The following is a 72089-nucleotide window of genomic DNA, read 5'->3' as shown; positions in this document are numbered from 1 at the left end:
GGTTTTCTGTTCTAGATTTGAATTCATAAAAGCTTTGTATTCCAGTTTTAACATTGAACACATAGCAGGATTGGTCAGGTAAATCTCTGATTTGCTTAAGGAATTTTCCATTGGAATATACATGTGTTGTGGCTTCTTTAAAGGCATGTAGTTTTCTAGGATGATCAAGAAAGTAGATATTGATCCTAAGTGACCAGGGTTACAATAAAGATAGTTGGATATTGAGAGTCAGAGGAATAGACTCTTGTCAAAGAACTTCTCTAACCAGCCAATATGTAAAAGAACCAGAGGAAAAATTATTTCACCTTTTCTGTTTTTGGATTCATGGCATTCCTTCTTTCTATTGGACTTGCAAAAGAGGTTGGAAGAAGGAAATTTTTCTCCCCTCTCCTACCAGTAAGAGTCTGGGTGAGTGTAGTATAGACATATACTTGACTAGATGGACTTGAAACCATACCTAATTCTTAGATACCTTTTTTGCCTGTCTGTTTCTTTCCCTGAGCACAGGACAACAACTAGCAGTTCTAAGAAATGGTCATTTCTAACTTGGATTTAGGTATCAGTAAATCAGAGGGAGGAAATTTTCCTCAATAAGATGCATCTTGGAGAAGATGACTAATAGTAACATCAACTGTAGAAAACAACCAAGTCATATTCTGGCTAGTGGGAAAACTTGTATTTTATGAGTTTCTCAGTGTCCAAGGTAAATATAGATTGTTTAGAAGTCTTAATTTTTTTTTCTTTTTTAAATAAAGCTTTTTATTTTCAAAACATATGCACAGATAATTTTTCAACATTGATCTTTGCATAGCCTTTTGTTTCAGATTCCCCCCCCCTCCCAATCCCTCCCCTAGATGGTAAGCAATCCAATATATGTGATACATGTTAAAATATATGTTAAATCCAATATGTATAAACATATATATATATATATATATATATATATATACAATTCTCTCTTTGAACAAGAAAAATCAGATCAAAAAGGAAAGAAAATGAGTAGGAAAACAAAATATAAGCAAACAACAACAAAGAGTGAGAATGTTATGGCTGTGATCCACGTTCAGTTCCCATAGTAATGAATTTATTAATTCAATATTTCTTTTTACTTTCAATTTTATTAATCTCTCCTTTTATTTTTAGAATTTCAAGTTTTGTATTTGATTGGGGGTTTTAAATTTGTTCTTTTTCTAGCTTTTTTAGTTGTAAACTCAATTTGTTGATCTTCTCTTTCTCTACTTTATTTAAGATCTATCATACCTAACTTTTTTAGTATTCTATTTACCTCTTTAACTTCTTTCTTATTTATTTTGTGATTTGATTTATCTAGTTCTGAGAGAGCAAGGTTGAGAACTCTCACTATTATGGTATTGCTGTCTATTTCTTCTTGCAGCTCTCTTAACTTCTCCTTTACAAATTTCCATGCACCACTTGGTGTACAGATGTTTATTATTGATATTGCTTTGGTATCTATGGTACCTATTAGCAAGATATAGTTTCCTTCCTTATCTCTTTTAATTAAATCATTTTTTTTGCTTTTGCTTGATCTGAGATCAGAATGGCAACACACACACCCCTTTTTTACTTCACCTGAAGGATAATAGATTCTGCTCCAGCCTTTTGCCTTTACTCTGTATGTATCACTCTGCTTTAAATGTGTTTCTTAAAAACAACATATTGTAGGATTCTGGCTTTTAATCCAGTCTGCTATCTGTCTCTGCTTCATGGGAGAGTTCACCCCATTTACGTTTGCAGTTAAAACTTCTAATTCTTTATTTCCTGCCATTTTATTAACCCCAAATTATACTTTTCTCTTTCTTTTTCCCCTTTCCCTCCTCCCCAGTATTTTACTTATGAGCATCACTTGCCTCAAACATCCCTCTCCCTTTCTTATACCTTCCCTCTACTTCTCCAATTCCTGTTTTCCCTTCTATTTAGCCTACTCCTTCCCTTTTCCCTTTTCCCCTCCCACTTTTCTATAAGATGAGAGATTTTTCTCAGTGAAACCAAATATGTCTAATATTTTCTCTTTGAGTCAAATCTGATAAAAGTAAGATTCATATAATGTTCATCTCCCTTCCTTCTTTCCCTCAATTATAATAGGTTTTTTTTTTTTTTTGTTTTGTTTTTCTTTGGTTTTTTTTGTTGTTGTTGTTTTTTTGCCTCTTTGTGAGATGTAATTTCCCTCATTTTACCTCTACTTTCCCCTTTTTCTGGTACAATCCCCTTTCCACCTCTAATTTCTTTTTTATATTGTAACAGTAAAATCAAGTAATATATGCACTCTCTATGTATACCCATAACAGAAATACAATTCTCAAGAGTTCTTTTCTTTTTACCTTTTTATGCTTCTCTTGAGTTCTATATTTAGAATTCATTTTTTTCTTGTTTAGCTTTGGTCTTTTCATCAGAAACAATGGAATTCACCTATTTCATTGAATGCCCATCTTCTTCTCTGAAAGAAAATGCTCAGTTTAGCAGAGTTATTTATTCTTGGCTGTATTCCAAGTTCCTTTGCCTTTCAAAATATAAGATTTCAGGCCCTTCAATCTTTTAAGGTGGTAGATGCTAAGTCCTGGGTAAACATAATTGTGGCTCCTTGGTATGTTTTTTTTTTTTTTTGGGGGGGGGTTTGTTTGGTTTTTTTTGTTTGTTTGTTTTTTTTTCCTGGGGCTTATAATATCTTTTCCTTGATGTGATAGTTCTGAAATTTAGCCACAATATTCCTTGGGGTTTTAATTTTGGAGTCTCTTTCAGGAGGTGATTGGTGAATTCTTTCAATAGCTATTTTACCTTCTGATTCTATATCAGTGTAGTATTCCTTTATGATTTCCTATAACACAATGTCTAGGTTCTATTTTTTTTGTCATGGCTTTCAGAAGTCCAGTAACCCTTATATTGTCTTTCCTAGATCTGTTTCTAGGTCAGCTGTTTTTCCTAGGAGATATATCATATTTTCTTCTATTTTTTTCTTTTTTTTTTTGTTTTGTTTGACTGATTCTTGAAGTCTTATTGAGCCATTCCCTTCCATTTGTTCATTTCTAATTTTTAGTATATTATTTTCTTCAATAATCTTTTTTTTAACATTATTGCATTTTATTCTATTTCACAAATTTTGTTTTTCAACAAATTGCTATCTTTTTCATATTTGTTTTATAAGGAGTTATATGCTTTTTTCACTTCATCAAATCTATTTTGTAGGCAGTTATATGCTTTTCCCATCCCTTCTTGCAAAAATCTCATTTGCTTTCCCCATTTTTCTTCTAACTCTCTTTTAAGATCCTTTATGAAATCTTCCAAGAAAGCCTTATGAAATAGGACCAACTCAGATCTCTCTTTGGGGCTTCATCTGGAGTTCAGTTGCCTTCAGGAATCTCAGGATTGGAGTGCTGTTCTCTCTCTCTCCATAAAAGCTGTCTATGGTGAGAGTTCTTTTTGAAGTTTTGCTCATGTTTTTAAGGTTTGAGGCCTGCTCTTAACTAAAAGGAGCAAGTGCTTTAGTTTGCCTTGGGGTAGTTCTGCTGATTAACTTCTGGTGCTGGGTAGTCCTGGCTAGATCCTGTGTTCTTCTGAGGCTCAGTGGTTTACAATTTGCCTTTTGCCTGGTCTATCTGTGCTGCAGTCTAGGCTCAGCAAACTGTCCCTCTCCCTGTTTGGAACAGACATGTTCTGAAATTCTTCCAAGGTATGTTCTTCTGTAAATGATTTGTACTCCAAATATTTGTAGGTTCTTTGACTCCAAAACCAGTATAGAGACTTAATCTATTGTTGGTTTTAGAGAAAAAGAGAAAATCATGTCTGCTTTACCCCATCTTTACTCTGCACCCTCACACACAAAATTTTCTATAGGGAGTATGATGAGTATAAATGGATTATTTGAAGTCCAGCACTCCATTTATCCAATATGAGCATGACTAAATTTTATCTTAGAAATTTCCTTGGATTTATGCTGTGGAAAAGACAGAGACATAGAGGGAAAAAAACTGACTTCTTTTTCTTAGAGCCCTTTTTCTTGGGTTCAAGGCTCAAATCCCTCAAAATTAAATCTAGATTGTAGAACCTAGCCTTATTTTGGAGTATCCCTGTGCCATGGAATACAAATAGATTATTACAATGGTAAGTTAACCTTTTATTATTTCAATAATAGTTATATTACTTGGATTCCTTAGTTTCCTGACATTAAAATATTAATAAATTATAATTAATGATGTTTAACATATGAGGAAAGTTGACTAAAGTTGTGTAATTTTATGAAACACACATTGATCATATTGAAATTTTTTATAAAATTTCCTCATAACTTTTTTAAGCCAGGAAAAGTTATTTCTAAATTAATGAAAGTTGTAGATAAATTGTATGATGTGAAGAAAAAAAAGTGAAATTCACCATACCACAGAAATACTTCTTCAATCCTCTCATGAAAGTATAAGAATTGAAAAGATGAAATACCATCTCTTCTGTCTACAGACTCATCCAGAATCAATCAAGGCATTTTCTCACTCCTCTTCCTATAATATCATACCATCTTTGATGTTTGTTCTCTCCTCCCTCATCGCCTTAGTTCTTCTATGGAAAGAAAAAAAAATTTCAAAACACTGTTTTCCTTCTCAGTAGTACAGAAAGTTCTGTCAAATGTTGTCATGTATTTGAGTTTTGCTTTTGTTTATAGACAGGGCACATAAATCTTTGACAATGAGAGAAAAAACATCTGAGGATTACTCTTCTAGGGGATTAGTACTTACCAGTAGAATTCACAAGACAGAATTTCCTGATAAGTTCTGACATATGTTATAATGAAAGAAAAAAATGTCATAGATCCTTTGATCTCTATGGAATGTCCAACACAGTTGGGGGGACTTATGATGTTTCTTAGATATGTTGTTGTTAGATGCAAGAGATTGTATGCTTTTTTCCTGGTTTTTAAAATGTTTTTCCATAGCATATAATATCCCATGAAAATTTTATACCAAAGACTGTTATATGAAAGAAAGATTTGTTTTGGTTAATTCAAGATGCCAAAAATACAATGTATGATTATTAAAGTAAGACAGATTATAATTCAATATTTTTTTAAAATTCAAATTAATTTTCGCTATATGTAAAATATAATGGGATACTTCTAAAAATCCCCATCACTACAAATCTTTAAAAGAAGGCTGCCTGAATATCTGACAGTGACATTACAGATAGTAACATTGTTTCAGAGTATTGATTAACTGCAACTTGAAAGACCTTCCCATTCTGCAATTCCATTACTCTGATTTTATAATCCCAGTTGGCTGATGAGGAAGATTCTGTTTCTTGTTGGGAAAGAGTCCCTCTAAAAAAGACCTTCATTACAATTAATTTTTGTCACTGTTACAATGCTCAACAAGAAGAATTTATATTTAGCAGTTTGGCCCTTGATTATCCAAGTTGAAAAACTAGGCTCATCAATTAAGTGTTTTTAAGTACTGTGCTAAGAATAAGTAAAGAGTATGTACTTAACAAAACAAATATATAAAATGAAACAATCCCTGCTTCTAGTAAGTTTATATATTATATCTATTATAATAACAATAACCATTTTTATGTAGTTTGACTAAAATTTATAATAAATATATGGAATCATGCAAATCTAGCCACAATTTCCAATCATAAATATTAGTAAATATTTTGTATTCAAATGTTTAACTAAATATAACCTACTGTAGTTTTAAAAGCTTGAATCAAAAGTTAAGATTTAGATTCTGACCCAGACTCTGCCATTAATAATATGTGTGACCTTTAGAAAAATTATTATTTCATCTCTCTAAAGCTTAGTTTTCTTACTCATGAAATAAAAAGAGCAGGCTAGGAGATAGCTAATGTTCCATTTACCATTAACATTTTATTTTATTCACATGGGTCATCTTTTTTGATTTCCTATAAATAATGGAAGGACCAAAGAAATAAGTATATGTTGAGTTTTTTAAGAGGCCCAAATTCACAGAATAAAGATATGGAACAACAACAAAAAAAAATAATAGTAAAATAAAATAAAAAAACACCACACACTAGAACCAGTAACTCCTAGCCCATGATCCTTTCCATCTCTCAAAAATCTTTATAAGAATATTTTGTGGTTTTATTGAGGGTACTCTTACAAAACTAGAAAAAAGAAAGACCTAGTAAGCAATAACAACTGCATTTCTAGAAAAAAGCGTGAGCATGTAATGTGAAACTGTCATTTTAAGGCCATTTTCCTAATAAACAGATAATAATGAAAAGGGCAATAATCAAGTTTGTATGAAGGAAAGGACATATTGGGTTGCCAATAGCTTTAAAATGCACCAAGACTTTTAAGAAATTGTATTTTTAATGACAAAGAATGTAAAATAAGTTATGCATAAACATTTTGGTACATAGCATGAGCAGAAAAAGAAATTTGCTTTTAACATAAATTGCTAAAATATATGCATGAAGAAATTGCTTTAATGTGGATTTTTTTGGCCAGTTTTTGAGAGAAAATAATTTATAAAGTTGAAGGGAAGACTAAGAACTTGTTGTTAACAAGATGGAGAGATGCATCATTTGCCTAATAATAATTTAATGTTATTAGAATTCAGAGAAATATCTTTTACTCATTAAAAACTAGAGAACTGTGCTCATAAAGAAATACTTTCAAGGACACCAATGAAATTAGAGAACCGTTAAAGTTTCAGAGCATTGCATAATGCATATCTAATTTGCATCATTTAATTTGCATATACATGTTTTATAACTAAAGAAGGTAAAAATAAGAAATGAGAAATTATGCAAACATTTAGAGTGATTACAGGTTTTTTTTTTTTCTACTGAGCAATTTTATTATTATTATTATAGCTTTTTATTGACAAAACATGTGCATGGGTAATTTTTCAGCATTGACCCTTGCAAAAACTTCTGTTCTAATTTCTCCCCTCCTTTCCTCCATCCCTCTCCTAGATGGCAGGCAATCCCACACATGCTAAACATGTTAAAGTATATGTTAAATACAATATATGTATACATATTTATGCAGTTAGCTTGTTGCACAAGAAAAATCGGATTTAGAAAGATGGTAAAAATAAACTGGGAAGAAAAACAAAAATGAAAAAGCAAACAACAGAAAGAGTGCAAATGCTATGTTGTGGTCCACACTCATTTCCCAATGTTCTTTTGCTGGGTGTAGCAGGTTCTGTTCATTACTGAGCAATTGGAATTTATTTGGATCCTCTCATTGTTGAAGATAGACACTTCCATCAGAATTGATCCTCATATAGTATTGTTGTTGAAGTGTATAATGATCTCCTGGCTCTGGTCATTTCACTTACCATCAGTTTATGTAAGTCTTTCCAGGCCTCTCTGTATTCATCCTGCTTGTCATTTCCTACAGAATAATATTCCATAACATTCATATACCACAATTTACTCAGCCATTCTTCAATTGATGGGCATCCATTCAATTTACAATTTCTAGCCACTACAGAAAGGGCTGCCACAAACATTCTTGCACATACAGGTCCCTTTCCCTTCTTTAAGATTTCTTTGGGATATAAGCCCAGTAGCAACACTTTTGGATCAAAGGGTTGCACAGTTTGATAACTTTTTGAGTATAGTTCCAAATTGCTCTCCAGAATGGTTGGATCCGTTCACAACTCCACCAATAATGCACCAGTGTCCCAGTTTTCCCACATCCCCTCCAACATTTGTCATTATCTTTTCCTACAGTTTTTAAAAGGACTACAGATTTGATGGTATAAAGTAAGGAAAGGGACTTTTTAAGATAAGAGGTGAATCACAAAAGTTGTCATTCACGCTACTAACAGATTCACAGAGGAAGATCAAGAGGCATCATTTAAAACATAGCAGGGAACTAGAAAGGCTGTTCATTTGGAACTGTGGCAATTAGAGACAACTAGCTGAGAGAAGTCTTCATCGGAGAGATTCTTGGTTGGTTGGGGAAAATAACATCATTGGCCATGAGCTCCAGTGACACTATCACACTTTAATGCCAATAGAAATTGGAGAACAAAAGAAAAGAATAGTTGCTCTTTACTGACATTTCTGTCTTAAGAAGGAAAAGCAGAAAGATTCTTTGCAACTGCTGCAATATCCTGATATGTTATTTCCTCTTTGAATTGATGCTGATGAGAACCTTAGTTCACTTAACTCAACCTCTCCTCCCCACCTTCTCCTCTATTATAAAATCATTTTCTTGACTGTTTTTTTGAAATAATAGTTTTTTTATTTTCAAAATATATGCAAAAATAGTTTTTAACATTCACCTTTGGAAAATCTTGTATTCCAATTTTTTCTCCCTCCCTTCAATGATAAGAAACTTTTTCTGCTGTCTGCTCATTTTCCTGGCCTGTTACCAGACTTTTAGCTCTTTGTTAAGAGAGGATTTTTCCTGGGTGGAGGGTGCATCCAAGGTTCAGAGGTTTTATCCAGCTGTTTTCAAAGATCCTTCCAGGGACTTGACCACAAGCACTCTTTTCTGCTTTGGAGCTGTTAAGAGTACCACCCCACTGTAATAAGATCTAGTGTGCTAAATCAATAGACTTGCTTTGCAGAGGTTCTGGTTAGGGTTGGGGCCCAAGGTGCACAGGAGCAGCCTGCATTGGTACTGTACAACAAACTCCCAACCCACTTCACAGACCCTTTCCACTGACCCTCCAAGCCCTCCCTAGTGTACTCTTTTAGAGAGGTCCAGAAGCCCCCGACATTACTGCTGATTCAGAGGTCGTACCTCCCAGAAGCTGGGGTCCAGCCTGAAATTCGGGTTGGGGATCTGCCCTGGTGCAGCCTGTGCTAGAACTACATGATAGGCTCCCACCCTGATTCCACCAACCTTTTCTGCTGATCTTCAAAGTACGTTTTGATCACTCTGAACTGAGAAGTCTGGAAGCTACCTACTGTTTGCTAATTCAGAGGTCTGGTTTGGGGCTGGATCTGAGTCCAGGGCAGGAGCCGGTCTGAGACTGAGGGTTAGGGCTGAGCAGCAATGGCCTTTTTCAGAACTGCATGCTATATTTCCACCCTGGTGACACAGACCTTTTCTGCTGAGTTTCTAAGTTGCCTTCAGCTGGAAAATGTTCTATTCTGTCTTTTGGGGTGTTCTGATGCTCTAAAATTTGTTTTGAGTCCTTATTTTAAGAAATTTGGAGAGGTTTGGGGATGAGGTTGGATGAGTTCCTGACTATGTTCTGCTATTTTGGCTATGCCTCCAGAAATATGTTTTGTTTTGTTTTGTTTTGTTTAATGAATACACATGTATAACCAGAAAAAAAAAGAAAAAAATTAAAAAGCTACATCATATTAAAAACTAAATAAATAAAACAAAACCAAAAAATACTGACATTAAAATCACAAGTTTAAAAGAGGGTAAAAAACCAACCTCTCTATACCATCTCATCCAAATTATAATCTTCTTTCTAAATCTATTTCACATCGTAGTGAAGTCTTATCCAACTATTCCAGTCTAAAGTGATCTCTTCTTTTGAATTGCTTTAAAAATCACTATCTTCATTTCACTACATACTTGATATAGCTCTATCACATTTCTTCTATTGTTGTCAAAATGTTATTTAAATGTTTTAATTATATATTTTATTAGAAACATTAAATATAAATATAAGCAATTAAATTAACTTAATGACCACATTTAAGTTAAACAATTTCAACACTTAAAATACCATGGCATTGTTTCCATTTGCACATAGCAACACATATTTTTGTCTACTCTCTGAGAACTAAAACTCTCTGACAACAGCAATGGAAATCTAACTATTCTCATTTATGAATAAGAAAATCAAAAACCCATAAAGTTAAGTGATTTACTTTACCTCCTGCCCCCTTAATAAAGCAGTAGTAGAATGCAAAATCAGATCCCCTTACTACTCAAAAAGTATTCCTCTCACCTTATCATGCACTCTCTTTTTGAGTTATCTTCCTAATTATATCATAAGTTCTTTGAAGTCTTTTTTCCTATTTTATGTAGGTGATTTACATCCCCCCAATGCCTTTTCAATCAGTTAGTAGCTACCATATCCGTAAGAGATTGTAGATAAATGAATAAGAAATTGTTTCTACACATAAATGCAAAACAGCTTGCCTTAGAAGGCTTGTGCACAGTTGAATGGAATAGCATCCATTTGAAAAGCTGTGCAACCTACCTGGTGCCCAGAGTTACAAGCAAAAAATTGCAGACTCCAGAGAAAGGTAACAAAATTATGACATTTCTAAATCTGACTTCTATTCTTTTTTGAATAATAACATTCTAGCACTAGCCAATAAGTATTATATATATATATATATATATATATATATATATATATATTTCATAGAGGGATTTAGTGCTAATAGGGTTTTACAGCAACAGATGCCATCTCAACTATATTAAGATATATATACATTTTTACTTCTGTATCTTTCCACTAGGTCAGCCTAGATCTTATCATCTTCAAATCCCATCTCCAGTCATGAGTATTTGATGATAATCTACCACTCATTAGTGGGTACCATCCTGTATTTTGAGAAGTCATCTAAGTATTAATGTTTCAGTAGGATCAGAAAGAGTGTACAATTCTAGTATGCATTACAGTGATATTTTCCTAAAGAAATATTAATCGTACCTAAATTTTGACAAGTTAATGTGCTTTCAATCTAATATGTGTCATCTGTGAGCTGCTTTTATAATCAAGACATTATGCTTTTTTTTTTTCAAGTTAGTGATTTTCAGTTAATGGTTGAACATTTTGGAAAAAGAATTTTACGGCCCATTCATCAGGTTCTGCTAAGCAATTCAGACTAAAACAGAGTCTTTTGACACAGTTAGTTATCTGTAGCAATAATGAACTTATCTCAAGAATGATCTAATCTTAACTCCAGAAAAATAGCTCTTTGATAGACTAAAGACTAGTATTCCTTAACCAATAGGTTAAATTTCCATATAAAGCTTTTACTTCATTATATTCAGTAATAAAAAAAGAAATGCAAAGCATGAACTCCAATATAGAGTCACCAAATGGATCAAAAGAAAAACAAAGTGTCTCTTCCAAGAACAGACAAATTAAATTCATTGACCATCAAAAAATCACAGGTATGAAAAGTCTTCTTCTGAAAATAAGTGGACCCAAAATGAAACTTTTTCTATATTCACATATATCAGTTGCTCAATTAATAAGTATTCATTATCACATACTATATCTGTTAGGCACCATGGATATAGATAACAATAAAACAGTACTTTACAGCCCAAGATAACATGCACACATGTGACATAAATGCATGTACATGTGCAGGTGTATTTGTGTACATATATACCCACACAAACACATACATGTAGACATATACTTAAAATGCACATAAACAGAAAGTCAACAAGCAATTAGGAAGCACTTACTTTAAGCCAGGCACTATTGAATAAAAGACAAAATGGAAATCATTCCTTAGAGTTTATCTGAGACAACACATGTATTGTGTAGTGTGTATCTATGTATATGTGCATGTATATAATACAGATGTGTACTGTGTATTTGTGAAACACATAAGTTGTATATATGCATGTGGGAATATATGTGAATATGTGTATGTTATTTGTGTATGTATATGTTTATGTGTAGAGGGCTGAAACTCTGAATCATACAAGAGAGCACTTAAGGCTACCTATTCGATACGAGACAATGGCTCTATTAGCATATATTTGGATGATGACTCTCCTCACCATTGGTGCTTGCTGAATGTTTGGTAGTAAGATAATCGTAGGCAAGGATTGGAAGGCAGAGGGAGAGAAGTGAGAGGCACTTGGTGGCAGGACAAGGAGGAGAGAGGCTGGAGACTCCAGACTCCAGAATCCAGGAGACATCTTTGGTAAGCCACGTGGCAACTTGACTGCCTCCTTCACTTCTCTCCCTAAATACCATGAATTTTGATTTATGCTGATACTGGCTGACCCTGAGGCCCCCCAGGGAGCTAGCCATACTTTACATTTGTAAACTAAAATGTAAAAAATACAAATATGCATATGCTATATCTGTTAATAACCACACACACACACATATACACACACATACATATATATATATATATATGTGCATGTGTGTATTTATGTAGAGAGAGAGAGAGAATCACTCAGTAAGCACTGAATAAGCATTTACTATATGCCAGGTACAGTTCTAGTAACTATAGGTACAAAAACAAAAATAAAAGACACATATTCTAGCAAAGTCAATATGTATGTATATATGCATGCATATATACACATATTTATACCTACATTGTATAATACATGATTGTATATACATACCAATATGCTATGACATCTATATACACCTAGGACTGTGTGTATATATATATATATATATATATATATATTCAGTCAACAAGCTTTTATTAAACTATGTGCCAAGTACTTATTGCTCAGCACTGAGAATACAAAGAATAGGAAAAATCATGTTCCCTGATCTCAAGGAACTCACATTCTAATGTAAAAGAACAATATGCAAATAACATGCAAGTGGGTTTGTTTTTACCTACAGCTTTTCTGAAGTTATTAATTGTTTCAGTTAGTATTTAACTGACTATTTTTCTCTAAGTAAATTATCATATCATTTGGAAAAAATTGTAGTTTTATTGCTTCAACTATACTTATTCCTTTTCTTTTTCTTGTCAGTTCTAGAGCTAGCATTTGTATTGCAATATTGTTTACTTTCTGAAACTTCTCAATTCTTATGTTTGTATATGTTTTCTACTCAGTTATGATCTTTTTGTTATGAATACTTGGAAGTCATCTATTTCAATAAAGGTCCATATTTTTTCTCTGTAGGATTCCTCAGTTTTGTTGTGCAGGTTTTAAGTATAGGTCCTTTGTCTTCTGAATTACCACATTGTAAACTAGAATGCCCAAGTTTTCCACTCCTTTATAATAGTAATCTGCTAAATTATATTTGATCTCATCTGTGATTCTGTGATATTTGGATTCTTTCTTCCTGGCTACTTATAATTTTCCTTGACCCAGAATCCCTATATTTTGACCAGAATGTTGGTGTTTTCATGTTGTCATGCAGTTCAACAAGTGATAGAATCTTAAATTTCTACTTTTCCCTAAGATTTTAAGATAACCAGGTAATTTTCTCTTATGATATCTTGAGATATGACATCTAGGATCTTTTATGTTTATAGTTTGAGGTAGTACTTTGATTCTTAAGTGATCTTTCCTCATTCTGTTTTCCAGGTTGTTTTTTCCCTATGCGATATTTCAAATTTTCTTCAATTTTTCACACTTTTGACTTTGCATTGTTTCTTGATGCTTCATGGAGTTATTAGGTTTTCAATTTTTTGCAAAAGCATTTTTCAGTAAATTTTATAACTCTTTTCCCAAGTTATTAATTCTTTTTATATCTTTCTTCCTTAGTTCTCATTTCTTTACTCATTTAGAATTTTTTTAAATTACTTTTACCTCAACTTTTGTAAGAATTTTTGTTGGACTGGTATCCAAGTTGCAATCTCTTCTCTGCTTATGGTTTGAGCTTCTCAGTGACTATAGTAGTTTTATTTTTTTAAATGACTAAGTTCATTTTGGTTGTTTGCTTGTTTGTTTGTGCTTCCAGTCTACTCCTTGACTTTGAACCTCATGTTAATGTTGGGCTTTGCACCTTTTCAGGGAAGGGAGAGTCAGAAGGATATCTAATCTGAGCTTCCTGCCCTAGTCCCCTGTGTCAGTTTTATTTGTCTGGCTTGACACTGAAAATGTTCTTCACCATGATGTATAAGCCTGACAGATTCTATCCTCAATGTCTGCAAACCAGTAGTCCGTTTTTCTAAATTGTCTTATACCTTACACTGGATAAATGACTCACTGTGTAAGGTGATTTTTTTTTTTTTTTTTTTTTTTTTTAGCTTTTATAATCAAAATTCAGTCTTAGTCATGTTCTAGACTGTTGCAAAAAAGGAATATTGGGCAAGAAAGGTCAATTGTTTTCTCCTATACTATGATTTTAATTCTACCTCTGTGCTCCATTATTTTCTACTCAATTGAAATTAAAATATAGAAAGATGCAAAATAAATAAGAATGAAATGTAGACCAAAGTCAGATTGTGTAGTGAAACAAGGTGTACATAAATCCATCACCTTGTTTCATATCTTGTTTCAAGTTCTGGCCCATAACATCTCCTTCTAAGATCAAATCAATCATACTGAACCATGCTAAATTAGATAATTATTGTCTCTATCAACTTTAATGGCTTAACAGTTTGTAAAGATTCCAACAGTATAGGACTCTCAATGTAGGGCTCATGCTTTTGTATTTTATTCTGGAATAAGTAGGCAGCAGTAGAGTAGAGGAATTATAAGAACATTATACATGTTTTAAGAGAATATTTTAGCAGCTATAATTGGGTCTTGGCCTTCAAGTTAGCACTATTGTTTTTTCTTCTTAAATCTTCCTCCCTAACTCCTGGGTTTCTGGATTTGAAAAATTTACCTCTCTCTTCATTCATTGGGTTTTCACTGACTTGCCCTGCCTATCTCCAGATGTCAATTGGGGGTTTATAAGAGGGAATTACCCATAGTCAGTTTCTAGTTGCAGTTTCTATGCTGTGACTTCTTGGCTATATGAGTTCCAAGGTAGATCCCTAAAGAATGATTTGGTATTGGACCAGTCCAGAACTTTGTCACATCATATATGGCAATTATCCTATCTTCCCTAATCACCATTTCCAAATGACTCCAGAAGCCAGAACCATACTTGGAGCATTTTTATTGACTAGATGTGAGGGAATACAGGGTGCCAGTAAGACTCAGAAAGACCTGTTCAAATCTTTTCTAAGATATATGTTATCTATGTGAGTCTGAATGAATCTTTTAGCCTCTGCTCCAGTCTCCTTATCTGCAGAATGAAGATACTAACAGCATTTACCTCATAGGTTTGTTGTGAAGATCACATGAAGTACATATGCAAAATCCTTAAAGCACTACCTGTTATCATATTACTATCATAAAGATCAAATAAAGTAATATACTTTACTTTGCAAATTACTTTGCAAACCTTAAAGTGCTATGTAAATGTTAGAACTTATTACATTGTTGGCAGGTAATAAATGATTTTTGGATAAAAAGGTGAATGAACCCCACTTAAATGCTCAGAACATTTTATTTACAAGTAGGATTTTTCCAGATCTGAAAGAGTTAAAAACTCGTTGGAAGCAACTCAGGCAATAAGAAGAATAGAACTCTGTGTGTCTTAGCAATCTTTCCAAAATAATGAGAACAGTAAATTTGCACAGCTGTTCCTTTTTTCTTTCCATGTAGCTCCAGTTTATTTTGAGTACTCAGGGAATCTCTGCAAACAGAAGATACAGGATTCCATAGAAATGATCCAGGTGGTCGGTTATTTAAGTGAAGTGAATAATAATTAGAAGTATGAGCATTAGCATCAAAGTGGGGAAGAAAGGTCAATCAAATTCAGTCACAATGCTTTTTATCAAAAGAATATTTCAAAACTAATTTAGAATTATAAAAAATAGCGAGAATTTTTTTTCTTCTTTCTTTACTTGCAATTCACTTTCCTGGTCTTGGTTGTACCCCAATCCAGCTTTTAATAGACATTGATGGTGGGTGCAGTACATCTTCAAATTCTATAAGAGTTGAAAGTATTTCAAAAAGCTCAGCCTTACAAGTCAAAATAAAAAAAATAAGATGTTTCATGCCATGGACATTTAGTGACATCTTCACCTTTGAAGGAATTGCTAGGACTATTGTTCCTTTGTCCTGTGCCTGCAGCTGTTAGTTGAATGTTTACTGAGTTGAGAAAATTCTGATGGTTAAAAGAGCTAGCTTTTGTCTGTCACAGCCTATTGAATTCACTTCCAGAGGACTCATATTTGTACATTTTGAGGCAAGGTGGAGTGTGCTTTCCTCTCACGGAACAGAAATAAGTAATGGATTCAGCAGGACAATACAGTGTTGCTGGAAATAAGGCTTATAATATTAAATTTTCCACCAAGATAAGAGGAAAAATGTGCCTTTTGTTCCAATACAAAGTGTCTTATCTTCTCCCATGGCAAGTATAGTTTGTCTTTTTCTAAAAGATAGAATCTGGACTTTTTTTAAGTTAAGACTATTTTCTTCTATTAAGATACCTTATCACTGATCTAAGACTGGCATACTTCAACATAAATCCTTATCGCCTTTTTACTATCAGTTGCCATACATTAAAAAGAAATGAGAAAATATGGCTATATTTCCAAATGATTCTCTTTGTATATAGATGTACATGATTTTTATGGTACTTTAAATCAGATGCATACTGATTAGTAATTGAAAAGGTGATGATGATACTTTATATATAAATGACATCAAAATCATTTAATTTCTTTTACTTTATTTTTCAGTAATACAAATTAAAGAAATAAAATTTTCATTGGGGACAACAACCTATCAGAATTCTTTTGTTTTCTTTTTTTCCTTTAAGGTTGTTCATATACCACTTCCTCTATGAAGTATACCTTGATTCTTTCTACCTGCTATAGAATTCATCATGCCTCAAATTTTCTTTAATCATTTTGTCTGTATACACACACAAAGATTAGATAGATAGATAGATAGATCAACAGACAGATAGATATAAATAGTTCTACTTTTGTCAAAATCTTGTTATTTGTACTTATTTGTACAGATGTAATATTTCCCAGGAGACTTTGGAGCTGTCATTTTTTTGGGGGGAGGAGGGGAATAGCCTGGCATCTAACACAATATATATTGCACATATTAGTCATTAATATTTGTGGAAAGGAATGGAATAGACTTCCATCTTAAGCTCACAATGAAGTCAAATGAGGATGGGGGGGGGGGAGGAAGATTCAAAACTGGTGAATTTTGGCTGACTGTGGATTTCATTCTTTGAAATACTATTTTATCAAGTTTTATAAAATTCAGAATTTTGCTTTATTTTAAACTGTGAATTGCAATATTTACCTAAAGTATATAGTATTTAAAATGTAATGCAAGGTATGACAAAGGTATAGGGGCAAATAAAAGTGAGGTTAAATATAATTAAATCAGCTTTATTCCTATTCTTTCATAGTCAGCTTGAATAAGTTATGTTCAACATCATTTATTTAGTGGAAGTTTAGTTATGTCCATAATCAAGAGATAATGAAGTTCTATTACTGTTTGCTGAGTAATGTTGCCTAGGCAACCACCTTGACTGAATATTAATTTTGGTCACTTGGGTATGCTTAAAATTGACCATTTCTCTCTTCCTAAAGAGATCTACTCTGTCATCTCAGTCACTCAGTTAATAAAGATGACTTTATTAGTCATTTCTCTTCCTAAGCTTCTTTTTTATTTGTTTTTCCCTTTCTAATCAGGAAAATTTCTCTCCCTCAGTTATATGAATTTCCTCTGCTTTGATCTCTGTTTCTTCCCCATAACATATGCACACATCTGTAGAGGCAGAGGTAGAAAATGTGATTGGGTATTTCCTGAAGGCAACAAAATTAGAGGAGAAAAATTAAAATGTGATCCTTCAGCAACAAGAAGGAACTATGGAAAATAATACCGATTGGCATTTAACTGAATTTATCTTATTTACTTTGTTATTTTCCCATCATGAATCACAAAGTTGGCTTAAGAACACATTTTGTGAGGCTTGCCTTAAACCTACTTTTGTCATAAGCAGCAAAAATTGTAAATCTGACAGGCACAACATGACACCTACCTCAGTGAGTACAAAGGAATGAATTCCCTCTTTAAGTTTCCAATTCTTACCTCACTACCATGATGGCAAAACTTCTTTTTATGCATTTCTTGACAAAAATATATTGCTTATGCCCTTTCAGTTATAAATCTGTGATCCCATGATCTTATGAGCTAGAGGGAAAGGATCATATAGATTATCTATTCCCATGCTTCATATTTCACATGAGAAATGAGACTTACAGGGTTTAAATAACTTGTTCAATATCATGAGACATAATGAATAGGTATAAGATTCAAAGCAAGATCTTCTGAATAAAAATTTAATGATTTGAAGGCATAATACACATCAAGTCAGATAAACAAAGAGAGGCTTGGATTTAATTTACCATATTCAGTGTGCCTAAAAGAGAGGAAGACCTGAATCCAAATTTTGTTTCAGATGCTAATTAGCTATGTGAGCCAGAGTGAATTATTTAAGTCCTCTTAATTTCAATTTTCTTATCAGCAAAATAGAAATAGCAATAGCATTTGTCTCATATAATTACTGGGATTTAAAATGAGATAATGTATATAAAATATTTGTTAACCTTAAAGTGTTATGCAAGTGTCAGCTACTATTATTCTGAATCTAAAGAAGAAAAGAGACTAAAAAAAATTTTATCTGTCCTATGGCAAAAATAATATGGAAATTTAGAAATGAAAACAATTATAAGACTGAATTTCAGTAAGATGACACTATGATAATGAATTTACTTCATAAATCTTTTTCCATGCTATACTGCATGCACAATGCTATTATTATTCAATTGTTTTCAACCACATATGACTCTGTGACCTCATTTGGCATTTTCTGGGCAAAGATATTGGAGTGATTTGCCATTTCCTTTTGCAGTTCATTTTATAGGTGAGGAAACTGAGGCAATCAGAGTGAAGCAACTTATGTAGGATTTCTGAGCCCAGATTTTAATTCAGGAAGCTTGAGTCTTCCTAACTCTGGGCCTGGCACTTTGTTAATGCCTATTTGGCACTTTATGTGTCACCTACCTGTTCCATATACACTATTATTTCTTGTATTTCTCAATGGAAAATCATGAAAAATATTCTGTGTTCTGTTCTAAAATAAATCATTCCCCAGATTCTTATGTATATAGTTTATAACATCACTTAAATTTGATAGTACATCATGCAAATTAGTATAGTTAAATTAATAAATCCTAAGATGTTCCATTTCTTCACTAGTGTCAGTAGTTTCCACAATGCTTCTTTAATTGATTTCCATTTATATCTTGCCTATCCCCCCAAATGCTTAACACTCAAAAAACTGCCTTAAGCAAAAAAGATGTAGTGTCTTCGGGTTGTCCTAGTTCTTTTTTTCCTCACTCTCTCATCTTATGCTATTTTTTTCTAAGACTTCAAGTCTTTAAAGGGGAGAGAAAGTCAGAGCCTTTCCCTTTGGTTTCTATAGTAACACAAACTAATTTCCGAGCAACTTCATGAGCTACGATCATGTTGAAAGCAAAGAGGACTCATGGGCCTTGAAAAATTCATAAAGTCCTGAACAAATAGGACTGCCATCTTCTGGTATTTGTCCTGAATGACAAATAATTTTATCATAATTCCACATCTGATCTGTGGGATTTTCTACCTCCATTGTTTCAGTCACTGTCATGCATCAGGACCATAAGGAACAGTCACTTCCACTACCTCCCCAGAAGTTATCATTTGACTTCATTAAGCCCCCCAAAAAACTCTTGTCCTTGAAAGGAACTATAGAGATAGTTGTGATTCATTATAAGAAAGCACTTTGGAAAATCTGAATCAAACCATCTCAGAATCTAGACCATAAGGCTCAGAGGGATGATCTTGCTGTGAGTTCTGGCCCAGAGCTTCTCTGCCTTAGGAAAGAATTATGTGTGACCTGAATGAAGGAGACTTCCAGAATCCACTAATTTTCTTCCTCCCACTCTTCTCAGCTGACAGTCATGAGTTATGAGCTGCTACAAAGTAAAACAGTTACTGTAAGAAATGTCCAGATAACTTATGGCATGGAAACTCCTCGCTGGCTTTTGGAGATAACTCATGTCACCAGTGGATGTTCAGCAATGTGGATTTTCTCCAACATGGCACATTTAAAAGGCAACACCAATGAGTGGTGAATTTCATGGTAGCAATGAATAATTTAATAGAGTTAGCTGCTACTCCAGTAAGGAACAAAATCTGATTAAAATGTATGCATGGTTAATAAAGTCATTTAAATTAAGTGCTGGGTATCAGTTGCAACTGATAATACATCTAAGACATTTAGCCAGCAGCCAAATCAAAAAGTAAAGAGGAGAAAGAGATGACCTAATTAAAATTAGTATGTATTTCCACATTGACTTTTAGCATTACTCAGGGATGGCACTGAATTGAACTTTAAATGTTATAAAGCATATATTTATCCTGCCAGACTATCATATAGCTGAAATCACTTAAATCAATCTGCTATATAATTAGATCCAAGTTGAAATAATTTACTCATTCTAATGGAGACAAAGAGGCCACTTTCATAAAAAATATATATATATATTTTAATAGGACTGGAATCTAATTTGTCCAAGAAGTTTAAGTCCCAGTGAAGTGAGCAGAATAAAAAAAAAAAAAATCAATTCCTGTGACATTAATTCTCAACAGGGTTGTCAACAGAAACAAGAATAAAAACAACACACTTTTTATGTTTAGAAATCTCTTCTGCCACATCTCTCTGACACTTGGAAACTTTCTCTTCATTTAATGCCCAACTAAAGTACTACCTCCTCCTTGAAGCCTTATTTTATTTCTCTAGCTTAAAGGGATACCCTCTCCTCAAGCCTCTTGAACCACTGTATCTAGGTTTTTCCATTATCTATAACTCATTTTGCCCAGAATTCTAAGAAGTCTGATGTGAAGATGACACCCTAGATACTCAAAGTCTTTGCTAACAGAGTGCATCCTCTGAACACATCCTATCAAGTGGGAAAAGATTTGAAAAGTTGAGATTGACAGATGTCTGTCGATCAAGGAACAATCTAGCAACTATATGTTCAAGGATACAGCACTGAAGCTAATCAGGAATTACTAATTTTGTAATCAACAAGTCACTTAACCTTTATCTGTCTCAGTTTCCTCCTAAATAAAATGGGGATAATAATATTACCATCTTCCTAGAGTTGATGTGAGGAACAGAGATATGATTTATGAAACACAAAACTTAAAGCATTATATAAATACTATAATTATTAGCTAAATTAAGAGAGGTTCATTTATCATCAAATGGCCACAAAGTGATCAAATTTAGGGTCACCTATTAATTAACTGTTATCTGAGTTGGTAGAGAGAGAGCCCAGAACAAATGAGTTGATCCTTAAAGTACTGAAGCACACTTAAGATCATAGGCTTTAAAGGTAGATGTGGCCTTATACATCATCTAGACCAATAGCTTAATTTTTTAACTAAGAAAACTTCAGTCTAGAAAGTGATTTGCCTAAGATTGCACAAGTGGTATCAAACTAAGGATTTTCAATTTAGGTCCTCTAATTCCTAAATCCAGTGCTATTATTTATGGACACATACTGCTCACTATTAGATTCTAATCTTTGTGCATTCAGGAAATATGGAACTTTTCTTGCATAAAGTAATATATTTTTTAAATTATATACTTAAAGAATCCTAAAAAATCACCCAAAAACCTACTTAAAATTCATAGCTTTAGCAAAGTTTCAGGATATAAAATAAATCTACACAAATAATCAGCATTTCTCTATATTACTGACAAAAACCATCAGCAAGAGATAGAAAGAGAAATTCAATTTTAAATTATTGTAGACAAAATAAAATACTTGGGAGTCAACCTGCCAACAAAAAACCAAGAACTATACAAACACAGTTATAAAAACACTTCTCATACAAATAAAGTCAGATCTAAACAATTGGGAAAATATCAATTGCTCATGGATAGGACAAAAAAATAATAAAAAAGACAATTCTTCCTAAGTAAGTCTACTTGTTCAGTGCCATACCACTCAAATTGCTAAAAACATTATTTTACAGAACTAGAAAAATAATAATAAAATTCATCTGGAAGAACAAAAGGTCAATAATATCAAGGAAATAATGAAAAAAAAAAATACAAAGGATGGTGACTTAGCACTACCAAGTCTAAAATTATATTATAAAGCAGCAGTCATCATAATCATTTGGTCCTGACTAAGAAATATAGTGTTGGGTCAGAGGAACAGATTAAATACACACAACATAATAATCAAATCTATAACAATCTAGTATTTGATAAACCCCCAAACTCCAGCTTGGGGAATAAAAACTCACTATTTGACAAAAATTCCTGGGAAAACTGGAAAACAATACATCAGAAACACAGTTTAGACTTACATCTAACACCCAATACCAAAATAAAATCAAAATGGATACATAATTTGGGCATAAAGGAGGATACTATAGCAAATTAGGAAAACAAGAGATAATTTACCAATCACATCTTTAAAGAAGGGAGAAATTTATGACCAAAGAAAAATTCAAGAGCATTATAAAAGGCAAAATGGACAACTTTGATTTGATTAAATTAAATTTTAAAAGTTTTGCACAAATAAAACCAACAGAAACAAAATTAAAAGAGTGAAAGTAAAAATCTGGAAAATAAATCTTTATAGCCAGTATTTCTGAAAAAAGATCTCATTTCCAAAATACATAAAGAATTGGTGTCAAATTTATAAGAATATAGCTCATTCCCAATTGATAAATAGTCAAAGGATATGAACAGACAATTATCAAATGATGAAATTAAAGCCATCTATAGTTATATGAAAAAAAATGCTCTAAATAACTATTAATTAGAGAATTGCAAATTAAGCCAATTCTGAAGTACCAGTTCACACCTCTCAGATTGACTAAAATGACAGGAAAAGATAATGATAAATGTTGGAGAGGATGTCAGAAAACTGAGACACTAATGCATTGTTGGTGGAGTTGTAAAATGATCCAACCCTTTCAGAGAGCAATTTGGAATTATGCCCAAAGGGCTACAAAACTGTTTATACCCTTTGATCCAGCAATGCCATTACTGGGTCTGCATCCCAAGGAAACCATAAAATAGGAAAAAAGATCCACATGTGCAAAACTGTTTGTAGCAGCTCTTTTTGTGGTAACAAAGAATTGGAAAATGAGTAGAGATGCACATCAATTAGGGAATGGCTGAACAAGATGTGGTATATGAAGGTACTATAATGAAGGTAATAATAATGAGTATTATTGTTTGATAAAAAATGATGAACAAGCTGATTTTTAAAAGGCCTGGAAAGATTTACATGAACTGATGCTGGACAAATATAGAACCAGGCATACATTGTATGCAATAACAGCAAGAATGTGCAATGATCAACTATGAAAACCTTGGTTCTTCTCAGTGTTTCATCGATCCAAAACAATTCCAGTGGATTTTGGACAGAAAATGCCATCTACATCCAGCAAGAGAGCTAAGGAGACTGAATATAAATCAACACATGTTATGTTTACTTGTTTTGTTTTTTTATCTCTCAAACTTTTTCCCTTTTGCTCTGATTTTTCTCTCCCAACGTGATTCATAAAGCAATGTATATTTTAAAAAATAATAAATTTACTAGGGAAAAATGCAAGATAGCATAATAATAAGTAGAATTTTTCTTAAAAAAAGAAAAAAAAAGAAAATATATCTACAATCTTAATACCAGAGAAGAGCTGGGAAAAGATTAGAGATGTAGAATGGTGAATATATTGTCAGACATGATACATTGATAAATTTTGCTAAACTTTTTTTTCTCTTAAAAGCTATCACATGGCTTAGTGAATAAGAGTGACAAGATATATTCATATACAAAAGTGACATATGAACAAAAAGAATCAATAAAAGTAGAAAAAAAAGAATTAAAAAAACTTTATTTCCATTTTTCATGACCCACAAAATGATTTCTTTTTTAAGAAAAATTCTACTTATTATTATGCTATCTTGCATTTTTCCCTAGTGAATTTATTATTTTTTTTAAATATACATTGCTTTATGAATCACGTTGGGAGAGAAAAATCAGAGCAAAAGGGAAAAAGTTTGAGAGAGAGAGAAAACAAAACAGCCAAATTTTTTCAGCCCTATTAACTCAAAAAAAAAAAAAAAAAAAACACTAAAAGAAGAATAATATGTTAGAAGAAAAGCAATTAAAGCTTAACAAGAAAACAAGAAGTTCTTATGAATTAATAGTGGAGAACATGAAATCATCCTTCTCTCCCTCTACTTTTCCCTATCAACCTTCACATGTCTGTATGGCTCAGAAACCAGCTCCCAGTATTTTGGAAGACATAAGGGATTTCCTGTGGCATATTCTCTCCTGATAGACCTCACCCTTACCCTTCACCCTGTCTCCTATCAACTCTGCATAAATATATGAGATAAGAAGGTAAGTATGGAGAAAGGGGAAAGGAAATAATGTTTTCTGGAGCTTAAAGCAAAAGGCAAATTAAGGAACTCCTAGGTGGTAGGGCTTTGACCAGATCACTTACATTACCCTCCTCCAAAATTCACAGAAAGTGGCAGTTACTGATCCAACCCAGCCAGAGAACTTAAGAATAGACAGAACTGGGGTAAGAAGCCAAGATAGGTGCCTGTGCTGATCCTGAAGGTTATGGGTTTAGAATCCAACTGGGCCTAGTCACCTAAAAAGTTGCATGATTCAGAGACCAAGAACAATGAAAAGTTGATTTCTCAGTGTAGGAGAGGCTGGGATCCATAGGTGAAAATAAAGCTATTGAATATATAGAATCAAGCTTTAGAAAAGTGAGCAGGGTATATAGGATAAATTCAAGGCAGGAAGTTAGTGGTAAGGAGACCATTAAGCAATTTTCTCTCTGTCTGTCTATCTGTCTCTCTCTCTCTTTCTCTTCTCTCTCTCTCTCTCTCTCTCTCTCTCTCTCTCTCTCTTTCACTCTCTCTCTGTTTCTGTCTCTGCCTCTGTCTTACTCACTCTCAGGTTAGCACTTTGGAAAAATTTTCCATCATATGTTATAAATTGTCTCTTACAACTTTTCTTTAATTATTATTTTTGGTTCTCTGATTTTCCATCTTAATATTGCCTTTTAAAAGTTTTGTTTCTCTTTTGAACTATTCTGAAAGAGTTTTTTGCTATTTTATAATCTCTGAGGAATATGCAGAGTCATGTTTCATTTGGTAGTTTTTGTTTCTTTTTCCTTTAATTAATATTTTTCTGTGTTCTTTTGATTACAAATTATTACTTATTTTTTCTTCTGCCTTTATGATAATATTGTTATTGGTTTATCAATGTAGGATCTAAGGATATGCCCACACTAATTCTCTTGGACTGTTTTGTTTTTTTTTTTTTTTAACATTTTTGGTTGTTTCCAATTGAAGAGGGAGTCCTGAAACTCTCTAAAACTCCAAGGAGAAAGTCTCCTTGAATCTGGCCTTTGGAGGGGACCCCACCTGAAGGAAACATCCTAACAGCTTCATTCTGTTTTCCTGAGAGATGGGGACCACCCCTATTGATAACACTCACTACTGATTAAGCTTCCCATTGAATTAGAGATCAAGTCTAGAAAGACTCATTCAATTCTATTCAAATTCCAGATCAAGCTGACCATCCCTCATGGGGAACAGGCCTGGGCTTGTAGCCAAGGCTACTATTTTAAAAAGAGCCAATTTTAAACTCATTCCTTGCAGAGGACCTAATATACCGTGTCAAGAAAACTTTCTCTCTCCCTGGCATAGCACCAAGCCTCTGCCCACTGGAATGATATTCTCTTTTAGTGCTACCTTCTCTTTATACTCACCTATTTCCCTAACGAGACTTTATACCTCTCTGTTGGGATCTATCTACTGGAAACTTTACTTCTCTGCCAGGACCTTGCCACTAAGGAATTCAGTCTTTCTATTCATGCACAGCAAAGGCTGACTTCTTAATGCCAATAGTAAACTTCCTTTTATCAGTCTACCTTTTTGGGCTCATAAATTCCTTTACAAAGGACCTCTGCACCAACAAAGGGGGTTCCCATAATAACCTACCACTGCACCAAATCCTAAGGGGATTTAGAGGAGCCAAACCTCTTTTTTTGGTTCCCTGAATTCCAAACCTGTCACTAACCTCTTCATTTAACTTCCTGACCACCAGGATCCCTAATCTCAATTTTGGTTCCCTGAATTTAATCTCATCACAATAGCTTCCTTCATTTTTCTGGCATTTCAATTTCTGGCTTTCTTCATTTTTATACTATTGTGTTGGGCACTAGAAAGATCCACAATGTTTGATCACTTCAGTTTCATCTGGGGGCATGGCTGAATCCTCATGGCTGAATGAATAAATAAATCCCTAGAAGACAGGATTGAATGCAATTAGGTTTTTATTCCACTCTAATATAAGCATGGAAACCCTTTTTCCCCTAGCATAAATTGCCCTGTAATATTTTTACTGGCATTCCCCCTGTCCTCCAAACTACTCTACCATTGTACTCCTTTTCTTTTTCTTAATTTTTTTTCAAGTGTTTTTTACTGACCCTGACTTCCTGGCTGTTCAATAAACAAGACACTCCATTTCTCAGATCTGGGTATTTTTTCTGGATGTTCCCCACATCTGGAAAGCTGTCCTTCCTCCATTCTAACTACTGACCTCCCTAATTTCCTTTAAGTTCCAACTCAACTTTTACAGGAACTCTCTTCATTCTTTGTAATTCTAATGCCTTCCCTCTATTCACTGATTCCTATTTATCCTGTATATATATATATATATTTGCTTTAAAAAATTGCCTACTTCATTAAACTGTAAGCTCTTTGAGGTCAGGGATTGTCTTTTGCTTCTTTTTTTGTTTCTTTGTCCTTAACATAGCACTTGGGACTGTGAAATTCTAATATTGAGTATATATTTTATATTCAATTCTATAATTCTATTCTGCATTTGATGCAGAAACCCAAGCCTTTTCTTTTTCTCTAAATAAAGAAGCTCATGAGTTCAATTATTTTTCCTTAGAGTTAGATGCCAAAGGGTTAAGCTTTATCATAATCATGGATGGATTATGTTGATTAAAGAGAAACTCTGATCTTGGCTTTAGATTTTCTCATAAAGCATTCTAATTTTATTAAAATTTTTATCTCAGCTTCACCTGAAAATCATTCTTGTCAAAGGAAGCTTGTTATTTTACATAACTTTTGTCTTTAAGAAACTGAATGATATATATATATGCCATCATTCTGAATCAGAATAGCCGACCTCATCCCATTTTAAAGCCCTATTCTTGTAAATTTTAAGTGGCTTTATCTTAAACTCAGGTGCCTTCGTTTTCTGCTTCTGTTCAACATCAATAGCCTCAAGATGCTGTTGACCCACATAAACTCACAAAAGCATTCCTAAGACACAAAAAGAGGTAGGCTTGGTCCTTATGTTCTTCCTTATTATTCTTCTTCCTTAATATAACCAATCATGATCCCCTAATCCCTTGATCTTGTCAATTTTACAACTAATGATTCAATTTTTGTTCTGTTCTTTGTTCTATACTTATAAAAGTGAGTTGTATGTTCAATTACAGATCTTTGGCCAGAGTCAGTACCACTGACCCATCATTTATTTATAGGTTCAATGAATTAGAGAATAGTACTCAGAGAATTGCTTCATTTTATCTTTTTTATTAAATTTCAATCATGACAGCACATAGCAAATGCTTAATAAATATTTATTAATAGATTATGATTGAATTGAGGATGGTGGCAAAATATGAATTGAAACATTTGAAAATTTATCATGTAGAAGAAGTACAGTCACATGGAAGAATTAGACCTGTTTTATATAGTTTCATAAGTTTTTCTTTTGTTTTGTTTTGTTTTTTGATCTGACATGCTTGGCCTCAGAACAGAATTCAGAGAGTTTATGGAAGTTTCTGAGAATTAGAATTCAACTTAAGATGTAGCATATATTTGTCACTATAATTTTTAAAGGAAAGACAAATATATCATATGGAAACTTTTTATTTAGGCTCAAATTGGATTAGATGTTTTTCAAGGTCTCTTCCCAATTTAAGTTTTGGTGATTCTTTGGGTACTTCAGCTATAATAAGAGAACCTGGCATTAAATCATGTCTCTATTAAATACTACCTATGGATTCTTAGGTAAATTTCACTTTTCTGAGCCTCACTTTCTTCATCATCATTATCATCACAATAACAATATGAGCTAGCATTTATGTAGCTCTTTAAAATTGCAAAATGCTTTACCTATATTATCTCATATTATCCTTATAACAACCTTGTGAGATAGGTGCAATAAAAATAATAAACAATAGATGGGAAAAAAAAAAAAAAAAACAGAGGCTAAGAGAGATTGTGATTTGCTCTGGATCATATACCTAGTATGTGCCTGAGACACAATTTGAACTCTGCTTATCATGACTCTGAGTCCATTCCTCTCTCCACTGCATCACATATCTAGTTGATATGAAATTCCTTTCTTATTTTCACTGTTGTATTTAAATGTCAAAGCAAACATCAAAGGTCTATCTTTGTCCAAGATTTCTGTGTTTTGATGCATAATTTAAAGGAAAGAAAAACAGCCAGCATCCAACTAGAAACACAAGTAAAAATTGAAAAATAGTTTCTTCCATTGTATTAAATCATCAGACATTTTCACCAAAATGCCTAGTAATTTATATAGGACAAAATCTTTGAAAACGACCTCAGGAATGTATTAAGCAAGAAGGGTAATGTTTTCCATATTTAAACCTTTTCAACTCAGAAACTAAATCAGATAACCAAACACTAAAAGAAACAGTTCCCAGATCTTCACAGGGTGAACCTCAAGCCATTTGTGTCCAAATCAGTCAAGCTTATCTAGCCATGATCACTATGTTTGGAAACCATTTGATAAGTTTGTTGTTGATGTTTTTGTTTTGTGTTTTTTCCTGGCTTCACTCTGGGTTCATAAAATATTTATCTGAATGATTTGCAGTAGCTAAGCACTGATTTGAAATAGCAATGTAAACATGTCTCCATTCTCTCTCACAAAAGTACCTTAGGGCACTTGACTAATCTGCATAGAAATATCTTCATATATAAAAGGCAAAATAAAATTTAGTCACTATCAATTAAGTAACCCAGAAAAAAATGAAGTTGTTATATATCATAAGAATCAATAGACAAATTTGTCTGCATTACTCTACTCCCTCATAAAGAACATTTGTCCTGGAAAATGAGGCCAGGGAACAAAAAAGGCTTGTCAATCAATCAAAAAATCAGCAAGAATTAATTGAACACCTTCCAGGAGCAGCACATTATAAAAACTCTACCTCAAGGATTTACAATCTAGGCAGGTAGATATGATTAACACATCAAACAATGAAAAAATAAAGCAATAGAGTATAATGAGATGCTAATTTTTTTTGCAACTATTACTGCTTTAGTAGTTAAGAATAGGAGAGATTAGTGTACCCTGAAATAATTGACAAAGGCTTTCTAATAAATGTATCAGACTGTTTCTTAAACTATGTATTCATTGTCATCTCTCTGTAAAAAAAAAAAAATCAGCAAACTCCTTTTTCTAAGTGGCTTTTAAGTTTCTTCATAATCTATTTATCTCATCTATACAAACTTAGTTCCCACTATTCAAATTGAATTCTTTGCTCTAGTCATTTCAATGACATCCCTATCTCCAGCTGATTCCATTTTCATTCCTTTGCTCATGTTCTAATCCCACAACTCTTCCTTTTCCCCTAAGGAGAAGTAGGAGTAATAATACCCAAGAATGGAATCAAAACTTACACATGAATTCAGTCAATTATATATCAAAAGATCCATCAAACAAAGGACTAACATGTAAATTGTATGTATGATCAATTGTATCAATTCAAATATTACAGAAGGTCTATTCTTAAGGATCTCAGATTTAGTCACCAATTTAGATTATACAAGGAAATGGCAAAAAAGAAGAAGAAGGAGAAGAAGAAGAAGAAGAAGAAGAAGAAGAAGAAGGAGAAGAAGAAGAAGAAGAAGAAGAAGAAGAAGAAGGAGGAGGAGGGAGGAGGAGGAAGAGGACGAGGAGGAGGAGAAGAAGAAGAAGAAGAAGAAGAAGAAGAAGAAGAAGAAGAAGAAGAAGAAGAAGAAGAAGAAGAAGAAGAAGAAAAGAAAAGAAAAAGGTCTAATGTTCTCTCTGAAATGTAATGTTCTCTGTTGAGGTTTTCTTGAGGTCTCTGGAGTCAGCCTTCTTTTCAGTTCAATAATCACCACAAGTGCAGCCAAGTGTTAAACTCCAAATCCTTTATTGTCTCTTTCAAAGTTTTGTCTCCTTTCCTGGGGCCCGGTTGGCTTTCTTAGAGGCCTATCTCTCTCCTTAGTTCCTAGAGCTTAAGCTCCTGCCGCCAGTCCCTTGCCTTCTCTTTGAATGTCAATACTGGCTAAGGCTCCTAGTTTATATGCTCCATAGCGAGTATACACCAATCATTATATGTTATGGGCCAGAACTCTGAACTTGAAACAAAGGATTCTTACAAGGTACTAAATCAGTGGGATCAATAGAGACAATAGTTATCTAATTTAGCATAGTTCAGTATGATTGATTTAATCCTACAAGGAGATGTTATGGGCCAGAACTTGAAACAAGGTACTAAGTGGAATTGAGGAGACAATGGTTAAATCTAGTTTAGCATTGATTTAATCTTACAACAAATAATGGTTTCCTAGTGGTATAATGCTTGCTTTGTACTCAGTGTACAGCATATAAGCAAGAAGCTGTTAGGACCAGAAAGACAAGCATACTAAAAGCTCTTCGAGCCTCAGCCAGGATTCAGTCAGGGACATTTAGAAGCCAGAGAAGGCAGGCAGGAGCTCAAGCTCTCAGAACCAAGGCCAGACTGAAAGGCTCTCCAGAAAGCTTCCCTAGCCACAGGAGAAGGTAATAAAGGATTTGGACTATAAGAAAGCTAACTGGGCCACAGGAAAGGAGACAAGACTTGGAAAGAGAAAATAAAAGATTTAGACTTTAACCCTTGGCTATTTGTGTGGTGATTACTAAACTGAAGCAAAGGCTGCCTTCCAGAGAACCCCAAGAAAATCCCAACAAGAGAACATTACATTTTAGAGAGAATATTGCAATTATATCACTAGGAAACCATTATTTGTTGTAGGATTAAATCAATGCTAAACTAGATTTAACCATTATCTCTTCAAATCCATTTAGTACCTTGTTTCAAGTTCTGGCCCATAACAGAAAGGAGGAGAAGGAGGGAAAAGAGAAGGAACACAAGAAAAAGAAATATTTGTATAGTGTTTTGAACTTTATAAAATGTTTTACTTACATTATCACTTTCAATCCTAAAAAAAAAAAAAAAAAAAAAAAAAAAAACTATAAGGTAGGAACAATTATTTCCCTCATTATATATAAAAAGCAACAGAAGGTCAAAAAGGTTGGATTATTTGCTCAGAGTTATATTGATAATTTGAGAAGAATTTAAACTCAAATCTTCGTAACTGCAAATACAGCATTCTATATCATGCTGACTATTTTGTTTTTCCATCCCTCAAGGCCCAGGTTAAACTCCAGCTTCTTTAGTAATCTCATGCAGTAGGATAAATAGAATGGATGAAATCCAGTGACACTGGACTCCTTGAAATTCCTCAAATAAGACAGTACATGCATCAACTCTGGAAATTTTCTCCATACCTGGAGATATAGTTTTCTTTATATATTTTTATCTCTATCTTCCATATCAGGAATTTCCTTTATTTCTCTTTGCTTCCTTAATTTCCTTCTAGTTCTAGATAAATTCCAGTCTTGTACAAGAAGCCTGTTTTGATATCCTTGATTGTTAGTTATCTTTTTATAATTAATTATCTCCAAGTTGTCCTTTCTTCATCTTGTTTATATGAGTATATTCACTTTATTCTTTATTTCTCCTCACATCCCCCACATATTTCTCAAGCCAAGCATGAGTGTGTGTATGCATGTATGTATGTGTGTGTTTATGTGTATGTGTGTGTATAAATATATATGTATAATTATATATTCTAACTCACCCTTCACACACACACATATATTTATATGCACACATACACATACCTACATGCATATATATCCACATATATCAAGACACATACATATACATAGGCATTTATCCATATGTAGATATGAATCTAAAACAATGTTAATGTAGCTGACATATATTGCAGATTTCTCTCTTGAATGAGTCTTTAAGTATGATTTTGAGATCAATGATTATATCCTAGTTTTTTCCAAGGAATTCCATTCCTGATCCTTACTATAGTGTTTGTGTTTATCTCTTATTTCCTATCCCTGATAACTCTTTTACTTTAATTCTACTCCTTAACTTGCATTGCTAATACTTAACCTCCCCCCACCTATGTATCCCTCTCTTATCTTCTTCCCCTACCTTTTCCCTTCCCCTTTATCTCATTCCCATTAGTGTACATACTTTACCCTCCCCTTAATCTAAAAACCTTTCTACACCCCACCTCATCTCATGTCACAGTTTCCCCTCTATTTTTATCCTTTTCTCATTAGTCTATACCAGGAGTCCTCAAATTTTTTAAATAGGGGGCCAGTTCACTGTCCCTCAGACTATTGGAGGGCCAGACTATAGTAAAAACAAAAACTTTGTTTTGTGGACCTTTAAATAAAGAAGCTTCATAGCCCTGGGTGAGGGGGATAATCATCCTCAGCTGTCGCATCTGGCCCATGGCCATAGTTTGAGGACCCCTGTATATACATTTTGTCCCTCTCCCTTAAATCTACACACTCTTCTATACCCCACCATATCCTATTCCCTTCCCTATTTCTTTACAGTTTTGGAGGTTGTGATACTCTTCGTGGTATATGTGTAGTATTTCTTACTTAACCTATTTCATATGTGGATAGGTTTTCAGAACAATAAGTCTTCCTTCCTCCTATAATATTGCTGCATCTCTTCTTTCTCTGTACTTCATTCATATAGCATTATTATTTATAGTTTTTCCTAGACAATTTTGATTTTTAGAGTCAGTTTTGCCCCAATATTGCTTTTAAGCTATCCAATTTCTGATATCAGTCTTAAATAGATGATATACATTTTCATGTAATAAACACAATTTGTTGAGTCCCTTGAAATTAATTTTTGATGCTGATTCTTATATATTAAATTTTCTCTTAAGTTCATGTTAGTTTGAAACAAAATTCTGAAAATCTGCAAATTTATTGAATTACTTTTCTTGTTTGTTTAATGTTATGGTTTGTTTTGCTAGATATAATATTTTTGGTTGCAGGTTTAGTTTTTTTTGATTGTTGATATATATTATTCCAGGACCTGTGAGCTTTTAATGTGGCTATTTGTTAAAGACTGTTTTACGAATTCGAAAAGTATTATACAAATTTAAGATTTAATAATGATACTAAAGGGACATGTCTTTTTTATATATAAAGCTCTACTTTTAGTTCACTATTACTTGTTAATAAGTATAAATAATAAGTATAAAAGTATGAAATGGGCAGTGTTGAGAGATGTCATTCATTTCACAGATTTAGAGCTAATAATGACTTAGCCTAAATATTGAATAAGAGAGGCCATATGGTGTAGTAATTAGAGCCCTGGAATGGCATGAGCAAGACTTAGTTTGAATCCTGCCTCAGACTTTATTACTATATAGGGTATAGGTAAGTCAATTGACCTTACAGAATCTTAGTTTACTCTTCTGTAAAAATGAATGAAAATATTGCACTCATTCTCTAAATCTGTCATTTGGGAATACCATTAATAAAACACCTTTTTAGATCAGTGCAAATGTTATGGCTATGTTTATATAAATGTTCTAATATGTCTTTTAAAGTAAAAGTCATCTAAATTTAAATAATGAAGTGATTTTTTTATTCAGATATTTATCATTGTTTATGCAATGTAGTAAAATCTTAGAGGTCAAGATTATGCCCAGCCAGAGAGTACATGTAAAACGGGGGGAGGAGAGGACAGAGGGTGGAATCCATTGGTTTTTTTCTGATAGTGATAAAACCTCAGAACTTTTATTTCAAAATTCCAAACCCATTTATCTCTCCTTGGATTAACCACAAGTATCTCATCTATGAGTTTAAAGCACATATTCACATAAATCCACTCAGTTCCCAGAAATCCAGTGGTAATGAGTTAGGCCTCCAGAACTAGAATTGTGTTATGCTAAGAAGTGCAATTCTGAAGACAATGTACTCCCACAATATTTTTAATGCTTAAAACATAAAGCTACAATGACTTATTTGCATGCAATCATTTTACATATTCATAAAATCTGCTAAGAAAAATGGCTAAATTATTTCAAGAGATAAATTCCAAGTAAACACTTAAAGCAGAAGAGATTGAATGCTAAATTCCATGATAGTGCTAGGCATGCAAGCAGAAGCTAACTCGAAGTATAGAAGCAGTTGCATTCTTTTCTTAGAGAATATTACCTACTATAGATCTAAGTTTTACTCAATCAAGTCAATTGTGTTTGAAAATAAGGAGTTCAATTTTTTAATTCCCCTTCAAAGCACACTAGTTTAATGTTATTGAATTTTGTTATTTTCTTCTTTATTAACAATACATTCCATTAATCAAGTTGTTGTTTTTTAAATACATCTTGTTGTCATTGTTATTTTTTTTGTTTGTTTTCTCCTGTAAGACTGGGATTTGGTTGAATAAACAAATAAATTCAATGCCTTTAAGTGAAAACTATAAATCACATTCATAGACTTTAGTTTTAATCCATCAGTTAAGAGCTTTAAGTGTATAAAAGTCCTTGAAATTGCAATGATATTACACAGGAATCATGTTCCAATAGTTTGAATTAGCTGAGGAAATGTGTTTGTAAAGGTGGTCTATAAAATATCAGGTTAAGTCAAAAGCCAGAGTTATGCCTAAGCTTTAAGGAAGTATGATGTTTCAAGGAAACTCTTAAAGATGGGGAAGGAAATGCTTCAACTTTGTCCAATTATTGTCTTTTGGATGTATTCTGGTTCTGACTCTGCAACCAATTCAAAAACTTGGAACCAGTTGAGATCTACTCACATGCCAATGACAATAAAATATCATGTAGATATTTCATCAGTTGTACAAAAGTCCATGTTCAGAAAAAGGGTCCTGGTAAGTCCACTCCCCTTAAACTTGAACAGCAAATTTAGAACAATCCAGAGAACAAAATCAAACAATTTACATCAACACATAAATCACTGTTAAAACCATAATGAATCAAAAAAACAAAAACAAAAACCACAAATGAATCACAAAATACTTCTAAGGAGACTCAGACAGTCAAGTGTTTAGCAGAACTTCAATTATGATATTGGTGAACATTTTTCTCAGTAATAAAGTAACATAGCCTTCAAACATGAAATAAACTCAGAAATAATGATTCTGGGACATTACAGATTCTGAGATGGAAGATAAACAATATGTTATTGTCTGTATTTAATTCATATTGAATTAATATCAGTTCTGATTCTGATCAATTCTTGCCTAGATTACCAAAGATTATCAAATTTTAACCATAGAAATTTCAAATTTATTCCAATATACCTGAATCCTAATTCTTATGAATTTTAAAGCTATGATTTCTTACAAAAATAATAGCTAGCATTCATTAGTACTTTAAAGTTTGCAAAGTTCTTTAAAATTATTCCATTTTATCCTCACACCCATGAGAAATAGATGCTATTATAAGTCTCATTATACAGAAGAAGACCTTGAGTCAGGCAAAAAGACTTGGATAGGGTCACAAAGCTAGTGTCTGACGTGACCTCAGGTGTTCCTAACTACTATTTGGTGACGTATGCACTGTGTCACTTACTGGCTAATTAAAGGATTTATGTTGAATCTGAAAAGGTCTTTAAATTGTAACATTCAAAAAAAGTTATGTTTTTCATTATGTTAAGCTATCTCTTCTTGTGAGGAACACTTTAAGCTGTGGGCCCACCCAAAAATTCTCTGTAGTGGATTTTTATTTTGACATATATCATTTCTGTTTTACTACCATCCATCTAGACAATTATCTGTGCAATTCTCTAGCTTTTGTGATGATTTATTTTTCTCATTACTCTATATGGGCTTGGAGTCAAGAAAGCAAGTTCAAATCTATTGTGAAATCTTGGGTAAGTCATCTAATTTTTATTTGACTTAGTTTCCTTAATTGTAAAATGAGAAATGATATCATCTACCACCTAGGATATTTGTGAGGATCAAATAAGATATTGGCAAAATATTTAGCATAGTGCCAATCACATAATAGACACCATAAATTATTATTATTATTAATATTATTATTCCTCGTTGCAAATGAAAACAGATTTATGAATTAGAGGGTTCAAAAAGATGTAAATGATTTGACTATCAATAAGATCTTCATTTAATAGTTGCTTTGGAGGTTTTTCACTTCCCAGCCTTGTCAGTCAACAAGCATTTAAGTATTTACTATGTACCAAGCACTGCTAAACACAAAAAATATAAGGCCACATGGCCAGAAAGAAAGCATTGTCTCATAACTTCCAGTATAATAAACATAAGCTACAAGTAGAAGTACTTATACTTTTGATGTATTCCCATTCTCCAAGGGCAAATGAATTGGCTCTCTCTCCATATCTGTCTATGGGAGAGAAGCACAATATGTCATTTCTACAATTGGTATGGCATGGAAAAGAACCTAGTGGCAAATGTACTATCAAAATAACATTCAAATCTATAGCACACTTCAAAACATATTCCAAAACAATTTCTTTAGTTCTATCTCTTGACAAAAAGGCAGCTTTATATAGGATATGCTTCTATTCCCTTACATATTTTCCCCATTTATTTACACAGGTTTTGTTTCTATGATACTTTTATGTGGATGAATTCTATGAACTTATTCTCATTTTTTTGTCTTTAAAACTAAGATCAAGAAAAAATAGAGTGTCTGGAGGACAGATATAAATTTTCCCTAAAATATTCCATGAAATCCAAAAATTATCAAACTTTTAGATCTCAATTTAATATTAAACTGCTCTTTTAAGCACAAGTAATTTTTTTTTCTGTTTTAATGTTTTCAAACAAAATCTCAAGTGCCAAATATATCTTTTACAATATAAAAAATTTTCATTTACCTGTATTTTTTAAAAGGGAAAACTATAGGAAATTAATGGAAAAATCACATTATCCCATAAAAGGAAGCCTTTATGCCTTTAGGAAGAGTATAATCAAGGTTACAGCCCAGTTCTATATCACAAAACTTGATTCATTATTTTTCTTCAAAATCCTCAAAACACAGTCAATTCTCAGCTTTAAATATACTGAAAACAAACATACCAACAAAGAAACAAACTGAAAAGACATATCAATAATTGAATAGACTGAAAGACAAGCAAGTGCAAAAGGAGAAATATGTAATTTTAATATTAGCCAGGTTTTTCGATACTGTTAAAGAAACATAAATCTATAATGCTGCTCTTATTAAATCAGAACTATTGATAACTAACAATGGTGAATATGCCAAATATATTATTAATACTTAACATGAACTTAATAAGCAAGTTGTCTTATTAAGTAGATTCTTTCTATCTTTTTCAAAATTTAACATTGACTAGCTGTCATATTAAATATGAAAAATTATTCAGATATTTTTAAATTAACAGGATTTTGGATATAAGCCATAACATATGTGAATTGAATGATGTGAATTTGGAAGAGAAAGGAGGTTATGTAAAGTCAACAGATGGCTATAAAATGAAGATGTTGTCAAGAAGCAAGACTTAATTTTCACATCATAGCTTAAAATACTGGAATGAAAAATTCTTTAGTAAGAATGAAGGACATTTAATGAGGACTGAGAAAACTATATGTGACCAGAAGCTTGCGGGTCTGATCAAGCAAGTTTGAAAATGAAAAATGAAAGAGGGAAAGGAAAAATACCTCAGATAAATTATAAACTTTTTCCTATAGGGAATATAAAATATAATTAAAAAAAAAAAGAGGGATTTGTTTAACAAAGTTGAGATTTTCTATTTTTCTTAGAAGAAAATAATCATTAAGAAGGACAGAAAAAGATGATATTTTTAAATGTTTGTTTAACAACACAATAAACAATAAATAAAATATATTGAAATTTCAACATATAAATGATAAATATTCTCATCTGTATTGTTGAACCTTGTTGGGAAAGAAGTCAAGACAGTAATATGTCAATTTCAGGGACAATTTCATTTTTGTCTTTGTATTCCAGTGCTTAGGAAAGTGTTTTTTATGTAGCAGCCACTTAATTAATAATTTTTGGATTGAATTTTTTAAACAACAGAACCAATTTAAAAGGCAGTAGAGCAGGATTGTTGTTCAAAGTTTATATCTATCTAAATTGACAAGGAGTTACAATATGGTAGCAAATATTTAGATAACAATATAAGAAAAGAAAAAAAGTATTTCATGGAAATATAATCTAGACCACCTTGACACTGAAGAACATGTTTGGTAAATTATTGATATATACCACAGAACTGGTATAACAGTCAAAAATAGTAGTGATAAGGAATTTAAACTACAAAGATATCTGCCAAAAATATGATTCCACAAAAACACATTATGAAATGCATCCTTCTACATAACAATTTTAGTTCCCACAAAGTAAAAGACTTTATTGAAATGTTATTCTGGAATTAATTCTGACTAATGAACAATTGACTGGTCAAAAGAGAAATTTCAGGCATCTGAAGAGGAAAAAAAAGCACTTAACCTTAAGAATTTATGGTGATCAAAAAAGGAAATAATATACATAGCAGACATCTCTAATTCTGTAGTTTTGTAGTGGCTTTTTTGAACTCAAGTGTAGGTGCATATATATATACACACACAAACAGATATATATACATATATACATATATATATACACACAAGACAAAACTAAAATCTATTAGTGAAAATTATAAATAGCAAGATTTCAGCTCAATATAAGGAAGAACTTACAATTAGAATTATATCAATATCAAATACTTTGTGAGATAGTTTAGTTCCTCACTTGAAATGTTTGAATGAGATAAAAGTCAATAGCATTTCATCTGATTTCTAGAGCCACTGGGTGTTACCATTTGCCCTACAACCTTTAGTATTGTCATCTTTACTACCTAAATAATATAACTCACTTCTATGATATGTCATTTCAAAATAGCAATGGTTTAAAATGGGTTGACTCAAAGGCAAGGTTTTCTGATTCATAATTGCAGACTGGATCATTTAATTAAAACTAGATCTGTTCCTAAATTGAGGGGGAAAATGATGGCAATTCCCACAGCATATTGTGAGATAATATGGTATTGTGGACAGCATTCTCAATATGGAAGGAGAAAGCTTAAGTTTTAAATCTTTATCTGACCTTGTATAAAGTCATTTAGTCTCTCTGGGTCTCAGAAATTGTACTAGATGGCCTCTAAAATCCTTTCTACCTCTAAATCTAGGATCCTATGAGATGTGAATCATAAAATGAATTAGATTTTTTAAATCTTTCTTGTTGCTGTTGTTATTGTTGTTGTTCAGAAAGTGACATGAATTGCAGAGCCCCCGTAACTATAGTTGTAAGAGAACAAAGTATATTGATTTGATCATACCCGTGGGGAAAAATCATCACCAAACAATTCTATTGTTTAGGATAAATGGTTCTAACCATTATGTTATTACATTGTTTAATGGATTGTTATTGTTGTTCACTGTGTTTAAAAAAACCTCATCATATCATCTTAGAAGTTGACATTCTAAAGTTCAGGGACCTGTCTTATGCTGACACATTCACTGAATTTTCAATAGCTATTAGCACGATTTAGAAGTTGGTTCCAAATTTTGAAATAACTTTCATTTTGTATATATAGGCACCATTTGAAGAAAAAGGTCACAAAGTAAACATCTGTAAATGTAGCCTCTGCTAAAAATGGCAAGTCTCTGAAAAAAAAATCTCAGTATCATACAACCTCTATGGAATATCTTAAGCAATATAGAAATTCATGTCACATTTCTAAGAAAAATATTCTGCAGTCAGTTGTAACAATAGCTTAAATCCTATGGTTTGTAATTTGTAATATATTAAGCTAGGGCATTCTTTGTGTGGGGAGCACAGAAGATGTTTTAGACTGCTTTTCAGTCTTTATGGGGGCAATCCATGTGTTGAATGTAATTAAAGGACTCATTCAAAAGAAAATACTTGTCTTGTTTGTCTTGCCTTTTCTGAGTCAACAGTGATCCTCTAATGAACTAGCTGAAAGAACATAGGAAGAAGGAATGAATTGTTTAGTTCTGCTCAGCTCAGCAAAGATATAGAAAGAGTGGGTTCTTTCAAGATAGTGAATCAAATGACTGGAATCACAGATTCATTTCCTGCTTCATGCTGTGCCCATTCAGGAAGGCAGAATTGGTCACTGTGTTCTTAGCATTGCTTTTCAGAGAAGTCATTCGCACAGCAGAGGAGCTAAGCAGGTAGCTGGTAGATCTCTCTTGGTAAGCCCTCCTCCCACAACAAAGCTGACTATTGAAGTGTCTCCTGAAGGTCTCGCTGAGCAGGTAAAGAGCAAATGGATTGACACAAGAGTTGCAGAAACTCAACACCCGGGCCACTAAGGTGATGATCATGTGGCCAAGGGATGGATCAATCTCTTTGTAGTTAAAAGATCGATACATGTAGAGCACATGATTTGGAAACCAACAGAGCACAAAGCAGCCTACAAAGACCAGGACAATTTTAGCCAGGCGTTTTCGTGTTTCCATCTGAAAATAGAACAGAAATAATCATCCAGATGAACAGAATCAAATCTTCAGTATCTAACCTAACAATCATTGAAATGAGTGAGGTAGACCTCAATATGACAATGCATCCCAATTACAACCACCAAACAATAATTTCTTTTCATCAAAGTGGTGCCTGACATTGCTGTGGAATCTCTTAGTTTAATAACATTCAGCATTGTCTTTACCACTTATATTTGACAGTTTACATACACTGAGAGGGTAAATCACAAGTAAATGCCTAAGCCTTTAGATTTCCAACCCACAATCTTTCAAAACTCCCTTGTGTTTAACTATTTTTCTTTTTTTTGAGCCTTCAACTATTAGCACAAATTATCTCTGTTTATGTTAAATCTACCCAATTAATGAGACATGAAAACAAACCAAACTTGGGCATTTTTTAGATTCAATAATAGTTTGAATAGAAAAAAAATAGAAGAGGCTTTTAAAATAGGAATGATTTTAACCCCTTTTTTTTTAACCCTTTCCCTTCCAAGCAGACCTCTAATAATACTGACCCCTTAAGAGTTTCAAAGCTCTTTCCTCTCAAGAACTTTTGAAATGAAAGCATTATTTCTCTATTTTAGAGATAAGAAATCTGAATCTCAAAGAGTTTAAGTAATTTGCCTATGGTTACATGTCATGATGTAGTTCAAAGAATGCTGAATTTAGGGCCACAGAACAAGAGGACAAATCCAGGTTCCACCACTCCATGCCTCAGTGACTAGGTAATTCCCCAATAATCTTTCTGGGTCTCCTCATAGGCAAAATGAAGGTGCTGAACTAAATGATCTCTAAAGTCTCTTCTAGTATTAAGTCTATGATCTATGATCTCTTTATTTGAAGTCTACCTTGCTTCCCACAAATAGCTACATAGACATTGTATGTATATAGATAGATAGACATATGTGTGTCTCTGTGTGTGTTTGACCTGTGAAAATTGTAAAGTATCCCACAAGTTTATTTTTTTAATCTTAAGAACTCAAAATGATCTTCCTTTCATTTTTTCTGTAATATGCATTTTGAAGGTAATTAATTACTTTGTGTAAAGTCTCCTATGTTGGGGCAGGGAGCAGGGGAGGGGCAGAGATTGATTGCTTCTTTTGTTTTACTTCTAAATCATTTTCTACCACCAAGTTTCTGACACATATTTAACATAATTGCTATGTAGCAAATTGAAAAAAAGTTGCTAGTACCAAGATTTTCCCTTGAGTTACTAGTGGAATATGTTCAGATCTGTGATTTTATTGGTGTAGGGAAATCCAGGGATGATATTCCTCTTTACATATTGGCAACTATTCCTTACATTTTCTTAGAGAGTTATCTATAGCACTGAAAGCACTGTGTGACTTATCCACAACCAATCTTTGTCAGAAGGAGTATTTGAATACACTGTCCTGACTCCAAGACCAGTTTACTCTATTCAATATCATGTTTCCTTCCAGCTGAAGATGCCAATTTTAAAATTGTGCATCTGTTGTTTATTTCGATAACAAATTACACCAAAATTTGGAGACATCAGCACTTTTGATCCAAGTAAATATTCCAAAATTACCAACTCTGTCTCATGAATCTTTTGCTCAGAAATTACTATTTGAATTTCAACCCCTATCTCTCTGACCTCTTTTATTTAATATTTGATGGTATAGTTATTAGAACTATCTGGTAATTCTGCTTAGACCAAAAAAAAGAAAAAAAGAAAAGAAAGAAAGAAAGAAAAAGCTCTTATACCATCCACTCCAGTCATATCTAACATGTCATTCAAAATGACAAAGAACTTCATGAGTTCTGGATGGACACCACTGTTCCTGATGGTGGAGTGATGCTTAACATTCATTCCACACTACTTGTCTGGAAGAGTACTCAAGATCTGTCACATGTAAAACTTACTTTCTCCCAAGAGGTCTAACAATCTAACAGAGAAGAAGAAAACAGGGAAACCTGCATACTCATATTTCTTGCTCCAATCTAAACAAATCCATTTGGCTTGGAATGATTTAGCAACTGATAATTTGGGTTTTTAAATTTTTTGATGAGTCATTTTCAGAAATAAAAAAGTTTGCTGCCTTAAAAAAAATCCCTTAACTTTAGGATAATGTACAAATGCCCTCCCCTCCCATACTACTCTGTCCTTCCCTTGTATTTTCATTGTCTACAAAATAAAGTAATAATATAGAATAATAAAAGGGGAATTAACCTATAGAACTGATCGAGTTGAATACTCTAATTTGTTGATGGGTAATTAACATCAGTATCTTATCTTCCCAGGTATATTGTAATATCCTTTGGAAAGAAATCATGCCTCCAATTTCTTTGTATTTCTCATACAATGCCTTGACCCATAGTAGACTCTCAGGAAAAATTTTCTTACTTGTTAGCTGATTTGGTTGGCAAATACACATTCAATGACTTTGACACAACTAGTTGTATATCTACCTGGGCACCAAAAAGAAGAATTGCCTAAATTAGGAAAGAAGTTCCATAAACAAGGGTTCTCCATATAGAATACCCTACTTGGAGGATATACAATTTGAAATCAATGAGTTGTGAGTTTTGTTGGCAAGAATTTGCAAACTGCTCATCTAACTTGTCATTGTATAAAAGGGACAAGTTCTTCTACTGGGCAAACATAAGGCAAAAAAAAAAAAAGACAATATAGTAAAGAAGAAAGAGTATAGGGTTTGAGTCTTAGCTGCAACACTAGAAATATGACTCTAGGCAAGTCAGTTAAACATATTCTGTCTTAGTCTCCTCTTTAAAGTGAAAATAACAATATTTGTATTGCTCACATCAAAGTTATTATTTTAAAAATCATAATAATGTTATTTAGGATAATAGAGTAAAAAATTAATTAATGATAGTTTTCCCTTTATGCCAGATCTGGTTGGAAAAATATAATTCAAATGAATACTTTGTTTATATAGTACCAAATATCCATATGTTGAAAAGCATTATGTGATTGTATGAAATAAAATATTCATTTTCAATCAGAAAAGTAGTATCATTGAGACCCAACATTAAAAAAAAAGGTTATGATCAAAACCCTTACTTGAAAAACCAAATTTGGATGATAACTAAATTTTAGTAGTAGGATGCTAAGATTCTTATAAGGTACTAAGACAGTGGAATTGATAGAAACAATAATTATCTAATTTAGCATGGTTCAGTATGATTGATCTGATCCTACAAGGAGATGTTATGGGCCAAACCTTGAAACAAGGTACTAAGTGGAATTGAGGAGACAATGTTTAAATCTAGTTTAGAAATGATTTAATCCTACAACAAATAATGGCTTCCCAGTGATATAATGATTGGTGTGTCAGCATATAAGCTAGAAGCAATTAAGGCCAAACACACAAACCCACTCTCGGAGGAGGAGACAGATGCATTCCATTTTCCACTCTTGTGCTGGCTGGAGAAATTCAGAGAGAGCTAGTGGCAGAAGCTGGAAGAGACAAAGGACTAGTGGGCAAGAGCTCTTGGAACCAAAGAGAGAGATAGGCCTCTAAAAAAGCTAACCGGGCCCAAGGAAGGAGACAATACTTGAAAGAGAAAATAAAGGATTTGGACTTTAACTCCTGGCATCATTTGAGGTGATTACTCAGAACTGAAACTAAGGCTGCTCCCAGAAGCCCCCCAAGAAACCTGCTCCAAGAGAACATTATACTTTAGAGAAGAACATTACATTAGTACCCATATCCCCATCCATATTTCCTTTCATTTATTTGTATTTAATTCAAAGGAATTTATAAAACATTATCTCAGAATCTAAATTAATTTAATTCTTCTCTCCACAAGGGACAGAGATAATTTGTCCAAAACTATGGAAAATAATAGAGAATTTCTCTCTCCAGGTTTATACACAAGGATGCCTTTCCCTGATCTCTGATAGTTGTATTTTGATTACCCCCTTTTTTTAATGAAAAAAATCAATATGATTAGTTCCTATTGGTAATGCTCTTAATGATGAAGTGATTTGGATTTTAAAATTTTTTACTATGGGAATTTAGAGCCAACTCTAAGCAAAATTGTGTACTGGTCAAAGTTCAACTTCAGCCCCTTTCCACCTCCTGGCACTCACTTCTCCTTGGTGTTCTGCATTTTCAAATTACCTTCAGGCTGCTTAGCAACTGGCATAGTATCATCAGATTTATGTCTCCTTCCCCAGAAAATGTCCATCCTCTGAAATTAACTCTCTTGTTCCATTCCTTATTTTTCAACAAAACTCCAATTTCTTATCTGCATTTTAGTTAGCTGCTCTGAGGGAAAAGCAAAATAACTATGACTAACAATGTCATATCCCACTCCCTATTCACCAAGATGCTTACAATTTTTTAAAATACACTAACCTTGAGAAATTGATCTCTAATAGTAGAATTTAAAACCTTATGATAGTATTGTAAGCCACATAATGGCAGGGGTGGGGGGAGGGGAGGGAAGGGGGGAGGAAAGCGGTGTCCAGGTAAGACCTTCTAAGATCACTTTAAATTCCACCAGATTGTGTAAATATATATTCCATCTGTATATACCAGACTAGTCCTGACTACAAAGAAAGCTATAATGCTTTTCTTTTAATTCATTCTAATAATCAAATCCTTACATCTGAGTTGTGACTGAAATCTCTAATATATATATATATATATATATATATTCTATCCCTTTCTGCTCTCATCAGCCTTGGAATGTGAGCTCCATGAGAACAGAAAATCTATTTTTCTTTTTATATCTCTAGTGCTTAGCACAGTGATTTACAAATAGTAACTACTTAATAAATGATTTTTCATTTATTCATTGAATCACAGTTTCCTGAGCTTACTAGATAAAATGAAAAACAATTAGTGGTATAAAATACTTACTCCCACCCATTTCTTACCTGCTTTTTAGAATGTTCATTGTACTCTCCAGGTATGTTGTGTGCACTTTTGATTAATGTTTTTGCAATGTGATAATAATAAATACTTATGATGATAAGAGGTATAAGGAAATAGACCAAGAAAATCATCACTGAGTGGATCTTTGGATGTAATTCATTAGTTTGTGGGTATGGCATACATGCTATAAAGCTGCCATTATCCACACTACTGATATGGGTCACTTCAGAGAACACTGCTTCAGGAACTGCTAACAACACTGAAATTATCCATATGCCAATAGCTTTCATACAGGTCCACAGAACTGCCCCTGATGTCTGGATATCCATAGGATTCACAATGGCTTTATATCTAGAAAGAAAACAAATTTTTAATTTTATTTTTCAAGTTTCTTCTAACATATGTAAAAGAAGACAACAAAGACAATGCTCCACTATTTAGGCACAGATTGTCCAATTCATGAATTGTTTAGGTCTCTCATTATTCATTTTCCCATGACTATTTGTTAGTAAGGTAGGCTGGAGATTAGGTATAAATTACAAGTTTTAGATTTAGTTGTTAATTAAGCACACTGAATGGAGGAGCAGAATAGTACAGATGATCAAAAATTTCAGCTTTAAGAATTGTTAATATATAATAATTGTTCACATCTATATTACTTTAAAGTTTGTAAAATATTTTACATAAATAACTTAATCATCAAGAGATTCTATCATTACACCAATTCACATGATACCTATTCTTAAATCATTGTTACTGAATTCTGATGTATGAGAATATGACTACTGAGCTCAAAACTCCCCTAATTTCCACAGGGAAGAAAATTGTCTTTACCTCTTCCTGGAGATAGTCTCCTTTCTTAGCACCAATCTAAGTAATATTGCTCTTTTTCTGCCTTAATTTGCTATATTTACAATTTATGACCAGGGAGTGAGAAAGAGACAATTAAAGTTAAATGCTTCCTCTTGAGTGCATTATGGAACCAAAATAAATAATAGATATTAATAAAGGATTCATCACCTATTTAAGCAAATAAATAAGAAACTGAAAGCATACTTTGAGACCAAATAGTATAAATATAACATTGAAACTTAACTGTATTTTACAACTATTTGAAAACTATAGCTTAGAAAAATTTAGTAACATGTTCAAATTCTTGATGTAAAGGAAACTTGGAGTCAATTTCAGATACATTTTCTTCTCAGTTCCATATTATTAAGTGTAATCAAGACTCCACTTTCCACTGTTTTCTAAGATAGTGGTCTGAATTTTTTTTTTTTTTTTTTAATATTTTGCACTCCTATTAGTGGTTTTGGGGATTTTTTGCTTTTGTTTTTGCCAATATATTGACTCCTTTCCCAAATCAGTTGGGGAAATGGGGACTGTCAATGGCAGAAGCACAGATGCCACTAAAGGTATTTGGGTAGGTGTTAGGTTATAAGTGCCTGAGGGATTAGCAGCTTCAACAGCAGTGGGAAAGGAGTGAACTAGGAGAATATTGGGACTTAATGGTGAAGAATAAATAAATATCTTTGCTTAGACAAAAGCCTCAAGATAACTAGAGTGGAAAACCAATTCATGTTTCCACTCTCTGACTGGTTGATCACATATTAAGTCACAGGCTTCCCAGAAGATCCTAATTCCTATTTTGGAAACTACTGGTTTTACCAATGTACCTGATATATTAAAAATCATAGCATTTTAGATCTAAAATAATCCTTAAATTTTGTTCAGTCCATCGATAAGGTTTAGATTTAGGGAACCAAAACAAGATTAGGATTTCTGGTGGTCAGGGAGTTAAATGATAAGGTCTAGTGGCAAGTTAGGGGTTCAGGGAACCAATTGGAGAAGTTTGGCTCTCCTGCACCTCTTTGGGATTTGGTGCAAGGGTAGGGAGTTTTGGGGACTCCCTTCTGGTGGTGCAGAGGTTCTCTGTAAAGGAATTTATAGACCCAAAAACCTAGATTGATGAAAGAGGTTTATTATGGGCTTTGGAATTAAGAGTAGAAATCCTGACAGAGAGGCAAAAACTCTGGTTAGGGAAATAGATGAGGGTAAAGAGAGGGTGGCACTGGAAAGAATATTCCAGTGGACAGAGGCTCCTTGGCAGCCCAAGCATGGCATAGATGGCATGTTTGGAACCTCTGTAAAGAGAGGGTTTTAGTTTGGCTCTTTTATATTGAATATCTTAGTGGAAATTGGGACAGCTTAAGTTGGCTACAAGCTGGGGGTTGCTCTTGATGGGGCTGAGTACAGCTTGAGTTGAGTTGGAATTCTTCAGCTGAAGACTCAACCAGCCCCACCTATGTAAATCACTTTATCTGATTCCCTGGGGCAATCTCTCACTGAGGCAGAGTTGAAGGAGATTTTCTCCTTCAAGGATTTTTAGAGTTTTGAGGTCCCCTCTTCATTATCTTCTTTATTTGACAGACAATGATAGATTACCTAGTGATTCCAATTTCTAGTAAGTTTTTCCTTATAAAAGGCAGCAGTAAAAGATTTATTTCAGAAAATAATTCATGTCACTGCAATGCAAAAGTTACCAAAACCCAAAGGGTAACCCACAGTTACCCTTTGAACCCAATGATGCTATTATTGATAATACATCCTGGGGCCATTACATATTGTGCTTTGGGCGGACACAAATTCAATTGGAATAGAAGATAATGGGAAAGTTCATAGGAATCTTTGTCAGAACCACAGTTTAAACTTTTTAGACATGAAACAGAGAGCTAAAGCCAATGTGATGTTCTATGTAAGTATCATAATACAAAGTCAAAAATGTCAGAAGGCAAATCTAGAAACACACAATTTATCAGAGGCTCAATCCCAGGATGACAATGCAACCCTACTATATAAACTGGAGGGTTTTTACCTATTTACATTTTAGTTTAGTTTGTCTCTATGAGAGTGTTTTTTTTTTTTTTAAACTTAAATATAATACAGGAGCAGCTAGGTGATACAGTGGATAGAGCACCAGCCCTGAAGTCAAAAGGACCCACCTCAGACACTTAACACTTCCTAGCTGTGTGATGACCTTGGGCAAATCACTTAACCTCAATTGCCTCAGCAAAATAATAATAATAATAAAAATAAAAATTTAATCCTTCAAGCACTGATGAGAAAAGTACAAAAATAATGAGGGTCCCCAAACTAGTTTGCTACATGCAGAGAGCTATTTTCACCTGTACAAATAAACCCAGTAAAATAGTGCCAATTTTAACAAATGAGAAACAAAAAAACTGAAAAGGAAAATGGAAATGCAATCTATGTATTGAAACTTTAATAATCATTTCATTGAATCTCAACTGCCATCTTTGTTTGATACAACTACATCAAAACATCATCTCACTGAATTTACCTTCACATTCCCCTGTATTCAAACTTGTCATTTTCTATCTTTGATTATACATAAACCCCATGTTTCTGACTCCCATTGATCCTCTAAAATTCTGGGAAAGATCATAATAATTCTTTACTCTAGATATTGATGCACTGTCAGTCCTTTTGTGTTAGATTAAAGTACAAAACCTTTCAATAAATCTTTCAAAAAGAAAGAGCACATCAAGGCATTTTTAGCAATTTAAAAGTTTTTAAATATTGGAATTATAGCAAATATTAGGTTTTTTAAAATTCCTACGTGGCAGATTAATTGCCCACTTCCATTTTAGAAGAGGAAGTTTCAGCGTCCAAACAAATCACAATCAGATCTCCTAAAGTTAGGGTTCCACGAAACTAGATTTTATGTAGTTCCTCAGAGGATACTGAGAGAGAGATGGGACTAGTAATTTTATCTTGATTAGGAATTTAGGAGTGGGAAAACTCCTGTTAATGTTGATTGACACTTTCCTGAAACTTAGAATTCTAGAAAGTTGGCCAGGGGACTAAAAAAATCAGCAAGACAATTAAAAGCAGATCTTTCTGGCTTCAAGGCTAGCTCTATCCACCACATGAACATGTTTCTCCAAAACATTCCATTGTCCACTCCACCCCAATAGATAATACAAGAGTCATCAATCTGTGAATTCATTAGTGAGGAACTCTCCCAATCCACCCATAATTTTAAATTGTAATTTCTTGAGATCAGATACATTGCACCATACAGACATGCAAAAAGATAAATGCTCATTACACTATGGTAGTTATACAAAGGGGGAAAAAAATGTGTTTATTTAAAAGAATGGATGTCATTAGCTACACAAGATAGAGAATAGATGACTGTCCTTTTAGTATATACAGTTTCACCTGTCAGGTTCAATAAGGGAAGGAGACATTCCAGAAGCTAAATCTCCACCCCACCCCCCTTTATTTCTTTTCCTCTCTTTTTTCTTTGTTTTCTTTTCTTTCTCTTTTATATTTTTTTGCTTGCAATTGAGGATTTCTTTTTGTTTGTTTGGTTATTTTTGTTTTGTTTTGTTTTGTTTTGTTTTTGCAATTGAAGTAAGTTATATTCTCCCCAAATTTAGCTTCCAACAAATATTGAACCAGAGATTATCTTATGACACTAATATTCTCATTTTGTAGGTGAAGAAAATGAAATTCCGACATGATAAATGATTCCATCACTCCAAGATCAAATACAAAATAGTCTGATTGGCATTCAAAACTGTTAACAATTTGGCCTTTCCAGTCTTTTTACATTTTATTCCCTCCCAGATACAATGTAATATAGACATTGACTTCATGCTATCCTTTCCCAAGATTCTCCGTATCCAAACTCTGAGCATTTTCATTGACTGTTTTTTTATATCTAAAATGATTTCCTTTCTTGTTTTTCTTCCTAGTTTCCTTGAACTCCTTTAAGTATCAATTAAAAGTCCTACCTTTTATAAAAAGTTTTCCCATTCTTCCTATTAAGGTAGTGTCAACTATTGGTTTTCTTTAATTTTTCCTGCACACATTTTATTTGTACCTAGTTGATTACATACTATCTTCCCCATTAGATTGTCAACTCCTTTAGAGGGAAGACTATCTTTTGTCTTTCTTTGTATTCAGGACTTAGCATAGTGCCTGGCTTGCAACAAGAGCTAAAAAAATTTATTTGACTGTCTGATTTGAATAGCTAATGTTCCTAAACCCAAGTCAAACTCTTTATACCTTCCAGTTGTCTGAAGCCCACTCAGTTATAGGTTTGAACCCAAAATCACTAAGTGGTGGAAGAAACTTGGATTCTGGAGAGGGTCAAGTGCATAATTTAAGAATTGATTTCTAATTAGAAAAGAGGCCACCAGTCTGTCTGGAACAAATAATTCATAGTGCAGAACAGCATAAGCAATATTATTACAATTGTTGCTATTATTGTTTTTTAGGACGAAAAGGGAGTGGATTTCAGGATGGAGAGGGGGAACCTATTTTATTTTGGCTTGAAACTACCCTTATTTGAAGTCAGTTACCCATAAATTTACTTCAAATAAATCAAATATCTGCTCTCCCTAGCTTTGAAGAAAAAGCTCAAGCTAGGAATATGATATTCATTTTATATTTGGAGCACAGTGCTCATAGAAAATTTGCACTGGTAGGGATCCTGGATTTCATATAAACCATTCCCCAAACCTAATCTTTCAGATTAGGAAATAAACTCAGAAAGAACTCAGCACACATTGTAAAACCAACCACAACTGCTGATTCCTTTTTAGTGTCTTCTCTGCTTCCCCAATTAAAAAAAAAAATAAAGTAAACAAGGTCACTCAGCTAGTAAGACAGAAAGAATTAAGATTTGAACTCTAGTCTTCACATTTCCAAATTCTATATTCTTTCAGCTTTGACGGACTCTGAGCCTCACATTCCTCATCTGTAAAATAAGAATTATCATATGCCTTTTGTGATCAAATGACATAAAATTTATAAAGTATGTTTTCACCAGAGACCCTATAAACACACTCATTTCCATCATCAACATCATTATTTATTATAATCTCTAAAACTGAAATATTTAAGACTGATGCATGTGGCTCTTTATTATTCTTATTTAGATACCTGCCCCAACTTTAACATGAATCATCATTTAAATAGAAATGCCAAGTCATCTATGCAATGGGAAAACTCTCAATTTCAATCAATTGTCCAGTGCTCCATCCATTTTAATTTTCTGTTGTTGGGACTAGCTGTTTCCCCACAAAATGTCTGACATCAGTCTGACAGATACAATGAATCAATTTGTGTGTTAACTTCAGGAAGCTAATTGATTTAGGTTTTTCTTTAAATTTGATTAGTAGTTTTCAGAATTAGAGAAACACCTCCAAAAACTTCCCTCCCAAAGAAATGTTCATTGTGAAAGGAATTGCATTGGGATATTCCAACAAATTTCACTGGCATAAAAAATAGAGCCTTAAAACTGTCACATGTTGAGTGCAAAACATGGACTAAGCAAATAATTGGCTTCTGAAAGGTTATTTTTATTTACTAAAGGGAGTAGAACTGACAATCCCTGACAGTTATTTGGAATTGTTTGAATGGCTCATCTATGAAAATGTTCCTGAGGGCACTTCTGTACCTGAAAAATGCTTCATAGAAATAGTGATTCTAAAGAAAGAATTAGTTTTGAGTGAATTTCATGCCTATTGACTTTGATTACTGAAATTGGTTATATTTATTTATGAAGGCAAGAAATCAAAGATGCCATTTTTTTTACTTAAAGAATGTGAGATTCTTGAATGGTGCTATTCCTCACAGGGCAGTTCAATAAGCCAATGCTGATTTTTCTTTAAGTAATAATAGAGTTCATCAACTTACAACAAGATCTCAATCTTCAGATTTTTAGAAATATAAAATATCCTTTAATTTAAAATAAATATTCTGCTTTTGACTTGCCATATGATAATCTATATGTAAACACTTTTAGTTTTAATCTAATATTATATATTAAAATATTAATACATAGTAATGTCTTAAATAACAGTAAGAAACATTTTTATTTTATTTTTCTTCTCTTTCATAATCTTACAAAATAGACCTAAATAACCTCTGTTTTTAGGAGTTTCTCATAGGCTGCTGTACTGTCTCTGTATGTCAAATCCTCATTTATTTACCTGAACAACCAATTAGATTATGGTTAAATTTGAGCAAAGTGTGAAGCAGGCAAAAGCTGCCTTGATAACCCACTAGCCCTCACACTCAGCTCATCTCCTGTGTCCTAGGTATGCTATACCTAACCTGGAATCTACATGATATTTTTCTACTATCCACAAGTCATCACTGCCATGTTCTCATCCATTCAATAAAATCCCTTCCCATACAACATTCCCCTGTTTCTCATTCTAGGTATTCCATCTCCTTAGTGTTTCACAAGCTGCCTGTCACCCAAACCTGGAATCCACTCCCTTTTTACATCTGTCAATTAAAATCTCTAGTTTCCTTCAAAGCTTGGTTCAAATGTCACTTCCTACATATGACTTTCCCTAATCCTCCCAGATGCTACTACCTCCCCCCAAAAATTAATTTTAATTCTTTTTTAATGTGTTTTTTCTATATACTTTTATATCCCTATGTATTCTTTCTTGATATAATTCCTATAGAGCAAGGAATGTTTCATTTTAAAATTTTGTATCCTTAGATCTTCATACATTGTGGCTATTTAATAAATGCTTGTTGATAAAATTATTGATTGATTTAAAGAAGCAAATAAAGATATCATTTAACACTGGACCATTGCCATATGTAGTCAATATAATTGAGGGAAATCAAAGATTTCATATCTCTAAAAATATTACCATTAGCATCCTGTCATACCACCATCTGACTTTAAGTCCTCACTTTTGATAGTACAGGTTAGTAAGTTTGACATGGGCATTAGAGTTGAAATATTGAGACCATCTTTGCCTCAATTTTGACAAACTAAATAATATGTACAAATTTCAATACATATGAAAGACTTTGAATTCTACATCTCTTACAATTTTCTGCTTTGAAATCTCACAAGAGTTCTCTAATGTAAGGAATATACAACTTAGACTGGTAATAGCTTATACTTCATTTAATATTTGCTAGTTACAATATTTTTCCTCCTTCTGGAGGACCTAGTAAGAGAGAAGATTAAGCTGTAACCTAAGAACTTTTCATTTTATAGTCAGATGAATTTCCTGAAAATAAGAAATGAAGTTAGAGAAAGAAAAGTGGGACGTCTTTCTTTGGGTCTTCTTTCTTTGGTCCATCTGATTGTCATTATTTGAGTGTGATAATATCCTAGGGTAGAAAAATTACCTAAATGACATGACAAACTTCCTAATAGCTTATGAAAAATTATTCATAATCAGACTGGTCAAAATGAACAGGACCTCTTCCTTTCTCAGTTTCTTCTTTTCTCTTGGTAGTCTCTGCCATATAATCAGAGCTTCATAAGACTTCATAGAATAATAGAGCCTCATAGGACCTTAGAACTACTTTATATTGGATTTGGAAGGTACTTCACTGGTCATCTACTATTACTAAAACTTGAATAGAAATTTGTGCAAAAGTCCTGAAAATTGATCATCTAGCTCCCATACAAAGATTTCGAGCAATGGAAAGCTGATATATGTAAAGGACTTTCCAAACATAAATGTCAGTTAATATTACATTATTTTCTTTCAAGACAGCCCACTTTATTTTTAATATCTTTCACTGTTAAATATTTATAGCATACCTATATTACTAAATACTATCAATTCTAGATTCTTATATAGCCTATTCTCAAGTCTCTCTAACCATTCTTGATCCTTCCCCATGGAACTAATTTTTAAAGTGATTCATAAAATGTCAGACCTAGAACTGATTTCAGTACTCTTCATGGGATCTGATCTGGACCAAAAGGCAAAATATCTGCTCCAACCAAGATTTCATTTTATTTTACTTGAAACTAAGCCTCCATACCCCTTTCTAATCACCTCCCATTGTGTTTTATACATTCTTGTAAAGTACAGACAGGCTAGCTTGCTGGAGAGCTTCAGGAGTCAGCCAGAGTCAGGATAAATTAAAGTCCTTGGTCTTTAGGAGGAGAAATGAAGAAAGTAGACAAACTGCCAGGAGGCTTGCCAAAGATCTTTCCTGGATCCTGGAGTCCTGAGTCCAGCCTCTCTTCTCCTTGTCCTGCTGCTAAGTGACTCTGGACTCTCTCATTCTGCCCTCACATCCTTGCCTACAATTATCTTAACACCAAACATTCAGCAAGCACCAAATGGGAGAAGAGCCATTTATCCAAACATATGCTAATAGAGTCATTGTCTCACATCTAATAGGTAATTAGCCGTAAGCTCTCTGTTTTTTGATTCAAGGTACATTCTGATCATCATCTTTAAACCCCCACCAAAACTTTAAATACTATCACTAAGTCTTCCAACCCTGACAGGTGAATTTTTACCTTATGTTTTCTGGGAATTAGCCTCCACATCATTTCCCAAACATTTCTGAACCATACTTTAAAATTCTTATTCACCCCCTTTCCAGTTTTATTTTATATATTGCCTTCTCTATTGGGCACATAAGAAATAAGGGCAAAGAATGTGTCACTGCAGCCTAGAATTTGTTTAGGTGGGGAGCGGGGTGGGGGTGGGGGGGTTGTTAGAGTGTTTGTTTTTGGAAACCTTGCCACATTGAAAACTCATATTGAGTTTACATTTCACTAAAACATTAAAATCCTTTCCATACAAATTGTTGTTTAGGCATTGTTTCTTCAACTCTGATGATTTTTGAAAACTAATATAGAATTTTAAACTCCTTTATTAATTTCATCTTCTTAGAATACTTTAACCTATTGAAAGCTTTTTGCCTTCTTATTCTCTCATGTAACACTTTAGCTACTCACTAGTGGTTTCACATCATCTCAAAATTTCACAAAGTGAAATTTTTTAAAGTTTTATGCAAATCATTAATAAAAATGAGCAACAACTCCAAGTCATATTCATGAAACATGCTACCAAAAGATTTTCCTTTAAGTTAACAGCAAATCAATAATAATTCCTTCTAATGCCAAGTCATTTAATTAATTCTAAATTTACTATAAAAATGTTAATTATATATTAACTATATTTCTATATAGCCCACATTTCTCCAAGTTGTTTATAAAGACCACATGATACTTTATTAAATCTTGGCAAAAATCAAATATACGATGTCTAGAGGAGCCTCATAACATATCAATCTTCTAGAAACTGTCACCTAGTTTCCTCTAATAAGGAATAAATTGGCCAAAAAATGAAAGAAATTGAGGTAAGACTTGAAGAAGCCATACTCATTCCTGGTGAGCAAGACTTCCCTTCAAAAAGTTCATAAACTGTCTCCTGAATAATACATTTGAATTAAAGTCAAGATTAATTTTTTTTTTCATTTGAAGCTTATATCATTTTCCTTTTTTTTTTTTTTTTTTTTTTTGAAAATCGGGATATTTTTACAAATCCTGTGACCCTTGTCTTATATTCCAAGATTATTGACAGAAAATTTAAAAACATTACACGTTTTTATAGCCTGATAGCTAGATCATCCAAGAGAGTAAATTCAACTCATTAAGGTTTAATTGTTCTCTTAATATCTCCTCCCTTAAATTTTAATGCCCACTGAACTTTTTTTTAATCCTGCTTAGTATGAAGCTCTTAGTTTATTCTTTTCACCACCATTCATTCTTACCATCTCTTTCTTCACTCTAAGCAGCAGTCCAATCGTTTTTCAATATTTTTCTTGCCCCTTTCCACTCTTCACTTTGCATACATAATCAGCCCACTAACTTTTCTGGTCATACATATCCTTTATGATGACTTCTACAACATAGAAATTGTTTCCTTTTCAATTCACTATGGATGCAATAATCTACTAGTATCTCTTTATTAGAGGAAGTGAGGTGACACAGTCCCTAGCACAGCTGAAACTGGAGTCAGGAAGACCTCAGTTAAACCCCCATCAAATTATATTAACAATTTTATTTCTATTTCTTTCCTAGGAAAAATCAATTATAGGGAGATATTTATGACAGTAATGTAATCATATTCTCTTTTCACTTTTGGATTCTTTTCAAGTTATTTTGTTCATTCTTTTTATTTTATTTTGAAGGGTAATTCTTTGTTAATTGGATCAGCAGCTTTTTCTATACTGTTGAATATCATCAAGATCCTGGCCACAAATATTCCAGGCCTGATTTTATTCATCTTTAAAATGATTTGGATTAGATGGTTTCTAAGGTCCCTCTCAGCTCTAAATTCTGTGATTCTTTGATATGCTGATTCTTTTGAAGGAAGGAATTAAGTGAAAAATTCTAAATAAATGTTCTCATAGGAAATGGAAATGTGATTGTTAATATAATAGTAATAACTAATAATAGCTAGAATTTATATGGCTTTTTTTACCTTTGAAAACTTCTTTACAAATATTATCTCATTTTAACACTACAACAGCCCTGGGATGTAGGTGTTATTCCCATTTACTGTTGAAAAAAACTGAAGCAAAGGATATGATTTGCCCAGTGTCACAAAGCTAATAAGTGTATGAGTTTCGATTTGAAGTATTTGTTAACCTAGTAAAAATAACAGGTGGGTCTGTTTTCCTGAGACTTGAAGGAGAGCTTCTCAAAAATTATCAAGCCTGTGGACCTCTACCTCTGGCAAATCATTTAGTGACAGATAATATTATTACAAAAGATCTAAAAGTCATTGCTAATAATTATAAGAAAATCCTAAATGGGGAAACAGATGATATTTTCATTATTCCTTTGAATTAAGAGTAGAGGTTTAGAAAAGGAAAGTAAATTTAAGGAATAAATAGCTAAGAAAATAGTGTCTAAAACTTGAATCTTAACATCAGAAATTAAAACATAGGAATCTATAACTTTTAGTATAGGACAGAGAATACCTATGGAGGACCATTGTATGCAAAATACATTTTAAATACTAACAATAGCTCATATTTATATAATACTTTGAGATTTTCAAAGTTCTGTATATATGTTTCCTCATGTGATACAACAACCCTTTGAGGTAATTTCCTTTAGTATTTTCCATTTCACAAATGAAAAAATCGAGGCTGAGAGAGGTTAAATAACTTTCTCTTTTGCACAGAAAGTAAGTCTATCTTAAACAGAATTTGAACTCAGTTCTTCCTGATTCCAAGTTTTACAATCTAGTCACTGAACCACAAAGACAATACATTGAAAAGGGAAGAGAAAGAATGTAGGGAGAAAATCTAACCAGCTACATAGACACACAGACACACACACACACACACACACACACCATATATTTGTGTGTATCTAGACATACATACATATGTGTGTATAATGAACCTGATCTCATAGAGAGTAGCAGGTACAACATGACAACAGAACTAAAAATAATACATATAAGAGTCAGCAAGAAAACTCCTGGATTTAGATTATTATATATGAGAGTACAAAATCTAACCAGTGAAAGAGGTTAGATATACTAAATACAAAATTACAAATAACCTAGAAATCATCCCTGAAAATCATTGAGATGAGATATATGGCTGAAAATTTAGCTAGAATGCATGCCTTATTCAAAAGGAATAGGGTAGGTAGAAATCAAGAGGCTCTAGTATTGTATTGCAAAAATATATTCATGAATTTTTTACCTTTCTAGAATCTAGGAACAATACAGTGGAAAATATTTAAGTGAAAATCAAGCTAGATAGAAGCAAGGTAGGGGTGCTTTACAGATCATTTTCACAGACAGATGAATTCTATGAGCTTGTAAAACAGATCACAAATTTGGCACAGAACATGACATTATCATGATGGAGAATTAACTGCATATTCATCTGTTGAATCTCTCTCTCTTTTTCTCTCTCTCTTTCTATCTATCTCTCTCTCTCTCTTCCCTCCATGTCTGTCTCTTTCTATCTCTATCTTTCCCAAAAGCAAAAGAACTGATAAATTTGTGACTTATCTTAATAATGATTTAATCACTCAAAAAGTAGAATAAATGATAAAGTCAACAAATGACCTTGACTGGTACATATGTTTGATTGAACCCAGAATTGCTGACTAAAGTAGAAATGACAGGAATCTTGGGATTGTGATCACTCTATCATATAAATATTAAAAGAAAAGGAAATGAAATACGAGCACATTTGCCATTCACTCTAGATGGAAAGAGAATAGATTTTACTAGATTGAGAGAAAAAAATAGGTGACAATGACAATTATGTTGAAGAAGTAATCCTAAACAGACTAGAAAGCTCACAAAACTGAAATTCTGAAGACAAATGAAGAAATTATTTCAACAAGGAGAGAAAAGTATATTTACCTAAAGAAATTATTATGGATGTAAAGGAAATCATGAAAAAGCTCAGATTTTTTTTTAGTATCATTTACTAAAGACAGAAACAAAGGCAAATAATTAAGATGAATATCAAAGAGTAGCATATCCCTATAAGAATTATGTCAGAATGAGTTGAAACAATAAATAAGACAAAAAAAATTAAGCATATTTTAGTAATGTTGGCGATAAGAGAAAGATCGAAGGAAAGAACTCAGGTCATTGAGATGCTAACACATAAGAATAAGAAAATATAGTTGGCTTATGTTTTCTCTCCCATAGAGAAAACATTTTGAAGTAGAGAAGATAGAATTACCAGCTAAGAATGGCATTCCCAAGAAATTGAAGGGATATTTAAGTATCACTTTCTTGTCTTCAATGAGTTTGTTTCCAAGACCGAATGAATGAAGTTCCTTTAAATAGCTCCTAAGGTACTGAAAGAATTGACACTGGCACAAGTAAGTGGAAAGTCGTGGTTCAGTGATTTTTAAAGGTTCCTGGAAAATGATAATGAAGAAGAACAATGCTTTGTTAATTTTAAAAAAGGAGGAAGATAGTTGAATCCATCTACACTATAGGACAGGGAGCTTGTCTTCTCTTTTCGGAAAAGAAATCGTTGGTGAACAGTTAGAAATAAAAACCATGATTACTTAAAAAAAAAAAAACAACAATATAGATTGATAAAGATCAGATCATATGAGACAAATCTGAATGTCTGAATTGATTATATTTAACTAAAAATAAGAAAAGATACTTCAGTTTTTGGAGAAAGATACAACCTTATCTCTATGAGTACTCCATCCAATGGTAAGAAGCAGGGAAGCAGGGAAGCTGAGAAGCAAGGAAGCAGGAGGAGAGACAAGCTATGTAACCAAGTCCCTCCATACTTGACACTCTCCCATGCTCTATTAATCTTCTATAGGAAGGTATCCAACATGCTGTGCTAAAAGCTTTCCTCTAGTTCTCATGACCTTATACACCAGGAATAAACAAACTATCAGTTATTTTCATTATAATCTACCTGTCTTTCTTTTTATTGGTCATACATTTCTCTAATGACATCTTTTCTGCTATATCCCCAGTGTGATTCTGCATTTGAAAAGTGTTTTCCATGTCCACCTTGTACTTCTCTGTTTTCCTTTGTATTACCCACAAATTTAATTCTTCTGACTGTGGTATTCCTTGCTTCACAGTCATAAAGGATCACCAGAAAAAGTGTTGCTTTTTAATGGCCTTATGTTTCTGGCAGAAGTTCTTTTTGTTTCTGTTTTAAAACACTGAGATTAACACTGCTGCCACAGATACAGTACTCTCTTTCATATACAGAATGATGATGATGATGATGGTGATACTCATGCTATGTTCCTCTTAAAGTTGCTGGGAGAAAAGAACTTTGCAAACAACAAATGGTTGGTGAACACTTAGAAAAGGAAACTATGACGACTAAAATCCAATATAGATTTATCAAGGACAAGTCATATGAGACAAATCTGATTGACTACACTGATTATTTAATTAGGAATAATAAGAAAAGATACTTCAATATTTGGAGAAAGATATGACCTTAACTCCATGAGTACTCCATCCAATAATGAGACCATTATTCATTTATGTTCTTCCCTACTCTATACACTCATGTTGTAATAATCTTCTGCAAGAAGTCCATCCTCTTGTTATTAGAGATAAGTAAGTGGCAAGAAAAAAATTGTCCACATCTGAAATACAGGAAAAACAGGAAATAGTAATCCAGAGAGTGAATAAATTTAGTGAATAAAAGAAGTCAAAGTTGAAATAAGAGAGAAAAAAGAACTTAATTCATAGTGAAAAGGTCTAAATGGAAGTACATACATAAAGAGTACAAAGGAATCAATATGTAATTCTAGGTAGTACTTACAGATATTCAAGCCTTATGCATTGGGCTGAAACTGGATCTGAGAGTAGAGTAAGAACTCAAAAAATCAGGCAAGGAATAACAAGGTGCAAAGTACTGGAAAGACTACTGCTTTTGAGGTTAAAAGACTTGATTTTTATCATAAGCTTATCACTAACCACATATATGACCTTGGCCTGCTTAGTCAATCTGGCCTTCATTTTATCCATTTGTAAAATGATGTGGTATAATAAATGACCTCCGAGTCACTTCTGGGTCAAGATTTCTAAAGTCATTCTTCCTTTCTAACCAACGGACACATTGCTGCATTGAAGCATAACTTTCCTACTGAATGAATTTTAACAAAAAATGTTAAAGATCAAAAAAGACTTTAAGAAGCAAATGATGTCTAATAGTGGGGTTTCAGGGATTTTGACAGGTATTGAGAGAGATTGCTAGAGTACCTAGCAACAAGAATGCTAGGGAACAGAATAACAAGTGTCTGCATTAATCTTGAGACCCTTCATTGTGTACTTTGCACACAATGCCCCATTTGTATAGGCAACAAGTCTGTGCAAAGACAAGTCTTGTGTAAACTTGACACTTGTGGTCTTTGGCTGGTTGGATCTCAGTCAGCTCACTCTTGGGAATGGATGTTGAGGCTTCGGGTGTGAGTTTTGCCTCATTGGCTAAAGGTCTGGGGTACACACCCCGTAGATACACCAGGACAGGTATCGAGCATGCACCAAATCAAGATCGCTCCCACCGTCTCAGGAGTTGGGCTCCTAGATACACAAGCTAAACACATATTTGTTGTTGGAGCACGTTGGCAGGGGAGATGAAAGGGGTATAAGAACAGGACAGCAGGAGGAGAGAGAGGAAGCAGGGAAGCAGGGAAGGTGGGAAGCAGGGAAGGTGGGAAGCAAGGAAGCAAGGAAGCAGGAGGAGAGACAAGCTATGTAACCAAGTAATAAAGCTTCTTTAACTGCAAAAAGGGTATCAGAACTACTCTGTCTTAACTGGAGATGGAGACGTCTGTCTCTGAAGGTCATAGAGGTGATGATAATTGTGGGTAAGTGCTCAGACACCAGCTGGTGTCAGCAGGTCTACACTAGCTGGGGACCCCAACAAGAGATATTTTGGAAGAAAGGGTTTTTGCCAATATTCTGTAAATTATGTGTAGATATTCTCCAATGTTTACCTATAAGGTTTATTCTAGTCATGGGATATATGACTTTTCAAAGAACATCTGTAGCTAAATACATGTTATATAGTTCATAAGAATTGATCTACAAGAAGTCAATCAGATGTATCACACTAACCAAAACAATTCTTTAACTGAGCTTGATTGTTCAGAGAGTTTGGGCAGTTCCTTGCTTTATGTTCTTTAGAACAGATCCATTATTTAACTGAATTGACTAAGTCAACTGATAATATAGGATGGTAAAGTGGAAAGAAAGATCTATGGCTAAAGGATCTGGATTGAAATCTACTTATAAATTTATGACCCTGAAGAATTTATTTAAACTTTTAAACCTCAATTTCTTATCTGCTAAAGAAGGGGGTTAAACCAGATGACCTATAAAATCCCTTTCATCTCTGGATGTAGTCATATGATTCTGCTAATTCAAAAAGTTATTGACAAGTGCTATAAACACTATATAAATGTGAGCTTTTGCCATTTTTGAGGGAGTTAATTCTAGGTAAAATTATGACGTTGGAAGTTTGTGGTTGATATCCTCAAACCTCCTTTTTAAGTATCTCTCTTTTTCTTCTTTCTCCATCATATACTGAATCCTTATTTTTGATATTCTGCCTCACTATATCTGTTTTGTTGATTATTGTTGTTTTACTTAATGACCAAATATCAAAAAATTCATTTGTATCACATCAATAAAATTTATTAAGTATCTTCTATGTGATACTGGAGATATGAATATAATTAAAGTGAAAATGCTTTCTACTAAGGGAAAAGATACAATATATTCATAGATAATCCAGGATACATAAAAATAATTGGAGATTATTTTTCTGTAGGGAGAAATTATTCATAGATTGAAGGCTAAAGAGCTCCTCAAAGAGGTGGCATTTGAGCTGATTATTAAAGGGAACTAGAGATTCTAAGAAGATGTAGATAACAGACTGCAAAAACACAGTAATGAGAAATAGAATGTCATGTACAGGGAGCACCAAGTAAACCAAAAGTTTGGTTGTAGCAGAAAGTACATGAAGAGTGGCAATTTATAATTATTCAGCATAGAAAAACAGGAGGGAACCAGGTTGTGAAAAGCTTGAATGCCAAACACAATAATTTGTTTTTTATCAAAAGAAAAAGAAAGGAAGAAAAAAAAGGAAAGAAGGAATGAAGAAACAAAAGAAGAAAGGAAGGAAGGAAGGAAGGAAGGAGGAAAGAAGGAAGAAAAGAAGAAAGGAAAGAAGGAAGAAAGGAAGGAAGGAGGGAGGGAAGGAAGGAGGAAAAAACAAAGAGAAAGAAAGACAAGAAAAATGAAAAGCCACTGAAGCTACTTGAGCAGGGTGTTGACATACACCTTTTTTTTTTAGATCTCTTTCTAAAATGTTACTTATTTCTAAGGCTAGTGAATTTTAACCACAAAAAAATAAAGATCAAAGAGACTTTAAGAAGAAAAAGAAGGAAAGTCTAATAGTGGGGTTTCAGGAATTATAACAGGTAATAAGAAAGAAATTTGAGAGTAAGAAAGAAATTTGAGAGTAAGAAAGAAATTTGAGAGTAAAGAGAGAGTAATGAGTTTTGCCAATATTCTGCAAATCACATGTAGGAATTTCCCAATATTTCCCTATAAGGTTAACCCTAATCATAAAAACTGGATCCAAATGGATCTTTTTAAGGAATATATGACTCTCTTCAAAGGATAACTATAGCTAAATTAATTTACAAGCATTTTAAATAGTCTATTGTGTTCATAGACTTCCAAATGAGTGGATCAGAATGATTTGGTCAAAATTTGATACCTCAATAATGTGGTCTTGTTATCTACACTGATTTAATTTTATAGAGTCTCTACTAAACTTTGCCCTATGTTTATGTGCTTTTGTGCCTTTCTATAATCAGCTTTCTTCTTTGCAACCTGCTGTGTTGATGGCCTCTCTGTGTCCTCAGGAAAAAGCAAGTAGAAGATTAAAGGTTATCAGATGGATCTTCTGTGATTCAATGATTATGAAATTTTCAAATGGCTGAGTCTTTCTGATAAAAAAAATAAAAAAGTTCAATTTCCTCTTGATTCAATATCAGAGATTTTGTATGAATTAGTCAAAAAAAAGTTTCAATTTTAATTTATATTCAAATATTTGTTATTTTGTCACTGAGGCTAGTTAATGAGATCAACATTTAATATTTTTGGATTGTTCAGCGTGTCATTTTTTGGTCTGCTGTGAAATAAATCAATAACAATTTTCTTTCTCTTCCATTTATTCTGTTATTGCTGTGTTTGTACTTAATATATACATATATAATATTTAACAAAAGATAAAATAGGTATTAAAATTAAGACTTCAAAACAATGTATACTTACAAATATCTCTTGATGTAATGGAAACAGAGTTGAATTTAAAGCAGAACTCTTGAATGAATCCCAACAATTTGGTACTAGCTGTGTAACATCAGATAAATTACTTAATATATCTGTTTTTCAGTGTCCTTATATGTAAAATAAGGATAAAAATTAAACCTATATAAGGACACTCCTCTATCAATGCAGCTCAGTACCTTTTCTGCAACTAAGTTTTATGAGTAATCTATATAAATGAGAAATTAAGTGACTTGCCCAGGAGCATCACATAGCTATATATATCAGAAACAGAGATTGAACCCACATCCTCAAGGCTCCAAAAACAGCTCTCTATTTACTATGCAATATTGTCTCTCCTGAAAAACAAAGATATTATTTGTAACAACCTATTTATGGGATTGTAATGATGGTTGAATGAAACAATGAACTTAAAACACTTTATGAACCATGAAATCCTATTTAAGTGTAAGCTATTATCACTAAATAAGCCACAAGTTGAATTAAACCAGCAGTATAGATAACTTGGACTGACTGTGAAGATGGAAGACTGAATAGGAGTAGGAGATTAGGCTAAATCAAATTTGGAAAGTTGCACAATGCCTTCAAAAATTTCAAGCTATTCGCTATTGCAAAAGTGCATATTTTAACAACAGTTCTCCAGTAATATTATATGGTTCCAAATCATATGACACCATAATTTCAACAGAATAAAAAATATAGGTTACTCAAAGGGCAATGGAAAGATCTAATATATTCTGAAGAATTCTCTTCATTGTTCCTTGTATAATGAAATGTCTGTTTTTGTTGATGATTGCTATATCCAGAATTTAAAAGAAAGAAAATTTGTTTCAAGCTTCAGATAACCAAGGAATAAATGAGCTTTTTGAAAATGATGCAAATGTGAAACATATCACCAACAATACATTGGAAATGAGAAATAGTATAAAAAATGCCTAACGTAAAATGAAATGAGCAGAAATTTATTATAGAATTAATTATAGAATAACAATGATACTGTAAAGACAAACTTTGAAGGACTTTGGAACTTGATCCATACAATGGAACCAACCATAGTTACAATTAAATATGAGGACTCATTTTAAAATGCTATCCATCCCAGATAGAGAGGTGATAAATCAAGAATGTCAATTGAAGCATATAATTACATATATAGATATATATGGGAGGGGGAGCATCTAGGGATGGGTATATTTGTACTACCACCCTCATCCTATAATCATTCATATTTTAAGGGGAGAATCAAAATAGACATTAAAAAATAGCAAATAAATTGAAAATCATTTTGGATCTTGAATTATATTGGATTGCCCTCAAGATTCATGTTTTATTCCCTAAGCACACATCAATACAGAGAGAAATATCTCAGAAGTCAATTGAATAAAAGGAAGGAAACTAATATGGTATTAAAATCGCCTGGGACATATTCACTAAGAATATAGTCTATATGGAAACCACTTACACTTACCTGCTATCTGTTAATATTGGATAATAAATAGAATGCAGTACCTGACCCTAGACAAGATAATTATACTTATGTTTCCCTGGAAATTTTGAAAAACAACTTGGTAAATTCAGGATTGTCCTACCAGAATACTAAGATTCATGTCTGGAAAAAAATTTAAAAAGATGTTTTTTAATTATTAGAACTTCCATAGTAAGAGCCATACATGAGGTTTGTCCATAATCACCATAGTATCATTTTAATTTAAAACATGTAAAAATGGATTTTTCATAAAAGTTAATCCAAAAAGGAATATCTTAAGTTTCACACACTTCATGAATATTAAAAATGCCTATTAAAAAGTACAATAAGAGTTGTGTCCATGTAAGTAAAGTAATATATATAATTGAATAAAGTTTATAGATAACTCAGAATAACAACTATTCTCTATGGAGGTGTGTATTGAAAGCTAAAATTTTTGGAATCGTACTCTATAATCTTCAACTTAACAATATTTATTCAATTATCCACTTCACTTTATCCTTGTGCTATTTCTGATCAACTTTCTACTGACAAAGTAGGATAAGGAATTATTACAATGATCTGAATAATTCAGTAACCCAAACTTTGTTTTTCATTAACAACTTGGATTAAGAAATTAAAGAACCTCTATTTTTCATATACTTATTTTTACATCCACTTTACTTCATCTTTCCTAGACAATATAACATTCAAAATTTTAGATGATACAAGTGAGTTCCTGGAAGTATAAACTATCAAATTAGTACATTCATATTTTAAGGCATACACAGATCTCCAAGTCCCTGCCTCTAATCAGCTAAGCAGATATTGCTTATCTTCTTGACAAAAAAAAGAAAGAAAGAAAGGAAGAAAGAAAAACAAAAAGAAAAAGAAAAAAAAAACTCTTTCCCTTAGGGTTTGATGAGCAAGAGTATGAGAGCAAGATATAGTGGGGATATCTCTGGACAGGAATTAAGCAGATTTGTGTTCTCATCCTAGGTGCATACCATGCCATACCATAAGTTATGAATCACATGACATCTCTGGATCTTCTTTCTCATTTGTAAAAGTAAACAATTGGAGTAGTTGACCCTGAAACTTTTAAACATATTCTAGTCTATATAGCTCTGCAGATTTATATATATGATAGTAACATATATGTATTATATATGTATATAGATATATACACACATGTATATACATGCACACTTAACAAAAAGTGTGTGGATTTGGAGAGGGTGATCAAACTTATGATTTTATTTGTATAGAAAATCCTCAGGAAGTAATTTCCTTCTATCACTGAAACACCTGCTTTGCAACTTATTTTATTTCTGTAAAATATGTTGAAAGCATCTTGCATGAGGTTGAATTTTAATTTATTCCATTGTCTATAAATAATAAAATTTGATATATCCCAATTACAAGTAAAGTATTTCTAAATTGCTGGTACTAAACAAGTATAAAATGTCCAAAATACTGGATCTTCTGCATAAAAGTAGGTGCTGTTGCTTCAGAGTAGCAGTGCATTATTAATGCAAAGGTTTTCCCCTTGGCCAATAAAAACTTTAGAGACAAAATATTGACAATATTTGAGAGAGTTATTTTAAAGAGATATTCTGAACTATGAAGTAAGTCTAATGATTAAAGGATAAAATATAGTCTCACTTTGAAGATTTCTCCTCCCTTCACAAGACACCTGAAATTGAACTTTTACCACAAAAAGTGGTGATTTCAAGTACTTTGATCTTTTCTTAAATAAATTTCTTGAACTGTTTTCAAATCTCACGTTTAAATTACGTTTTAATTCAGTTTACCCATTTTCTCTGACTCTCCCCTCCTTGTCTTTCCTTTCATCCTTACTCTTTCCCTCTCTCCCCTCCCATTTTCCTCATTCCCCTCCTCTCTCTCTCTCCTTAGCTTTCTTCCTTTCTTCCTCTGCTTCTTTCTCTTTACATTTTTAACTCCTTTTTTTCTCTTCTACTCTTCTCACCACTCCTCCATTCCTACCCTCACCCCAACTCCATTCCCCTTCCCCCGCTAAAAGGAAAAAAAGAAAAAGTCTCAGTGTCGTGGCAAGTAATTCTTACCTGTCTGCACTAAGCGCGGTTAGAGTGAACACAGAAACTCCCACTGAGGTAAGCTGTATGGCGGGAATAAGTTTGCAGCCCACTTTCCCAAACATCCATTCTTCAAAGAAGTAGCGAGAGGCATCCACCGGCACGCAGGTCACGAGAAGCAGCAGATCCCCAGCTGCTAGACTAGAGATAAAGATGTTAGGAACGCTTCTCATGGAACTATTAGTGATGAAGATCTTCATTAGAGTAATATTGCCCAGCAAACCCACTGTGATAATAAGCAGGTACAGCGACGGAATCACGCAGCGGATAACGAATTCAATGGTGCCCTGTTCTGAGGAAGGCAAGGAATCTGCCTCTAAGACCTCCGGAATCAAGCTGCTCTCATTTTCGTCGGTTTGCAGGGAAAGGTTTGAAAGAGATTTTGTAACCATAGTCTTAAGCACTGAAAAATTCACTGTAGTTTTCATGCGTTCTATAATACCAAGGAATGAAGAATATTAAAAGATCGATGAGATTACTCGGCGTTCTCTTCCTCGTCAAGTTTCTGCCACCAGAGAAAGTGTCCTAAAACAAAACAAAACACTTGAAAAGTTGATCCATGCGTTCAGGGTGCTTTAATTTCTTCCTCAAAGTGCACTGTTTACCTGAAAAGTGGCAAGGAAGGGGGGGGGGGGGGGGGGGGGGGGGGGGGGGGAGAGAGGGTGAGGGAGAAGGTGAGAGAGAGAAAGAGAGAGAGAGAACCTGTGGGAATGTCTCTTGGAGCTATCCAGCGGGACTCTGCTGAAAGCCGGTTAGGATAATCACTAGAGCAAGTCTACACCAACATCTTAGTTCTGCTGATTCCCCCTCCCTCTTTTTTTCCCTGCAGTTCTTCCAGCATGTGTGAGAACACAGGGGACGAGGATCCTCCCTTACACACTGTGTCTATATACATCCATACCGACCGCCTCCACCGGGGAGGAGCTTCTCAACTCTAAGAAAACATAGGCTAGAAGTTTGCTAGCTTCTCTGGGTTTGGACTAAAATGAAAATACCAAGGTGCCAAAAACCTAAATTGGATTTGAGAAGCAAGGATTCAGAGACTCATTGAATAAGATCCACAATATTCCATTTTATCTATCATTTCCCATATGTACAGCATATACCAAAATCCACATCCAATACTAACATCATGATAGAAAGTAAGGGCTCCATTAGGAGACTGAGAAAACTCCTGCTGTACATTGGCCAGCTAATACTCCTTGGTAACAGGAAATTATTGTTTAGTTTTAAACTAATACATTAGTCCATGGCTTACTTGGTAAAGGAAAGTGGCTATCCAAGAAGATAATAAGAGGAGTTTTGAAAGAATGAAATCATATGACTGAAATTATTTGAAAGAATGAAATCATATACACATAAAAGTGAAGTGAATAATTTTACCTATATAATTCAGACAATATTTGCTGAACTGTCCTAAAAATCAAGCAATAGTATTTTAGTAGAATTAATCAGATTTTTTTAAATCAACTAGATGTGATTTCTGATATTTATTTTCACCCATTATGATTTTGAACTTTTAATTTTCCTTCTTTAAGATCTTCCACTTAACTTGAAACAAGTTTTTCTGTTAAAATGAAAATATGATAACAGTCGAAGTTGGTAAAATGAAGACTGTTAAATGTTATAATGAAAGATAGTTATAGTGCAATGAACAGAATCAAACAAGACAAAATTTGCATGGCAAATAGGTATAAATATCTAAAAAAAAATTATCCAAATGACATTGAAGTCTCATTATACTGCAAGATTGAATCCATGCTCACATTCATTGGTATCCCCTAATTGAACCCTATATCTGGAAAGCAAGACAATGACTGCAGGACCTCTATTTTAAAAAAGGGATCAAACAGTTTTTCTCCTTCTCCCACCAGCTATGCAACATTTGGACTTCTCTGAAACTCTCTAACATATCTTCTCTCCAAAAAATCTCAACCTGCCCCTTTCCTCATATTTTCTCCCTCACCTCTTCAAGGATTGACTTTCCTTTGTGTGATATCTCCCCTGAGTAGAGTATAAACACTTTAGGGTAGGGGTTGTCTTCGTTTTTATTGGTATTTGTACCCACAAGGCTTAGCATAGTTCCTGGCACATAGTACATGATTAATAAATATTTATTGACTGACTTTAGTCCTTTAAAATTTTAAAGATTATCCTTTGTTCTGTATATTTGAGAGACAGTGGAACGCAGTGGAAAGATTACTACAAATTGAATAAACCAACTTCTGAGACTAAGTTTGCCTTCAGACACTTGCTGTCTGTGGGATCATGAGCAAGTCATCCAAATTCTCTGAGCATGTTTTCTCTTTTACCAAAAAACTAGATGGATGGATAGATTGGTAGATAGATAAATTTAAAAATGAATAAATAAAGTGTCTGGTATCTACTTCACAGAGTTATTTTGATGATATAATGATATATATGCTAAAGTACTATAAAACCATCTGCTATCATTATACTTGCAAAGCAAACTAATAAATAGAATCAATTGTGTAGGCAATCTATCTTCCAATACACACACACACACAAGCACACACACACCCCTCTCTTTCTCCACAACCACTCAAAGCATTTTTAATCTCCATTATTTATATTTTTAGTAAAAATGTATTTTGGATTAAATTATTTATATACTTTCTGGTTGTCTCTATTTTCCTTTGTTAACACCTATGGGATACTTAAATCAGGTGAAAACCTAAATATTCAGCTTAAAGTTTCAATTTTATAAGCCTCTACATTCAGCATTACCTAAAAAGCGTTTCAGGTAAATTTTTCAAGTCTTCACACAGAATTTTAATATCACAGCAAGCTTAATGAATCAAATTCCTGAGTACTTGGTAAATGTTTTATCTATGTTTTGTTGCATTTGAATTTATAGTGTTAGCATTATATAATGAAAAATCAAGAGACACAGGTTTGAAATCCTATCTTGACATCTCGACCTTGTGTCTATGAGCAAGTCATTTAATTTCTCTTGAGAATCAATTTCCTCATTGTAAAAATAAGATAATGACACTTGCAGTACCTACCTACCTCACAGATTATTGAGAGAATCAAATGTGATCATGCACATTAAGGGTGGTATTATCTTAAAATATCTTAAAGATTTTGGTAAATGTTCTTTTAATGGAATTCATAAGTGCAAAGATTTTCTGTTTCCTATCAATATCAGCTTTGATTTAATAGTATCAATTAGGTTTGATTAATAAAATATTCAGAAAACCATTTTTAAAAGATTAAACACAATAAAACTAATAGAATTGTCTCTACTCCTAATCTTAAAAAAAAAAGACCCAATTTTCCATAAATATTTTACAATAACTTTTCTTTTTAAGGATGAATTAAAATTCATTCAAAGAATGAATTCAGTATGTTTATTCACTCCGCTACCTATGTATATATGTACACATATTTATTCATACACATACATACAGAAACTCTAAAATATATACACACTCACATACTCACACACACATGAACTAAACTTAAAACCACATCATTAATATTGTTTTTAATTTACATAAGCCCTGAAATTCCTTAGACTTAACATTTTTGGGTTGAGTCCTGAGATTTTATTATCATTAAGTGAAGATTAGTAGCATTTTGAAGCTTATTCTCATAGAAAGATGCCTGAAATATTGAAAGGCTAAATATTTTTCCTATATCATACAATCAGAGCACGTATTCAAGGCAGAATTTGAATATTTGTCTTCCTAAATATAAAACTAACTCCAAAAATTTCAAAATTTCAACAGCACTAAAATAAGCATGTGCTTGCTAACACACCAAACATAAGTAATTTGGATGTTCCTATACTTCAGATCTAGCATCTTCATTAGCCAACTCCCATTTTCATAACATAATTACATAATGCATAATTATGTATACACATATTATATATATAGATATAGACATATTATTATTAATAATATTATTATTACTTATATCCCTCTTATAGCCACCACTCTAGTTCAAAACCTCATTATTTCTCCTCCTCTACACAATCTCCACAGTAATTTTATTAGAACAGGTATCAGTATGTCAATCTCCAGATCAACAAACCCTAATAATTCCCTTTTGCCACTAGAATCAACTCTAAACTCTTCCACTTGGTATTTAAAATTTGAATTTTTCAGATTGTTCAAATCATTTTTACATATTATTTTCCTCCTTGTACTATTCAATACAGATATTGTGACTTACTTTCTATAGAAACTACACTCTATCTCCCTTTTTGCCTTTTCATACTCTACTCCTTGCCTATTATACAATTCTCCATGAAATACTTGATTTCATTCATGGTTCAACTCAAGTGATTTTCTCTTTTTTTGTGGTTGTTTTGTTTTGTTTTGTTTGTTTGTTTGTTTTAATAGCTTTTCATTTACAAGTTATATGCATGGGTAATTTTACAGCATTGACAATTGCTAAACCTTTTGTTCAAATTTTTCCCCTCCTTCTCCCCACCCCCTCCCCTAGATGGCAGGATGACCA

At 33.1% G+C, this 72089-nt stretch overlaps 1 protein-coding gene across 1 annotated transcript; it reads right to left on the bottom strand.

Moving 5' to 3' along the window:
• Positions 1–37848: 37848 nt before the first annotated feature.
• NMBR (neuromedin B receptor) lies at positions 37849–68440 on the bottom strand. Its single transcript, XM_003769506.3, has 4 exons — positions 68301–68440; positions 67569–68123; positions 45348–45696; positions 37849–40456 (listed from the first exon to the last, which is right to left on the bottom strand). The coding sequence occupies exons 2-4, from the start codon at positions 68024–68026 to the stop codon at positions 40055–40057; spliced, it is 1209 nt and encodes a 402-aa protein (XP_003769554.2). The 5' UTR covers positions 68027–68123; positions 68301–68440; the 3' UTR covers positions 37849–40054.
• Positions 68441–72089: the final 3649 nt, after the last annotated feature.

The sequence above is a fragment of the Sarcophilus harrisii genome, chromosome 4, assembly GCF_902635505.1.
Source record: "Sarcophilus harrisii chromosome 4, mSarHar1.11, whole genome shotgun sequence".
Taxonomy (NCBI): Eukaryota; Metazoa; Chordata; class Mammalia; order Dasyuromorphia; family Dasyuridae; genus Sarcophilus; species Sarcophilus harrisii.
Note: the sequence above shows the minus strand (reverse complement) of the source record. Positions and strands in the feature narration are given on the sequence as shown.

Coding starts and splice junctions, on each gene's coding strand:
- NMBR (XM_003769506.3), bottom strand. CDS start 68,026: ATGAAAACTACAGTGAATTTTTCAGTGCTTAAGACTATGGTTACAAAA. Junction 45,697..67,568: donor ACCGCGCTTAGTGCAGACAG/GTAAGAATTACT, acceptor TTTTCTTTCTAG/ATATAAAGCCATTGTGAATC. Junction 40,457..45,347: donor ATGAACATTCTAAAAAGCAG/GTAAGAAATGGG, acceptor TTCTATTTTCAG/ATGGAAACACGAAAACGCCT.